This window comes from Salminus brasiliensis, chromosome 9 (genome assembly GCF_030463535.1).
Source record: "Salminus brasiliensis chromosome 9, fSalBra1.hap2, whole genome shotgun sequence".
Lineage (NCBI taxonomy): Eukaryota > Metazoa > Chordata > Actinopteri > Characiformes > Bryconidae > Salminus > Salminus brasiliensis.
In genome coordinates, this window is record NC_132886.1 from 24,506,919 (window position 1) to 24,578,623 (window position 71,705).

Sequence of the window (71,705 nt, forward strand, 5' to 3'; positions counted from 1 at the left end):
CCCACACATGAAAGACCAATAATGCATGCACATGCTTTTGTCCTCTGCTCATACTTTTGAATTGAGCTTGTGACTGACAATTAGCAAGTAATGAGTAAATGTATGTCCCAATGTACTTACATCTCTGCCCCTTCACTTTTACTGTAACGGCTCCATATGCACTGCTGTTATGCATCAATGTTTGTATTTGATTGTTTTTCTTAAGTTGCAGTAGGTTTGTTAGGCCTCCATCAAAAAACATTATATTAGAAACAAAAATGGAAAGAATTCCATTAATGTTGTCTTATTGTGTAAATATGACCTGGGAGTACATTTCAGTGTCTTTGGGCCTCTGCTGTCTTCTAGCTCCTCTGAATGTTGAAGGTTTTTTGCCAAAAGTCAATGCTGCGTAGTTCAAGTCTTCATCACATGCAACCTACAACAACAATTTAATTTAGTAATAATTTCATTTTCATACAAACTTCAGTCTTGGTTTGAGATTTTTTGTTTCATTCATAGGTAATTACAACTCTGTTTAATATGCTGTTTTCACACTGTAATACTTTACTGAATGCTGTTAAACCAAGAAGAAACATAAATGCCCTGAGCAAAAGAAAAAGTGAGGGACCTAAAATGAAACTAACAGTATGAGTATGAGAAAAATACACAATAAAAAAAATTACAGACAAAAAAAAAACAGCAAGTGGTGAACAGAGTTTAATTAGTTGGTCTATGTAAGGAGATGGAGAAGGACCGATTCGGTGATTGAATGGAGTTGGTTCTCAGAAAAAAACTGCTTCTTAAGGAACTTTAATTTGGCTGAGGGAAATGCTAGCATATTAAATGCAATGTTTTTGGCTCAGTTGATTCATTTTTAACTTTTTTCTTTTTTTCTTTTGAACTGTTGTATAAAAACACTCGAGTCAAGGTTGTGCGTCATCATAAAATAAATACAATAAATCTAAATCTATAATATAATAATAATCTAACAAATGATACATATTTAGCACATGTATGCTTATGACATAACGTTTATCACAATGTATGAGTGTTTATCAGGAGTTTTTATTTTCATTTCTTTTTGAACATTTTCACATTTGAATTATTAGAGAGTTTCTGTAAGTTAAAATAAAATAATCACCTGGTCTACTTGAAGGACTTGACCTTTAGCAGCATCTTTAACAAACAATAAATAAATCAATCAAACATGTGACATTATTGAACAATGACAGAAAGTAGACAATCATATCAGTCTAAAACCTACCTTTATGATGAATGGTGTTTGATTTTCTACACAGAAATAAAACCCCAATGATGGATATGATGTTTGATGCTGCTAAAATAATAACTGCTGTCACCAAAAGACCATTCTCTACAATAAGCAAGAAAACAGATTTTAATATGTATATTTTTTTTCTTTAAAAAAATCTTCTCATAAATAAAAATTTCTCATTTAATAAAGGTATGTTTGGAACCTGAGGTAAACAAAAGGCTTTGTCTTGATCACTTAAAATATTCCAAATGTTTGATCTTACCTACAAAGTCCAGTTTAGTTCCATTTCCAAAGATGATCTCCCCACATGCAGCTACAGCACAGTAGTAAGTTCCAACATCAGAGAGGCTGAGGTTCCTCTTGGGGAATTTGTAGACACAGCTCTGTGTAGGAGAACCAGTCTCAGAGCTTTTCTTACACTGATCACCATTGTTTCCATGAGTGTAGATGATTCCTGGATGAGAGTCTCCTGATCCATGTCTGAACCAGTACACACTGTGATCTTCTGCAGAGTTTTCTGTGAGTATTGAGCACTGCAGAGTTGTATTGCCTCCCAGTTGAACTGGTTCTGAGACGGGATGTTGGAGAACAGTATAGAGATTTGATTTTCCACCTAAAGAGAGAGAGAGAAGTGTTTTTACTCTCCAATTATTGGGTGAGCTTGAGATGTTGACAGAAATATTTGATTTGTAGAAATGTAAAAAAAAAAAGTCTACCCTTGAGGACTAGAACTGTCCAGTCTGCTAGTGCACTCTCTGTTTGATATGCGACTGCACAGTAATACGTTGCTGAATCAGAGGGTTCTGCGTCTGAAATACTCAGAATAAAACAGCTTTTTTCTCTTATTGCAATAAAGCGCCCGTGCTCATAAAAACTGCTTTGGTAAACAATGGCTGAGGAGTGATACGCCGAGGCAATGAGAAGAGGCTTTTCTCCTGGAGTCTGTTTAAACCATGCGGTTGTTGATGCTTCAGGGGATGAGAAGGAGCAGTTCAGACTAATAATTCCTCCATCCTGAACATACTTCAGCCCATTCACAGAAGAAATGTGTATCTTTATAGATCCGCCTAAAAAAATGTGGGGGGGACATAGTTATCTACAATTACAAAAAAAATAATCTGTCTGAAATAATAATAATAAAAATAATAATAATAAACAACAGGTTAATAATAAAAATTATATGGTACCCAATGCCATTGATGTCAAAAGAACTACACATAATTGAATCATTGACAAATTTGCCGTTTCACCTGGACAAAAAAAAAAAGTATGAAACACTTAATAATAATAATAATAATAATAATAATAATAATAATACATGTAATGTCTCTAAATCAATCATAGTAATTCAGTTCTTTCCGTGACATTACTTACAGTTTCTGAAGAACAGCTGGAAAGACAATGCTAAACTGTCAAGCTGTAGCTAATTACTGTTTTTAAAACTTCCACAAGAGCAGCTTTGTAGTTCCATGCTGACAGCAGATTGGCTCCCATAACAGGAAGTAGCAGAAGGTCCTGACCAGTCAGATTGGTCAGTATAAGTTTACAACTTCATTGGACTGGAGTAGAAAAAGTACAATAAATGAAGATCCAATTACAATTAACACAGCTGTGTCCTAAATTTAATTATTATTTTAAGTTCATATAAATCTGTGCTCACGTCATACTTCTTAAACCCAATGATAGACAAGGAAAGACAATGACAACTAGACTTTCTTTTTAGCAAACTTAAGTCACGTACCTTGAAGCAGAAATATCTGGATCTCATTGATTTTTGCCTTCTGCACTGTTCCAGGTCGTATCTGTTGCACCCCCAGTCAGACACAATCCAATATGATCATTATTTGACACATTTTGTTGTTCATATCTTGCAGCTCTATGGTTGAGTGAGACATAATTAAGCAACAGAACTGTTACCAAGAGGGGGTGTGTTACCACGATTTACATGAGTGTTTCTAGGTCACAGTGAGTGCTGTACATCGCCACATAGAGCTAACAGACAGAAGAACAGTCAGTCCATTGTAGGAAGGGAAGTAATGCTGATTTGACAAAAAAGATACTATGTACTTCAGATTACTTTATTATCATTTATCTCTTGTGTTTTAATTAGTGTGATGGTTTAGCAGTGAGTAAAACCACTGTACATACTGTACAGTATATAAATATTGAATTTGTATTTTTTTTAAGTGAAGGAATCCTTTATTTGTAATTGTCCACATGCAGGCTGTGAAAACAGCTGTACTACAGGAGTACTACTGCTGTTATCATAACTTCATATCATTGTGATCTGTTGCCCTTCTGATCCTCTATGGTGTCCTGATGAGTTTCTCCTCCAGTCAGTGGGACCACATTCATTCTACTATGAGTGTGGTCTACACTTTTATTCTACACTTTAGCCTTTCATGAGTTGAGCTAAAGTACTGTGCCCTCCAATCATTATAATTTACTAATGCACAATGACTTATTTTCCTCTCTTGTCCTCAAAATCAGTGCCTTTTTCTTTTCCAGATCAACATGACCTTGTGCTAATTGATAGTCAGATGCCATAAAGTTTTAGTATTTTTAGTATTTTAATGTTCTCTGATATATGAATAGAAGACATGTGGCTTTTCCAGATGTGGTTTTACAAGCCTATTTACAATTGCGAGTGGACTACCTTTGCCCACCCACTCACATCTGTCAAAATTAGCACCTCCTCTGCCCACAATCTTCTGTCCCAGTCTAGTAATGCCACCCTAAACTGCCCACTTTGATACAGACTACTTCTTGTGCAGCCATGCCCACTTTTAGCGTTTGTCATCCTAGTCTTCACCTACCTACTTTCATTTTATTCTTATATCAAGGTTAGCGTTTGACTTGCAGTTGAGCATCTTTATGCAGATGCTTTGCAATTAAAAGATTTGATTTACTTAATTTTTTTCTGTAACCTGTTTTTTTTTACTTGCACATTTCTGCAATCAGCTAGTGATAGCACCCACCCACTGTATCCCACAACCTGTTGGCTGTTTGCTCACCATGGCCACAGCACTACAAATTTGATCCTGCCCACCAGTTAGTAGGTTAGTTCATTAGTTAATTAGAAAGCTTAAATAGTTGACAAAGATTGAATATGTTCAAGAAATGTCTTCATAAGCTAGCTATTATTAACTTTAATGACAGAGTTTAATTCTAATGATGGTAAATGGCAGGAATATGTTAACAAAACATAACCACAGAATAAGGAGCTCATTGTTTTTATGTGCCAGAGACATTTTATTTGTAAATACTTGCAAACAATATATGTGCATAAATGCTTAGTTTGTTTAGGTAACCATACAGATTACAAAGCAAATAAAGTATACAAACACAAAGGAAAAAAAATTTATAGTATCAACTAAAATGAAATAACAAAAAAAATTACATGCCAACAGATTTCTAAAATGATCCAAACCCTATATTAATTTGGCAAAATTATTATATTACAGAAAACAAGAACACATCCTCAAAATAATCTCAAGGGACTCAAGTTGTCTTTTAGTAATAAATGACATGAGAGTACACGTCAGGGTCCTCAGTAATCTGATGTGGTTTGTTGGTGAACCTCCCTACTGCAAATTTCAAAGTTTCATTACATGCAACCTGCAAAAAAAAAAAAAAACAGGTACTTAACAGGTTTCACTGCTTACTTGCTGAGCAAAATGAGATTCTCTGGCTTCGGTGAAGCAGAAACGTCAGTATGAAAAAAAAAATACCTGGTTTACTTTAACTGTGCAATCTGCAGCAGAACCTAAAAAAATAACAAGGAAATCACTTAAACATGCAGGTTTGCGATATTGAACTGCTTGAAAAAACTGTAATGTATATATATATATATATATATATATAGTCTTATGCAAAAGTTGACACCCTGCTCAAGTGATACTTACAGTGGCAAGAAAAAGTATGTAAACACTTTGAAATTTTATGGTACTGCATTAATTTGCCATAAAATGTGATCTGATCTCATATCCAAGTCAAGCGTATTGACAAAATAATGTGCATAAAGTAATAACCTCAAAAAACATGATCTTGCAGGTGTTTATTAAACACGCTTATTCAACATTCAAAGTAGTAGGAATGATTGAACCCCCCACCCCCACCCCCAGCCGTGCAGCAATGTTTTTTTTAGTAAGCAGCGCCTTCATGGTGTCCTGCCACAGGTACCCTGCTTGTTTTACGCACTGTAGACTAATGAACACAGATATTAGCCTGTACCATTAACGCCTTCAAATCTTTGGCTGTCACTCAGGGTTGCTTACCTCAGTGATGAGTCTCATTTGTGCTTTTAGGTTAATTTGACTGGGTGCCGGCTTGGCATAGTACCCACAGTCCTAAATTGTCTTCATTTGTAGATTGCTTGCCTCACTGTAGACTGATCAATTTCTAAAGTCTTTGAAGTCACTTTGTAACCAGCTTTATGTAAATCAACAATTTTATATCGCTCTTTTGAAAGCTCTTTTTGGCGAGGCATGGCTCATATACATGTATCCTTCTTGTATAGGAGCAACCTCAAAAGGTTTAAGAGGTTTTTATCATTTAGAGTTCTAAGCTCTAGTTCACACCTCTAAACTCATTTTCCTAAGAAGATTCCAGGTATCCTAACACCTGACTCCAATTAGATTTTTTGAGATTGTTAACTCAAGGGTATCTACTAGCACAATGAGGTTTTTATGATTGTTCTCAATGAAGACATGAATGATCAGTCTGAATTATGAATTTTTTGTTTTTTGTTATTATTTATGCACATTATATTTGTCAATACGCTCGACTTGGGTGAGAATCAAATCACATTTTATGATAAATTAATACAGAAAATCATAAAATTCTGAAGGGTTCACATATTTATTGCCACTGTATAATAAGTGAACACTCTACTGGAAACCAACAACAAATGTACAGTCTCTGCATATTCATATATGTGTTTTGGATTTAACACATTGGAAAAAGTAAAAGGATCATGTTTATGTTCCCTTTGCACTTATAACTTGCCACATAAACAAAAGAATGTACAGAAGAATGGGTCCGTGTATAGATAAAAAAAACTGTATTTGATTAGGGATCCCTAAATCTTTGCATATATATATATATATATATATATATATATATATATATATATATATATACCAGGCAATTTTAATTGTCTCGGAAGTACATCCTACCTTTATGATGACAGTTGTGTAATTTTATGCACAGAAGCAAAATCATAGCCATGGACATGATGTTTAATGCTGCTAAAACAAGAATGCTTTGGACTAAGGCACCATTATCTATAACAAGAAAATAAAATAAAAGCAGATTTGAATCCATTATCATTAGGATAAGCACAAAATATATCCATTGGTCCTAAACATCCACAAGTAAAATTCTAAGAAAAATTATATCCCTCATAATAATTCCATCTCCAACAAATTTCTCTAATTCTCTTTATCTGACAAGGACAATTTTCTAAACATTGTTATATAAGAACTATAGAAGAAATCATTTAGGCTCACAACATGTTCATATGAATCTACAGTGTGTGTCGTTAAAATAATTATAGAAACAATATTTTAAAATACTTTTTACTGTTACTCTGGAACTCAGTTAAGCATTTATAATCAATAAAGCCCATTTATTTATTTATTTATTTATTCTTTTGAAATATTAAAATCATTTTAACTTACCTTGAAAGTACAGGTTAGTTCCATTTCCAAACAGTATCTCTCCACATGCAGCTACAGCACAGTAGTAAGTTCCAGCATCAGAGAGGCTGAGGTTTCTCTTGGGGAGTTTGTAGATACAACTCTGAGTAGGAGAACCAGTCTCAGAGCTTTTCTCACACTGATCACTCCTGTTTCCATGAGTGTAGATGATTCCTGGATAAGATTCTCCTGATCCATGCCTGAACCAGTACACACTGTGATCTCCTACAGAGTTATCTGTGAGTATTGAGCACTGCAGAGTTGTATTGCCTCCAAGTTGGACTGAATCTGATGCGGGATGTTGAAGAACAGTATAGAGATTTGAATTTCCACCTAAAGAGAGAGAGAGAAATGTTTAATAATGAAGATGGAGATGGAGATTTCGACAGGTATGTGGGATTTGCAGTGTAGAAAGGTGTTTCATAATCAAAATATTTTGTAAAATTAGCACCTACCTTTGAGGACTAGAACCTTCCAGTCTGCTAATGCATTCTCAGTATAATATGCGACTGCACAGTAGTATGTTGCTGAATCAGAGGGTTCTGCATTTAAAATATTCAGAGTAAAACTGCTTTTTTCTCTTATTGCAATAAAGCGCCTGTTATTATCAAAGCTATTATGATATGCAACTGGTGTGAAGTGATACGCCGAGGCAATGAGAAGAGGCTTTTCTCCTGGAGTCTGTTTGAACCATGCTGTAGTTGATGCTTCAGGGGATGAGAAGAAACAGTTGAGACTAATATTTCCCCCACGCTGGATGTTCTTCAGTCAATTAGGAGAAACAATGTCTATTTTTATAGATCCACCTAAAAAAACAGTGGGGAGACACTTTTGATATATAAAATTACACTGAAAACCTTTTTAAAAAACAAAAATGTTTTAACATATATTTTTGACAATTTGTTATTGTAAAAATGATAAAGCAGTACCTGCTCTTGAGAGTAAAACAATTACACACAATAGAATCATTGCCAAACTCAGGAAAGTGATGGATTCACCTGAAGACAAAAAAGAACGGTTTACAAACATTTTCGTAAATAATGTTAATGTGTTTCATATACATTTTCATTATACAAATAATGATAAGGTATTTCATATCTTTCTGCATTCCTGTGGGATGACTTACAGTTTCGGAAGGACAGCTGGAAGGACAAGGTTAAAATGTCGAGGCCTAGCTAATTGCTCTGCCACAACGTCTACAAGATTATCTTATCTTGTAGTTCCCTGCTGACAGCAGATTGGCTCCCAAAACAGGAAGCTGAAGAAGGCCCCGACCATTCAGATCAGTCAGAATAAGTTTTGTCCTTGTGTGTACATGATGGCTAAACGCAAGTACAATTAACACAGCTGTGCCTTAAATTCAATTATTTATAAAGCTGTTAAAGTTCAAATGAGTATGTGCTCACATCTTACATCCTAAACCCGGTGAAAAACAAGGAAAGACACCGACAGATAGACTTTCTTTTTAGCGAACTTCAGTTATGTACCTTGAAGCAGAAATATTGGGTCCTCTGTGATTTTTGCCTTCTGCACTGTTCCAGGTCGTACCTGTTGCACCCCCAGTCAGACCCAATCCATTCTAATCATTATTTAAGGCTTTGTAGTCCATATCATGCAGCTCTATGTGTGAGTGTCGAATAATTAAGCAAAAGAACTGTGTTTCCAGGAGGAGGTGTGTTTCCAAGAGGAGGTGTGTTACCAAGAGGGGGTGTGTTACCACGATTTACATTAGTGTTTCTAGGTCATAGTGTGTGCTGTACGTCACCACAACAGACTGGAGAAAAGTCAATCCTTTGTAGGAGGAGAAATAATACATGTGTGTACTTCTGGTTATTCTTTATTATTATTTATTTCTCATGTTTTAATTAGTGTGTTGGTTAAACAGCGAGTAACAGCGCTGCAAATACAGTACAGTATATAAACATTGAATTTGTCATTTTTTTTTACAAAGAATTCTTTCTTTGTAACTGTCCACATGTAGGCTGTGAAAAACAGCTATACTATAGTAGTATATTATCATAATCTTCCCAGACAAACTTCATATCATTATGATCCTCCAGGGACCAGAAAGGCAACAGGCAACCACATATCCTGTTTCTGTCCAGTCATTGGAGCCAATTCATTCTACTCTCTATTTCTCTAGTAATTGGTGATTATGGTATTTTATTGATATCTGATTTATGTTATTTTGGAAGATATTTTTCAAGATATCAACATCATTTCAACTTCAGACTGTTCAGTCTGATTCTGCAATTCAGGATTGTATACAGCTCTTATACACACACTTCCTTTCTGCATAGCAACAGATTTTTGCAGAAAATGTTCTCATAGAAATTATGGGGGTGTGAGAGTTTTGCTACCCTTCTCATATCACAATGATGCAAATACACTAGTAACTCCACCAACCACACTGGTGGATGGTAATTTTGCTCCACTATGCACTTGTACTTAGATGGAATGACAATCAAAGCTTCTTGACTTTGCTTGACTTGACTAGTAACCTCTTAGCAACCTGCTAGAATACCATAGTAACCACCTGCCACATAGCAACGGTATTGCAACAACCTGGAAAACAGTAGCAACACCTTAGCAGCCACCTGGGATACCATAGCAACCACCTAGTGACACCATAGCAACCACCTAGGAAACCTAAGCAACAACATAGCAACCACCACTGGGAGAGCTCAGAAACCACTTAGCAACAGCCTAGAAACTGCCTGGAAGTGGAATCCACTTCTGCTTAACCATTCTGCACTATTGTTGTTTGAATTGTGCTCTGAAGTGTAAAAAGTAATTACATTTACATTTACATTTAAGGCATTTAGCAGGCACTCTTATCCGGAGCGACTTACAAAAGTGCTTTGCTTTTTCTTTAAGAATAAACTCAGCTAGTTTGAATAGACTAAAAATTCAAAGATAACTCCAAGTTAAGACACTACTAGACACAAGTCAATAGGGTGACCATTCTGTTATTCGCCCAAACTCGGAAGAGATGGGTCTTCAGTCTGCGTTTGAAGACAGTGAGCGACTCTGCCGTTTGGACACCCAGGGGAAGTTCGTTCCACCACTTTGTTGCCAGGACAGAAAAAAGCCTGGACACTTGTTTTCCATGGATTTTGAGGGATGGCGGGTCGAGCCGAGCCGTACCTGAGGCTCGAAGGGCTCAAGTAATCATGTGACATTGGCTCATTACAATCCTATTTTTGGCATTGATTTTCTTTTTATAGTGGATTTGTGATTGTATTGTATGAACCCTGCTGTGATGGACTCCTTATGTTCTTATCTCCAGCCACAGACTGGTCTACATAGCAACTCATTTTCTGATAATTGTCAGTTTGATTGTTTTAGGAAATGTAAAAACACCATATTCTTCTAAAGCATGGAGCTTCCATGTTGTCACTTTACTTGTTGCAAAGTTTTCGATCAAGGGCTGGACGTATGTAAATTTTGGGGCTGTAAATAAATTGAGTTAAAACTTTTACATGATAGATTTTGGATTTTAAAATTGTTTTTTTTTTTTTGTTATGCAGTATTTTCTCAGTTTTTGAATGTGTTTGAGAGAACTTTTGCTTTTGTCCATGTACTGAACTCATAAATTCAACTATGCCAATATGAATACATTTTTCCATTTTAGATGTCTTTAAGAAAGGCTCTAAGTTGGAGGAAATGGTTTGGATGTGTTATCTGTCAGAGGCAGAAAAACACCAGAGCATCCTGACTGTGAGAGGAGACAAGATACAAGTTACCACATGTGGCATTGCTTATATAAGTCATCATGATGGTCTCTTGCTTTTTCAAAGTGACTTAGTCTCAATTGTTCCTGCTAGAGTTCCCAGGACCACTCTGCTAGGTATTGTTTATAGAATCATTAGTGTCTCCATACAACATACTATGTGCTACATACTATGTGCTGAAAGTATGATGGCTATGACAACTTTCTGCAGAAAGTTACAGGCTTCCAAAATGTATGTGTCCTTCATGGATGTATTTTCATTTTGCTTTGTTTCTTTCTTCAGAGAGTTTTAAAACTCAACTTTACTAAAAAATAGCCCCACATTATTCAATTCTTAAACTTCTAATCATTCAAAAGCTTCTTGTGGTTGTTTTGAGTCACTTAAACTTATACATAATTGATTTAATATGGGCAGATGATGTACAGTAATGTGCACAAGCTCTATTTTAGATATTTCTACAATATATATGCTGTAGTATTAGGCTATTTATTTTTTTATTTTAAATTAGTAAATAGAGAACTCAATTTTCAAACCAGTGTGTTGTGATGTGTATGCATATGTCATGATGTGTATGTAGCAAGTCTTGTTGCATCACAAGACTGGCACCATAAAAAGGTATATTCTTTGGCATTAGATCATGTTAAAAAGACTTTAACACTTGAATGCTTCCTGTCAACTATTTCCTGTGTATATGTATACATTTAGCTAGAACCACAGTGTAGATGGCACACACTCTGCAGTAGAGGGTGGACAAGCGACTACTGAAGCTTCCAACCACTTCAAAAGAGTAAACCGAACTTTAACAGCTTCTTTGGGAGAAAAGACATAAAGAAGAAAACTCAGAAGAGACGTGAACCCAGCTTTCCTCCCTCACTCATCACCAGCCAAACTGATAGTCTACACTCTAAACAAAATAGTTTACAAGTACTTGACTATTGTGAGGAACTTTTCACCATGCAAAGAACCACAAAAGGCTGCTGACCTTTGTCATGATTCTTTCTATAATCATTGCTTCTACTGAAGAACCCCTAAAGATAATAACATTAAACATTAGGGTACATAACTGAACAATAAGTCACATAGACATTAATTGTGTTAATATGTATTATGATTAGCTGTCATCTGAACTTTTTATCCTTGACTAAAACATTTTTGATCAGTCTGCTGGTCTGCTTCATTCAGGAAAACTTGTACTTACACTTTCACACAGTAGGAAAACACAGCTAATGTAAATATGGTGCAGGAAGTCCACAGTACATCTGTTTTCAAGAGAAACATTGAGAGAGCTTAATTGACTGCAAATTTTCAAAGCTTTGCCCATGTAAGAAATTCTGTCTTTGCTTTGTCTGCTGGATCAACAGATAGCAAAAAAAAGGAAATTCAGATTTTCAAATATAAACACTTCATTGTAAAGCAAGGCAGGTGGACATCTTATCTTTTTGATCCTGAAAATGGAGAAAGAAACACTGCAAATACACTTTTTAGAATAGACGTTATCTTTAATGTGAATTAAATGTATACAATAAGTATTTAGTTGCTCCTCCTTATACTCAAGTTAAAAAAGGATTTACTTGAAATTATCATATTTAAATGCATTCATATAATTGAAATGTGTTTACACTGTATCCATTTATAACAGAAAAAAATCACAAAAAAATAAAATCTGTCATTGTCAAAATGTTTAGGGTAATCAGTGAGGCTCCAAATTAGAAGCCTCCATACCATTCTAGACTTTTCCTTAGTTCCTTCATTTAAAAACATCTGACCTCTGCCCCACACATGAAAGACCAATAATGCATGCACATGCTTTTGTCCTCTGCTCATACTTTTGAATTGAGCTTGTGACTGACAATTAGCAAGTAATGAGTAAATGTATGTCCCAATGTACTTACATCTCTGCCCCTTCACTTTTACTGTAACGACTCCATCTGCACTGCTGTTATGCATCAATGTTTGTATTTGATTGTTTTTACTTAAGTTGCAGTAGGTTGCATTTTCTTAAAAGGCAGTAGGTTTGTTAGGCCTCCATCAAAAAACATTATATTAGAAACAAAAATGGAAACGATTCCATTAATGTTGTCTTATTGTGTAAATATGACCTGGGAGTACATTTCAGTGTCTTTGGGCCTCTGCTGTCTTCTAGCTCCTCTGAATGTTGAAGGTTTTTTGCCAAAAGTCAATGCTGCGTAGTTCAAGTCTTCATCACATGCAACCTACAACAACAATTTAATTTATTAATAATTTCATTTTTATACAAACTTTAGTCTAGGTTTGAGATTTTTTGTTTTATTCATAGGTAATTACAACTCTGTTTAATATGCTGTTTTCACACTGTAATACTTAAACCAAGAAGAAACATAAATGCCCTGAGCAAAAGAAAAAGTGAGGGACCTAAAATAAAACTAACAGTATGAGTATGAGAAAAATACACAATAAAAAAAAAATTACAGACGAAAAAAAAAACAAAACAAAACAAAACAAAAAAAAACAGCAAGTGGTGAACAGAGTTTAATTAGTTGGTCTATGTAAGGAGATGGAGAAGGACCGATTCGGTGATTGGTGATCCTCAGCAACAAACTGCTTCTTAAGGAACTTTTATTTGGCTGAGGGAAATGCTAGCATATTAAATGCAATGTTTTTGGCTCAGTTGATTCATTTTTAACTTTTTTCTTTTTTTTTCTTTTGAACTGTTGTATAAAAACACTCGAGTCAAGGTTGTGCGTCATCATAAAATAAATACAATAAATCTAAATCTATAATATAATAATAATCTAACAAATGATACATATTTAGCACATGTATGTTTATGACATAACGTTTATGACAATGATTGAGTGTTTATCAGAAGTTTTTATTTTCATTTCTTTTTGAACATTTTCACATTTGAATTATTAGAGAGTTTCTGTAAGTTAAAATAAAATAATCACCTGGTCTACTTGAAGGACTTAAATCAATCAAACATGTAACATTATTGAACAATGACAGAAAGTAGACAATCGTATCAGTCTAAAACCTACCTTTATGATGAATGGTGTTTGATTTTCTACACAGAAATAAAACCCCAACGATGGATATGATGTTTGATGCTGCTAAAATAATAACTGCTGTCACCAAAAGACCATTCTCTACAATAAGCAAGAAAACAGATTTTTATATATATATATATATATATATATATATATATATATATATTTTTTTTTTTTTTTTTTTTTTTTTTTTTTTTTCATTAAATAAAACAAAAATTGATTTTCTCATATAATAAAGGTATGTTTGGAACCTGAGGTAAACAAAAGGCTCTGTCTTGATCACTTAAAATATTTCAAATGTTTGATCTTACCTACAAAGTCCAGTTTGGTTCCATTTCCAAACAGTATCTCTCCACATGCAGCTACAGCGCAGTAGTAAGTTCCAGCATCAGAGGCGCTAAGGTTCCTCTTGGGGAGTTTGTAGACACAGCTCTGAGTAAGAGAACCAGTCTCAGAGCTTTTCTCACACTGATCACTCCTGTTTCCATGAGTGTAGATGATTCCTGGATGAGAGTCTCCTGATCCATGCCTGAACCAGTACGCACTGTGATCTTCTGCAGAGTTATTTGTGAGTATTGAGCACTGCAGAGTTGTATTGCCTCCCAGTTGAACTGGTTCTGAGACGGGATGTTGGAGAACAGTATAGAGATTTGATTTTCCACCTAAAGAGAGAGAGAGAACTATTTTTACTCTCCAATTATTGGGTGAGCTTGAGATGTTGACAGAAATGTGATTTGAAGAAATGTAAAAAAAATCTACCCTTGAGGACTAGAATTGTCAAGTCTGCTAGTGCACTCTCTGTTTGATATGCGACTGCACAGTAGTATGTTGCTGAATCAGAGGGTTCTGCGTCTGAAATACTTAACGGCTTTTTTCTCTTATTGCAATAAAGCGCCCGTGCTCATAAAAACTGCCATGATAAACAACGGCTGTGGAGTGATACGCCGAGGCAATGAGAAGAGGCTTTTCTCCTGGAGTCTGTTTAAACCATGCGGTTGTTGATGCTTCAGGGGATGAGAAGGAGCAGTTCAGACTAATAATTCCTCTGTCCTGAACATACTTCAGCCCATTCACTGAAGAAATGTGTATCTGTATAGATCTGCCTAAAGAAATGTGGGGGGGACATAGTTATCTACAATTACAAAAAAATTATTCTGTCTGAAATTATAATAATAAAAATAATAATAATAAAAAACAGGTTAATAATAAAAATGATATGGTACCCAATGCCATTGATGTCAAAATAACTGCACATAATTGAATCATTGACAAATTTGCCATTTCACCTGGACAAATAAAAATAAAACAGTATGAAACACTTAATAATAATAATAATAATAATAATAATAATAATAATAATAATAATAACAACAATAATAATAATAATAATAATAATAATAATATGTCTAATGTCTCTCAATCAATCATAGTAATTCAGTTCTTTCTGTGACATTACTTACAGTTTCTGAAGAACAGCTGGAAAGACAATGCTAAACTGTCAAGCTGTAGCTAATTACTGTTTTTAAAACTTCCACAAGAGCAGCTTTGTAGTTCCATGCTGACAGCAGATTGGCTCCCATAACAGGAAGTAGAAGAAGGCCCTGACCAGTCAGATTGGTCAGTATAAGTTTAAAACTTAATTGGACTGGAGTAGAAAAAGTACAATAAATGTAGATCCAATTACAATTAACACAGCTGTGTCCTAATTTTATTTTAAGTATATTTAAGTTTATATTAAGTTCAGATAAATCTGTGCTCACATCATACTTCTTAAACCCAGTGATAGACAAGGAAAGACAATGACAGCTAGACTTTCTTTTTTAGCAAACTTAAGTTACGTACCTTGAAGCAGAAATATCTGGATCTCATTGATTTTTGCCTTCTGCACTGTTGCGGGTCGTATCTGTTGCACCCCCAGCCAGACACAATCTAATATGATCATCATTTGACACATTTTGTTGTTCATATCTTGCAGCTCTATGGGTGAGTGAGACATAATTAAGCACTAATTAATTAACTGTTACCAAGAGGGGGTGTGTTACCACGATTTACATGAGTGTTTCTAGGTCACAGTGAGTGCTGTACATCGCCACATAGAGCTAACAGACAGAAGAACAGTCAGTCCATTGTAGGAGGGGAAGTAATGCTGATTTGACAAAATAGATACTGTGTACTTCTGATTACTTTATAATCATTTATCTCTTGTGTTTTAATTAGTGTGATGGTTTAGCAGTGAGTAAAACCACTGTACATACAGTACAGTATATAAATATTGAATTTGTTTTTTTTTTAACTGAAGGAATCCTTTATTTGTAATTGTCCACATGCAGGCTGTGAAAACAGCTGTACTACAGTAGTTTACATTACTGCTGTTATCATAACTTCATATCATTGTGATCTGTTGCCCTTCTGATCCTCTATGGTGTCCTGATGAGTTTCTCCTCCAGTCAGTGGGACCACACTCATTCTACTATGAGTGTGGTCTACACTTTTATTCTACACTTTAGCCTTTCATGAGTTGAGCTAAAGTACTGTGTCCTCCAATCATTATAATTTACTAATGCACAATGACTTATTATCCTCTCTTGTCCTCAAAATCAGTGCCTTTTCTTTTCCAGATCAACATGACCTTGTGCTAATTGATAGTCAGATGCCATAACGTTTTAGTATTTTTAGTATTTTAATGTTCTCTGATATATGAATAGAAGACATGTGGCTTTTCCAGATGTGGTTTTACAAGCCTATTTACAACAGTCTGTTTAGGCCTCAGAATGAAATTGCTTAGCATAGCTTTGTTTTTTTTAGAAGAACATTGTATAACATTACATAACATTGTAAGAGTTTTACCGGATAGTGCTAATAAGTGATGTGCGGTTAGCTAGATGACAAAGCCAGTAGGTTAAATTTAGCTTATAGCCTAGCAAGGATACACACACCCTTCCCCAGATTTATTTGGAGTTCCTTGTGTGCAGACATCAACAATTGGAAAGCTGTGGTCACAAGGCCTGGTTTACATAGCACCTCATTTTCTAATAACTATCAGAGTCTGGAGATGATGTTCATCTTGGGTATTTGGGGATTTTTGACATGCCATGTAAATCATGAACTGAACTTTGATTATTCACCTATGCCAACACAAATCCAATTTCCCATTCTGCGAGTGGACTACCTTTGCCCACCCACTCACATCTGTCAAAATTAGCACCTCCTCTGCCCACAATCTTCTGTCCCAGTCTAGTAATGCCACCCTAAACTGCCCACTTTGATACAGACTACTTCTTGTGCAGCCATGCCCACTTTTAGCATTTGTCATCCTAGTCTTCACCTACCTACTTTCATTTTATTCTTATATCAAGGTTAGCGTTTGACTTGCAGTTGAACATCTTTATGCAGATGCTTTGCAATAAAAAGATTTGATTTACTTAATTTTTTTCTGTAACCTGTTTTTTTTTACTTGCACATTTCTGCAAGCAGCTAGTGATAGCACCCACTGTATCCCACAACCTGTTGGCTGTTTGCTCACCATGGCCACAGCACTACAAATTTGATCCTGCCCACCAGTTAGTAGGTTAGTTCATTAGTTAATTAGAAAGCTTAAATAGAATGAATATGTTCAAGAAATGTCTTCATAAGCTAGCTATTATTAACTTTAATGACAGAGTTTAATTCTAATGATGGTAAATGGCAGGAATATGTTAACAAAACATAACCACAGAATAAGGAGCTCATTGTTTTTATGTGCCAGAGACATTTTATTTGTAAATGCCTGCAAACAATATATGGGCATAAATGCTTAGTATGTTTAGGTAACCATACAGATTACAAAGCAAATAAAGTACACAAACACAAAGGAAAAAAAAATGTATAGCATCAATGTATAGTGGAAAAACAGGAAAGAAAACTAAAATGAAATAACAAAAAAAATTACATGCCAACAGATTTCTAAAATGATCCAAACCCTATATTAATTTGGCAAAATTATTATATTACAGAAAACAAGAACACATCCTCAAAATAATCTGTGGAGAGGTTTGGTCCACAGCCTGCACTTACAGTAAAACAGTACTTGATTGTTGTAATAATATATATATATATATATATATATATATATATATATATATATATATATATATAATATACTATATATAATATATAATATATATATATATAATATAATATATATATATATATATATATATATATATATATATATATGTCTAATTAACTACTATTAACCCCTTAAACAGCCTATTGCTCACTTGTATCAGACTGTAATAAGTCTTGCTGACTCAAGGGACTCAAGTTGTCTTTTAGTAATAAATGACATGAGAGTACACGTCAGGGTCCTCAGTAATCTGATGTGGTTTGTTGGTGAACCTCCCTACTGCAAATTTCAAAGTTTCATTACATGCAACCTGCAAAAAACAAAACAAAAAAAAAAAAAACAGGTATTTAACAGGTTTCACTGCTTACTTGCTGAGAAAAATGAGATTCTCTGGCTTCAGTGAAGCAGAAACGTCAGTATGAAAAAAAAAAAATACCTGGTTTACTTTAACTGTGCAATCTGCAGCAGAACCTAAAAAATAACAAGGAAATCACTTAAACATGCAGGTTTGCGATATTGAACTGCTTGAAAAAACTGTAATGTATATATATATATATATATATATATATATATATATATATATATAGTCTTATGCAAAAGTTGACACCCTGCTCAAGTGATACTTACAGTGGCAAGAAAAAGTATGTAAACACTTTGAAATTTTATGGTACTGCATTCATTTGCCATAAAATGTGATCTGATCTCATATCCAAGTCAAGCGTATTGACAAAATAATGTGCATAAAGTAATAACCTCAAAAAACATGATCTTGCAGGTGTTTATTAAACACGCTTATTCAACATTCAAAGTAGTAGGAATGATTGAACCCCCCACCCCCACCCCCAGCCGTGCAGCAATGTTCTTTTTAGTAAGCAGCGCCTTCATGGTGTCCTGCCACAGGTACCCTGCTTGTTTTACGCACTGTAGACTAATGAACACAGATATTAGCCTGTACCATTAATGCCTTCAAATCTTTGGCTGTCACTCAGGGTTGCTTACCTCAGTGATGAGTCTCGTTTGTGCTTTTAGGTTAATTTGACTGGGTGCCGGCTTGGCATAGTACCCACAGTCCTAAATTGTCTTCATTTGTAGATTGCTTGCCTCACTGTAGACTGGTCAATTTCTAAAGTCTTTGAAGTCACTTTGTGACCAGCTTTATGTAAATCAACAATTTTATATCGCTCTTTTGAAAGCTCTTTTTGGCGAGGCATGGCTCACATACATGTATCCTTCTTGTATAGGAGCAACCTCAAAAGGTTTAAGAGGTTTTTATCATTTAGAGTTCTAAGCTCTAGTTCACACCTCTAAACTAATTTTCCTAAGAAGATTCCAGGTATCCTAACACCTGACTCCATTTAGATTTTTTGAGATTGTTAACTCAAGGGTATCTACTAGCACAATGAGGTTTTTATGGTTGTTCTCAATGAAGACATGAATGATCAGATTTTTTTGTTTTTTGTTATTATTTATGCACATTATATTTGTCAATACGCTCGACTTGGGTGAAAATCAAATCACATTTTATGATAAATGAATACAGAAAATTATAAAATTCTGAAGGGTTCACATACTTATTGCCACTGTATAATAAGTGAACACTCTACTGGAAACCAACAACAAATGTACAGTCTCTGCATATTCATATTTGTGTTTTGGATATAACACATTGGAAAAAGTAAAAGAATCATGTTTATGTTCCCTTTGCACTTATAACTTGCCACATAAACAAAAGAATGTACAGAAGAATGGGTCCGTGTATAGATAAAAAAAAAATTATTTGATTAGGAATCCCTAAATCTTTGCATATATATATATATATATATATATATATATATATATATATATATATATCAGGCAATTTTAATTGTCTCGGAAGTACATCCTACCTTTATGATGACAGTTGTGTAATTTTATGCAAAGAAGCAAAATCATAGCCATGGACATGATGTTTAATGCTGCTAAAACAAGAATGCTTTGGACTAAGGCACCATTATCTATAACAAGAAAATAAAATAAAAGCAGATTTGAATCCATTATCATTAGGATAAGCACAAAATATATCCATTGGTCCTAAACATCCACAAGTAAAATTCTAAGAAAAATTATATCCCTCATAATAATTCCATCTCCAACAAATTTCTCTAATTCTCTTTATCTGACAAGGACAATTTTCTAAACATTGTTATATAAGAACTATAGAAGAAATCATTTAGGCTCACAACATGTTCATATGAATCTACGTCGTTAAAATAATTATAGAAACAATATTTTAAAATACTTTTTACTGTTACTCTGGAACTCAGTTAAGCATTTATAATCAATAAAGCCCATTTATTTATTTATTTATTCTTTTGAAATATTAAAATCATTTTAACTTACCTTGAAAGTACAGGTTAGTTCCATTTCCAAACAGTATCTCTCCACATGCAGCTACAGCACAGTAGTAAGTTCCTGCATCAGAGAGGCTGAGGTTTCTCTTGGGGAGTTTGTAGATACAACTCTGAGTAGGAGAACCAGTCTCAGAGCTTTTCTCACACTGATCACTCCTGTTTCCATGAGTGTAGATGAGTCCTGGATGAGATTCTCCTGATCCATGTCTGAACCAGTACACACTGTGATCTCCTGCAGAGTTATCTGTGAGTATTGAGCACTGCAGAGTTGTATTGCCTCCAAGTTGAACAAGATCTGATATGGGATGTTGGAGAACAGTATAGTGACTTGAAGGTTCACCTAAAGATAGAGATAAATGTTTATACTTTACAGTTATTGAATGAGTTATATATGTTATATAAACAGGTTTTGTAGCATAACATAGTTATCTATCTTTTCATAATCAATGACATTTTATAAAATTAACACCAACCTTTAATAACTAAGACAGTCCAGTCTCCTAATGCAACATCTGAATAGTGCATGACTGCACAGTAGTACGTTGCTGAATCAGAGGGTTCTACGTTTGAGATATTAAGAATGAAACTGCTTTTTTCTCTTAATGCAAAAAAACGCCCGGTCTTTCCCAACCCACTATGATATACCACTGGTGCGGAGTGATACGCCGAGGCAATGAGAAGAGGCTTTTCTGCTGGAGTCTGTTTGAGCCATGCGGTTGTTGATGCTTCAGGGGATGAAAAGGAGCAGTTCAGACTAATAAATCCTCCGTCCTGAACATACTTCAGCCCATTCAGAGAAACAGTGTCAATCTTCAAAGCACCACCTACACAACAACAACAAAATAATCTATTGTTTCTGAAAGAAATACTAAAAACTATTTAAAAAAAAAAAAAAAATTGCCAAAAAAAAAAAGAAAATACCATACCCACTGCTGCTGAGAGCAAAACAATTACACAAAATCGAATCATTGCCAAGATCTGCAAATGGTGTTTCTGCTGAAACAAAAGCATTCCATTTACAGTATATGGCCTAATGTGTCTCAGTGAATATACTAAATACTTTAGCAAATAATTTCTATAAGTCGAGGTCTTTTGTGAGCTTACTTACAGTTTTTGAAGGATTATTTGAAAGATGATGTTAACCTCTCAAAGTTTAGCTAGTTTGTTCGCTTTTAAAACTTCAAAAAGCAGCTTTATAGTTCCATGCTGACAGCAGATTGGCTCTCATAACAGGAAGTGGAAGCAGGCCCTGACCACTGGTTACATTAATATGTAAATCGCATGGGCTGGGATATTAACTGGGTTTGGCCAAAGCAATCATACCAAAATAACTGATTAATCTCAGAATAGAAAATGAAACATAAAACATAAATGAAAATGTAATGTGATGTGTTCATATAATGGCAGAACTCCAGTGTTATTAATATTAATGCTACATGGCAATATCTTAAATTGAACTTTGCACTTTTTTTCTAAAATTCAGATGATCGTCTACTCATATTATACTTCTTAAAAACAAGGAAAAATGTTGTTGGCTAGAGTTGCTTGTTATTAATGTACCCTAAAGCAGAAATATCCACACGCTGATTATTGTCTATTTCCATGTCTGTCAGGGATTGAGTTTTATGTACTCACTGTCCATAAAATACAATACTGCCAGTATTGTTCTTAAAATGATTTTAATGAGCAGAGATAATAGAACCACTTCACTTTGCAGCACAAATGCTACTTCCAAAACTCGTGTTGGCAATGTGTATAGCCGTAGCTGACAACACTATATAGTTCTATATAACACTATGAAACTATATAAAATTTCATATAGCAAAATTTCCTGTTTGCAATAAACCAATCAAGAACTATTTTGATAGCTCAACACATCTAATATAACAAATGGTTTCTCCAAATAAAACACAAATTTTTCAGTTTATTGGAAACTGCAATCCCAGAATTTTTCAACCCCTTCATGACAGGTGTCTCAAGTACTTAGACACCAGCTTCTGGCAGCATTCCTGAGGAATTAGTTCATTTCACAAAGGCATTGGCCATCAGTTCACTAATTGTGTGCGGCAGGGCCGTTCTTCAAATTCCACCAAAAATGTTCTATGGGGTTCTAGTCAGGTCACTGTGATGACCACTCCAGAATCTTCCAGGACTTTTTATAAAACCAAGTCTTGGTTAACTAGTATGGTATGCTTGGGATTATTGTCCTCTTTGAATGTCCAATTACACTCAAGGACCTTTTCTCCAAAGGATTTTCTGAGACTACTGAACCACCGCCATGCTTTACTTTAGTCAGGTTGCTCTTCTCAGCATATGTTTTATTCTTCCTCCTCTAGACATACGAATGATCCATAGGCCTTAAATTCCCAGTTTTGTTTCATCACTCCACAGAACAGAATCCTTTTTAGGGTGCCTTTGGGTCAGTAGAGGTGTACAGGCATGGAGACGATGAGCATATAGCATGTGTCTTACTGTGCAAACTGAAAACTGAATTGCAGTCACTCAAGGGTGTTTGACTACTTGCCTCCTCAGAAATCTGAAAAATAACTTCTTCTTACTGCCATGTCCAGTTAGTGAAGCCAGTGTTTCTTTATTTATTAACTTGCAAACTCTACTCCTAACTGTACCTTTGCTCTCTTTTTACTTTTACTCAGCTTAACTAAAAATAGACCCACACTTTTAAATTCTTAATCATTTGACTCCTAATCATTTAAAAGCTGCATGTGGTTGTTTTGATGCACAGAGTCACTAATAAAAAAGGACTTAATAGGGGCGATGTACAGAAGTTTATTACTGATATTCATATATGCTGTGGTGTTCTTAGGCCTTATGAACTTACTACTTATGACTGAGTGAAAAATGCCAAATACACGCTTGGACTTTTAAACTAGTGCTGCTTAGAGAACTCAGAGAACTCAATTTTTAAACCAGTATGTTGTGATGTGTATGAAGCAAAGCATGTTGCATCACAAGACTGGCAACATTTAAAAGGTATCTATTCTATGCAGTTGGATCATATTATTTTCTTTAAAGGCAAGAACACTTGAATGCTTCCTGTCAACTATTTCCTGTATTTAAGGGTACATTTAGCAAAACCACAGTGTAGATGGCACACACTCTGCAGTAGAGGGTGGACAAGCGACTACTGAAGCTTCCAACCACTTCAAAAGAGTAAACCGAACTTTAACAGCTTCTTAGGGAGAAAAGACATAAAGAAGAAAACTCAGAAGAGACATGTACCCAGCTTTTCTCCCTCAGTTATCACCAGCCAAACTCATATATTAGTGTCACAGTAGTCTACACTCTAAACAAAATAGTTATTTTTACATAAAAGAAGTACTTGATTATGGTGAGGAACTTTTCACCATGCAATGACCCACTGCTGACTGTTGTCATGATTCTTTCTATAATCAATTCTACCGAAGAACCCCTGAAGAACTTTTAAAGATAAAAACAATGAACACCAGGATTTATAACTGAATAATAATGTATTAAATAAGATCAGATATTCAACACCTGTTTACATATTTTTGAACCATTTTAAATGACTATTTCTTTTTTTCCAAACAACATCAACTGCTCATTGTTTAAATCAATGTATATCTAGTTGTGTGTTCACTGTAAAGGAGTAGTGAACGGCCTTATAAATGAAATTCCCTGGGATGAACTATTTCTTGGCAAATAAAATATGTTACTGTGAAATACTAAAATACTTTTGTGCTTTCCTGTTGATACAATTTGGTAACAATAAAGTAAATAGTGTGCAGAGATAATCTAGCAAGGATTAAGTTAAAGCAGCATTATGTAGTACTTTACCTTAAAAAAACAGAAGCAGACCGGACAACACTCACAAGAACTGTGTAACACTGTATATTCCAAGTCATATTTGTGTAAAATGTGTCTGTCAACATGCTTTTTCCCTTCAGGTACTGGTTCTGTACCTCTCAGCTTACAAAATGCACGTGTAAAGTGTGTCCTTTATTGTTGGCTTAAAGTGTGAATTTCACTTCTTAGCTGTAGTAAAAAGCAGCTGAACTGAGTTAATTCAACTCAAAAAATACCTTGAATTATATAATGATTTGTTTAAAATAACTCTACTTCTTCTGACACTGGCACAGAAAATGCCATGGGCAGAAAATGCCATGGGCATGATTCCTGGGTTGAGCAGCCATTGTTTTTCAATAACTAGCAGTGTATGATGGTAATGTGCTGTTCTCCTGTTTTACTGATGCACACCCTGGGGAAAGATTGTCTGAGAAAACAATCTATAACATCAACAACACTAAACTCTTCCAAAGCGGCCATTGCCTTTTTTATGTGGAAAGGTTTTTGCTAGTGGGCTTTAAATAAAATGATGTAAAGATTTACGCAAATTTCTTCTGTTTTAAGGTTCTTTTAAGGTTTGTGGTATGCCCACTCCATGTACTGAACATAAATTATTTAATTATGCCAAGACAAATATAGATTTACATTCCATAACACCTTTTGCATAGCTGCAAAAAGGTAGAGGAACTATCTATGATGTGTTGACGCTTTACCTGTCGGAGGCAGAAATACAGCAAAAAGAGAATCCAGACAATGAGAAGAGAGCGCAAGATGCAGGTAGCTACATGTGATCATTATGGTTTCTTGCCTCATTAAAATGAGTTCCAAGAAAGGGTCTGCTAGCTAATGTTCATGGAATCATAAATAGCTCCTTATGTCGTATGATATACATAGTTGCTGAAATCATGACTTCTACATCCTAAACGATTAATTGCATTCATGGCTTAAGTAGTCCCCTAAATAAGAATGTGGGGGAAAATTAAACAGAGATTGTTATAAGAGGTTCATACAAACTAGACTTCTAAGGTCCACACCCACTCCATCCATGTCATGCTCAATCGAACTGCCTGCTTTGGCATGGTCTAGTTCATGAGCAGACTGATGACTTCAACTACTTGTTTTATTGTCTTCATGAGAAAAGTGAATCAAGGTTATTGTTTGACTTTCAATTGAGCATCATTTTTATTGCCCATCATGACCATAGTGATGCTAATCTGATCCCACTCACCAGTTAGTTAGTAAGCTATGACTTTTGTTGAATGGTTGAAAGTTAGAAATTATGCTAATAAGCTAAACTTCTCAACATTGTTTTTGGTTGTCATCAGAATTGTTTTGTAAAACATCTATGATAATATCAGTGATGAGACTTAATCTAGTCTAAGCAATAACCAAAATCTACATGTTATATTGCAGTAGCAGCTGAAATGCTGAAGCTTTCTATCACTCTAAAAATTACCAGGTTCATAAGAAAGAAAGAAAAAAGAAAGCAAGGAAAGCTCCCAACAGTGAAGCGAATACAAATAAAGTGCACCCAATTTTTATCTTAAATTATTTATTTATTGATATGTTGCAAAGTTTCTTATAGTCACAAAATCCATCAGGATTTACTCAAAAATACATTTTAAACATCTTCCTTCTTTACAACAATGAGTAAAAGGATGAAAAGTGATAAAAGAATTGGCACAAAGCAGAAAGTTTCCATACAGGCTGGGCACTGCTTCACTTAGTTAAGGATCAGCTGAATAGAGGACAGTTGCAGCTGCAGTTAAGAAATTACAGGAATTAAATTACATATTCAAATTCTTATTATCTGATTATACATACTTTCAGAAGTATACAACTCCAAGTTTCCAACTTAATTTTTTGTAATTACTAAAAACTATTGTCCAACTATGATTACCCAACATTGGTTATCACATACTATGTTTAGTCTAATTAACCACTATTAATAAACATCATAACATAAAAACCATCATTTTTATATCTTAGTAATAAATAACATGAGAGTACACTTCAGGGTCTTCAATAATCTGCTGTGGTTTGTTGGTGAAACCCCCTACTGCAAATTTTAAAGCTTCATTACATGTAACCTGCAAAAACAAGCAAACCAAAAAAGACAATGGGTTTAACGTTTTTTGGAGGTAATGGGCTTTAAGTGGCATTAACCAGGTTTTACTGTTAACTAGCTGAAAATTAGATTATCTGGCTCCAGTGTAGCAGAAACAGTAGGAAATAAAATAATCACCTGGTTTACTTTAACTGTGCAAACTGTAGCAGAACCTAAAAAACATATATAGGTAAATCACTTAAACACACATGGTTTACATTACTGAACTGCTGGTGAAAAATGACATATTCTGAACAGTTTCATGCACACTTGTTCATATTTGCTTATTTACATTTTGTTGAATTTCTATGTAAAAATAGGTGAAAAAAGAAATTTGCAAATGCTACATTTAATGTTAAAAAGTAAGCAAATAATTATTTTTTAGGATGCACAGAAGCATGTCTTTGTGAACAGATCTACACTTAGAAATTAAAGACACATGATTTGACCAGAGGTACCAAAAGTAGCATTTAGCATTAGAAACTGGACAATATTAATATTCTCAGAGAAAAACATACCTTTATGGTTATTGTGTTGTAACTTCATGCACAGAAGTAAAACCACAACCATGAATATGATAGTTGAAGCTGCCAAAACAAGAATGCTTTGGACCAAAGCGATGTTTTCTGAAATAAGCAAAAGCAGTCTATTTATGAAAATGATGTTCCACATAATAATAAAAATTTAACTTAATCTACGACTCAACAAATTGCAAAATAACAAACAAATTGACAAAACAAATTGCTGACAAAAACTGAAAAAAAAACAAATAGACTCACAACACAGAGTAAATCCATACTGTGCGTAGTTTACATAATTATAGAAACTGATTTTTGGTGTACTTTGCAGCAGATCTTCAGAAACCTAATTTAGAATTATTTACATATATTTGATCTCACCTACAAAGTCCAGTTTGGTTCCATTTCCAAACAGTATCTCTCCACATGCAGCTACAGCACAGTAGTAAGTTCCAGCATCAGAGGGGCTGAGGTTCCTCTTGGGGAGTTTGTAGACACAGCTCTGTGTAGGAGAACCAGTCTCAGAGCTTTTCTCACACTGATCACTCCTGTTTCCATGAGTGTAGATGATTCCTGGATGAGAGTCTCCTGATCCATGTCTGAACCAGTACACACTGTGATCTCCTACAGAGTTATCTGTGAGTATTGAGCACTGCAGAGTTGTATTGCCGCCAGGCTGGACTAGATCTGAGATGGGATGTTGGAGAACAGTATACCTCAAAGGTGACCCTAAAGAGAAAAATACTTCCTCATTAACAATTTAGGAATGTAGATTGAGATGTTTCCATAAAAAACAGTAAAGCTACATATTGCCACTGATGGAACAAAACCTGGTATATCTGAAATAAATAAATTCATCATTAAAATTGAATTGTATATGAATTTATATGACATAATATAAAGGATAGCTGAGGTTTTCAAAATAAAAAAAATACAAAGTTGTATTTTAACCGCAACATGTTACAAAGAGTACTGTAAAATTAGCACCTACCTTTGAGGACTAGAACTTTCCAGTCTGCTAATGCATTCTCTGTATAATATGTGACTGCACAGTAGTATGTTGCTGAATCAGAGGGTTCTGCATTTGAAATATTCAGAGTAAAACTGCTTTTTTCTCTTATTGCAATAAAGCGCCTGTTATTATCAAAGCTATTATGATATGCAACTAGTGTGAAGTGATAAGCAGAGGCAATGAGAAGAGGCTTTTCTCCTGAACCATGCCGTAGTTGATGCCTCAGGAGATGAGAAGAAGCAGTTCAGACTAATATTTCCCCCACGTTGGATGTTCTTCAGCCCATTAGAAGAAACAATGTCTATCTTTATAGATCCACCTAAAAAACAACTGTATTAGAAATCACAGCAATCCATGTGTTTTACATCAGTGATTAAAAATAATAATAATAATCAAAAAGGTAAGATAATACCTGCTGTTGAGAGTAAAACAATTACACAAAATAGAATCATTGCCAAACTCAAGTGATGTTTCTCTGTAAAAATAATAAAAACCTTGGTAAATAACAACAAAAGTATATAAAAGTATATCATGTAGCAGTTGAAGAGAGTTCATTTTGTGAGCTTACTTACATTTTCTGATGTTAGTGGTGAACTGTTGAGATGTAATATCTGTGTGTTACTGTATTTTAAAGCTCGACTAGAGCAGCTTTATAATTCTGTGCTGTCTTCGGATTGGCTCTCATTACAGGAAGTTACATTGGGCCTAGACCACTCACATCAGTGAACAGATTTTAGAACTTAATATGCAAATTAAGCTGGGTTTCACATCGAATCACACCAAATTGACTCACCATATGAAATTCAAGGTTATAGCACATTTTTTACCTTTAAGAAGGTATGATTCAGTAAAATAAGCTGATGTGGTGTGTATAAATCATGACTGGACATGCTTGTGATATGTTCTTAAAAACAATAACAGTTTTATAATTCATGAAATTTCATCTTGCTCTGGAGAGAGTGGGATGATTAGGGTCCATTGTAATTGGAGCATGAATGCCTTCAAAGAAAGGTGAAAGCTATAAGCAGAAATTTACAACTGAAAATAAACTGAACTCACTGCTGTCTTCAGGACATAGACGTTTTTGAGCTCAGTTCTGCTTATCTGCTGCCTGGTGTCCATGTGGCCTCTTCCAAACAACTGCCAGGTTCTGCTCATGATGGCTTCTTTGCAGAAACAAGAAATTGAAAGGGTAGGTTTGCCCACAAGCACAAATTATATCTGGGTCAATGCTCTGGCAAGCTGTGGTGGCTATACTTGCCACTGGGAGGCAATGCTGATGCTGGGCTGGATGTCATTTTGAGCCACCTTTGTGGCAGACGTGAACTTATACATGCTAAGAGACGTAAAATCGGCAATGGCAGTGAAAGAATCATGTGGACTGACAGAGTAAAGTAATATAACAGGATATTATTACACAAATTAAGCTGCGTTATGCAGTTATCATAAGCGTTATCCTGCCTGTTTCACAAAAGTTACATAGCGCAGCTAGTTGCATTCTGGGAAGTTCAGTGGAACATCACAATGATTTGAAGCTGTTATTGTAAGTTATGTTAAAGCAAAATTACACAAGAATTCTTGGTCCTGGGCTTCCCCTACAGTTGGGAAGTGCAATTAATGCTTTAACCCACCACTAAAGGACATTTTTTGCATTTCTGAACAAGCTGAGAGATATAGAACCATCACTGAAAGTGAAGTGAAATGAAGCATGTGGACTGAGGTAGTAGAGTAATATTACTGGATTTCACATGAATAGAACTTGGGTTTCACAGCATTAAGCAGTTCTTGAGAGCGCCATCCAGCCCACTTCACGAAAGTTACACAGTGCAGTTAGTAGTGGTCAGGTCAGTTGATAATAAACATGACTAAGAAGAAGTTTTAAGCTAAAAACACAAAAATACTGCTTTGAGTCAACAAACTAATTACAGATCCAACAAAAAATTACTGTGTGGGAAGTGATGCTAATTATGATATAACAACAGCCACATTTGCTATGCCTGGAACAGCTTCCCTCACCCACACTCATATGCTTGAGGGAGCATAACCACTCCTATCATAATTTCTAGCAAATGGAAGTAAGTAAAGTAGCAGGCAACCAAGAGAGCTCATTCGGATTGTTGTTACATACACCAGTTAGCCATAACATTACAACCGCAGTGGTTAAGTGAAGACACTTATTATTATTTTGGCATTTTTCTTATTATTTTGGCAAGGGGTGGATTACATGTGGAAGCAAGTGAACAGTCAGTTCTTAAAGCTGATGTGTTAGGAACAGAAAAATAGTGCAAGTGTAAAGATCTGAGCAATAGCCAAATTGTGATGTCTAGACGACTGGGTCAGAGCATCTCTAAGACGGCAGGTAGGAGTAGTTGTAGGCCCACCCAACAAAAGTGCTCCAAGGAATGAGAATTAGTGAATCACCAACACGATCAAGGACACCCAAGCTGTGTGTGAATCTTCAAATCAAACAACACAATGATTTATGGGTATTCCATGTCCAGTAGTGCATGTAGCTTATATGCGACGTATTGCAGTGCGTTGTGGGATGTTATAGCCCTACTGAAAAAAGTGCATATAATTGTGCTTAAGTATGTTGTAAATATGTATATTATATATATTATGCTTGCAAGTACACTTTGATCACACTTTTATAAATAATATATAATAAATAATATATATTATAAATACATTCCTATGAAGTTTACTTTTAGTTCCAGTTTAGTTTATTTTAATGCAATATATGTCTTAAAAAAGTTATAGCACTTATAGCACACTTAAAATCACATAAAATGATGAAAAAAAAAATGAATTAATGGATACTAATTCTTTGAATTAATGGACACTATTAATACTATTAATGGATACTATAATCCCACATTCACCCCCACGACCCATAGCATTTTAATCTGTCTGCATCTTATTTATATATCTATACTTTCCATATATCTATACTACATTAGTACCTGCTGTGTTCCATGTTCCATGTTAAGCTGTCTGCATATAATGTCACAGCATGTTAAATTTCTATGCACCTTATTATCAATACCTACCTGTTAAATATCTATCTATGCACTCATAACCTCTACTTAGCACTCATATTTATTGTATTTATAGTACGGTCTTGCACATTGCCCTTTCTGCAGTCTGTCCTGTATTGTTTTCTGTTCTCGTTTTGTTCCATGTGGCACCCTTATTCTGGAAAAAACGTAATTTCATTTCACTGTGTACTGGTACAGAGCTGAAATGACAATAACTTGACTCGACTTGACTTGAGCGGCCTGGTCTCATTTTGAAGCTTGTACAAGTCTCTGCTGCTTGATGATTGGATGCTGCAGTTATCAGTAATGCACTAATGTAGAATTATTCTATCAGCATTTATAAAAAAAAAAATTATTGTTCATATTTCCTGTCACTTACAGGGTGAACTGGACCTATAAACTCACAATTTTCCCATTGACTCCTTTAAAAATAATTGAAATGATTTTTTTGTTTTTTTTTAAGTAAATATATAAAGAAAACATTTACTCATGGATCTTGGTTTCTCTCTCTCATTCTGTGTGTGTGCATACTCATGCTTATTTACTGGTAGATGATCACTATTACAGAATGAGTGTTCTTGCTGTTTAAACAGTAATTCACTTTATTTAGCTTTTCTAAATGAACAAAGAGCTAAATACATATCACCAGGTGCTCAAGTCATCTTTATGACATTCTACTATCTCAATAGTAGTATCTTAATCTCAGCTTAAACAAATGTTCTTTTGCAAGCAAGATAATAGTGTAAAGGATGTTCCATATTGATTGTGTTTGAATTAATACAATTATACAATTTACCATGTTCAGCTGATAAAAATGTAAATCATATAAAACAGAGCTATGGGGTTGTATTTGGATATATCTGAGTCTTAGTGTGCACTTCCTTTCAACTACTGGACCAATGAAAGCAGTGCACACCTTCAAAGTGTCGAATAAAGTACGACACAGGGCTGGCATTTCAACTGATATTTCAACCAAATTGTCTCATTACCTCAGTGTTTAAGCAGGAACAATGACCACAGTCATTGCTACTCTTTGCTTATTTGCAACAGGTGAGTGACTTTTAAATGTATCTATATGACGTACTGATATCATACACTTTTACTGCTGATACGTTAAACATTTTTACTAAAACAGTGAACACTTTTTTACAGTGAAAACTGGGATTGCTGGCATTCAGGTTCAAACTGTGAAGCTTGGAAATAAAGTTGCCATGAAATGTGAAAAGGAGGACATAGGCAATTCAAATATTTTTTTTGTTTGGTATAAGCAGAGATTAGGAAATGTGCCAGAACCTGTTGTAAGATCATTTCCAAACAAAAGTAAACCCAGAGCTGCTTTAAAATTTGATGATGGACGTTTCACTGTGACTAATGATATGTTTGATCTCAGTATAAATGAAACCAAAGAAGGGGATGAAGGAACATATTTCTGTGGAACAGTGAAAACCGGTGTTGTAGAGTTTGGATCTGGAACTCTCTTGATTTTTCCAGGTATAAACAACTCTTACTATTTTTCTGTAGTAGTTTCAGTTTAGTTCATATTAATGTGTGTTTATTGATTAATGTTTTACACCACTCACTGTTTCAGTATTGTTTCTAAACTCTACTAAGATTTTGAAGCTGAGAAGACTGACAACCATCCTCCAACTAAAATGTTGATAAAGAGTGGAGACACTGTTACACTCCAGTGTTCAGTTGAATCTTTGAGCTGTTCAGAAGATCACAGTGTGTACTGGTTCAGACGTGGGTCAGGAGAATCACATCTGGGTATTATCTACACTCGTGGAAACAGAAGTGATCTGTGTACAAGGAGTTCTGAGACTGGTTCTCATACACAGAACTGTGTCTACAATCTGCCCAAGAGGAACCTCAGCCCCTCTGATGCTGGAACTTACTACTGTGCTGTTGCTGCATGTGGAGAGATACTGTTTGGAAAGAGAACTGAAGTTAATGTAAAAGGTATGTTGCTTTTTTGACCGATCTTGTTGTAAAGTTTTACTTATTTTCACTAGAAACAAATAATTTCTAGGAATACAACTGATATTAATCTTGACATAAAGTTATTTTTGATTATTTCAGAAAATAACATGTGGATTGTCATCACATTGACAACATCGAATGTAATTTCTGTTATTGTGATCATACTTCTGGTTGGAGTTCTACTGACAAATCGGCAAAATGGTAAGTTTTAGTTAACATTTTCATCCATTGTAAATCAACGTTCAAGCCAATTGTACTTATATTTGTTTGTTTTTTTGTATCTGTTTCCAAAGACCAATCAAGTCACATTTATCAGGTAATCATATCTTCCAACTTTTCCATGCATATCACTTCTTTTTATTGTAGATGTGAAGTAGAATCGACAGTAAGTGTATTGTTAGAATTGTAGCTACATATATTCCGAATACAAAGATTTTTGTTGGCTCTTTTGGTAAAAAACTACTGTCCACATTGTCTGTAATTATTCTTGTTCTATGTTAGACTAAGGAAACAGATGTCTTAAGCTATGCTGCTCTAGATTTTAAGAAACCTCCTCCCTCCAGAACATCCAGACTCCAAGAAAGTGAAGTCATTTATTTACATGTCAAACACAGCTAATGAGGAATGGATTTAGACCCAAAGCATCACCAGAAAAGAACTGCCCTTGTATTTTCAATTTACATTCATATTTTAAATAGAGTATAATCTGTCTATTCATGTTCATCAGGAAACATCACTGTTTAGAGTGCAGAGCTTTGTTTATATCTTTTGTAAAAAAATCAATAAAATGATTTATTGAGAAACACATTAGAATTTTGAATTACCTTTCAGTAGTCTTGAACATGTTTAGTCATTATTCTACTGTTTTTTCATTGATTATTGATTTCCCATGGACAGTTATTTTCAACTTCAATTCATTCATAACTTATTCATAACTTTACTGTAATGCCTGCTTCAGCTGATACAGCCAATGCATGAATGACCCAAATTAAATTTTTCTATTAATGTTTGTATATCGTATACCTCAGATATTAAAATACATAGTACCAGATGTGTTTGCGTAAGACATGCTGAGATGTTGGAATGAGTGTTATCAAGAAAGTCTTGTGGATAAGGATTTTTATGTACTGGAGGAGTGTTAACACTAGCATATGTGGGTAGCTTAGTAAAATACCATTCATTTTAATGTCTGATTTCCTGTTAGAAGGTCCACATTGTAGTGACCACCTTTGGACACCTTGTTTTGCACGTGCGCTCACTGCTGTGCGACAGCAGATTGCATCGGCCTGCCTCAGAGAAGCTGAGTGAGAATCTTCAAATCAAACAACACAGTGAATTATGGGTATATGTTTAGTAGAGTATGTTGTTTATACATGAGTTACTGCGATGCATTGTGGCATGTTATAGCCCTTGTAAAAAAAGTGCACTTAATTGTATTGAAAACATACTCAGATTATTATACTCATTATACTCAAATTTACTAGCAAATTATATGTACTTATTTAGAATATGTTAAACATACATTCATATTATGCTTTCAAATACTTGTAAGCAAAGTATTAAAAAGTAACAGTTTAAAAATATACAGTCATGCCCGAAAGTATTCATACCCCTGGCAAAGTTTGACTTAAATTTACTTTTATTTAACCAGAAGTTATATTTTTGCCTTGAAACGACACAGGCATCTCCCAGGAGATAACACGATGATGTACAAGAGGCATCATTGTGGGAAAAAGTATTTCTCAGCTTTTATACACATTTGAACAAAAAGTGGCATGTCCAAAATTATTCATACCCTTTGAAAACTGTCACAGTATATGGGAAAATCCAAAGTTCTATACCATTCCAAATACTCCAAGCTGTTTTAAAGCATCCTAATTACCCTGATTCATTGGGAACAGCTGTTTTAATCAACTCAACAGGAGAAAAACAGCAGCTCTCCGCAGTTGGTTTGTGGACAGTCATGGCTAAGACAAAGGAGCTCACTAAGGACCTGCGGCTGTGCATTGTGGCCGCTCATAAGTCAGGAAAGGGCTATAAAGCCATATCAAAATGTTTTCAAGTTCCAGTGGCTACAGTGCAAAGTATTATTAAAAAATACAAGAAGTTCCGCACTGTGGAAAATCTCAGAAAATGTGGTCGGAAGCCAAAAGTGACACCTGTGCTGGCCAGGAGAATAGTGAGAGAGGTGAAGAAAAATCCAAGGATCACCACCAAGGCCATCCTGGTGAATCTGGACTCTGCTGGTGGCGACATCTCAAGGCAGACAGTTCAACGGACACTGCACACTGCTGGGTTCCACGGACGCAGGCCAAGGAGGACACCACTTCTCCAGAAAAGGCACACAAAAGCCCGCTTGACCTTTGCAAATGCTCATTTGGACAAAGAAGAAGACTTCTGGTGTTCTGTTTTATGGTCAGATGAAACAAAAATTGAATTGTTTGGCCACAATGATGTGTGCACCATTTGGCGTAAAAAAGGAGAAGCCTTCAACCCTAAGAACACCATCCCCACTGTCAAACATGGTGGTGGGAACCTAATGTTTTGGGGGTGTTTTTCAGCCAATGGACCAGGGAACTTGATCGCAGTAAATGGCACCATGAAAAAAGAGCAATACATCAAGATTCTCAACAACAACATCAGGCAGTCTGCAGAGAAACTTGGCCTTGGGAACCGGTGGACATTTCAGCACGACAACGACCCAAAACACACAGCCAAAGTGGTGAAGAAATGGTTAGCAGACAAAAACATTAATGTTTTGCAGTGGCCCAGCCAGAGTCCTGACTTGAATTCAATTGAGAATCTGTGGAGGGAGCTAAAGATCAGGGTGATGGCAAGGAGACCCTCGAACCTCAAAGAGTTGGAGCTCATCACTAAAGATGAATGGGCAAAAATAACAGTGGAGACATGCAAAAAGCTGGTCAGCAATTACAGGAAGCGTTTGATTGCTGTAATAGACAATGAAGGCTTTTCTATTAATTATTGAGAAGGGTATGAATAATTTTGGACATGCCACTTTTTGTTCAAATGTGTATAAAAGCTGAGAAATATTTTTTCCCACAATGATGCCTCTTGTACATCATCGTGTTATCTCCTGGGAGATGCCTGTGTCATTTCCAGGCAAAAATATAATTTCTGGTTAAATAAAAGTAAATTTAAGTCAAACTTTGACAGGGGTATGAATACTTTCGGGCATGACTGTATAATAAATATATAACATATTATAAAAAAATATATAATATCATATATTTTTTACAGATATAGTTTTAGTTCAAAATTAGTTCATTTGAATGTAATATACTTCTCAAATACTTGTTTTCAAATACATGTACAAAATGTGTTAGAATAAACTACAACAGTAATTCACTTACAGCACACTTGAAATCACATAAAATGATGTCTGCAGCAATCCCATAATTTGTTTCTACCTAATTAAATGTTGTCCGTTGTAAATAAAATGTATTAATAAATACAGTGTCTGGTTCATGTGATCTTAAAAACAGCACACACACAAACATAATCCAAACTGATGTGGGATTTAATCATTTCTCTCATATTAATGTTTCTCAACAAGTGCAGTAACCGAGTCAGCTGTGCAGCTTTAATAATACACAATATGTGTGTATAATGTGTGGTGTGGAGTACAACCTGTCTGAGTGAAACTCACAACCTTCCCATTGGCTTCTGGCACCATCTATTTGCATACTGGGTGTGTCTTTCCCCTTCACTCACCATAAGTGTGAAGTCACTCTCCCCACTCGTCTCTAATCACTCATGCTCAAATGCAGAATTCTTTTAGCATTTATGAGAATGATAGTTGTTGATATGTCTTGTCACTTCCAGTGCAGACCAAATCCGTTACTGCAAACTGGTTTTACTTTCTTAATGAAAAGCTATTTAATATGTGTATTTGTACAATATCCCCTTCAGTGTATAAAAGTAGTAGAGATTCTACTAAGTGAAAGAGTTCAGATGACAAAAATGATCAAACACCATGGTTGTCACCAGAGCATCTTGCCAAGACTAACCTCTGTTATCATTAAGCCATATGTGTACAGGAAATGCAGCAGCTAGCTCTGTTGACTGCTGTCACCTTGCTTCTGAAAGATTCATGGTACTTGTCAGTAGTGCCCTCACAAGCGAAACAAAATATCTAACTGTGCCCAGTGCTAATAGATAAAACCGGTTGAAACATAAATGATGATTACCAAACAACTTACTGTCAACATGGAGATAATTAATTTAAAAAAAACAAAAACTATTTATGTTTTTTTCTTTAAAGACGTTTTTTAACGATGTTAGTATTTGTTCTCTAACCTCTAGACTATATTCCATGTATACTTGTATATTTAGCAGGGACCACAGTTTAGATGGAACATACTGCAGTAGACGTTGTGCTACTGAAACCACAACAACAAAAGATGGTGCTTGAATAGCAAAGATGAAACAGTTTCATTGGAAAGATTAACTTAAGAAGGAAACATCCCAACAGAGTAATGGAAACTTTTAACTCATGTAAATCTATTGTGTCTGTTGTGCCTTTTCAGTTTATTTTAAAATACTCATTTTGGCCTAAGAAACCAAATACATTTCAGTACAATCAATAGCTTTAATGTGTAATAAAATTAGATATTAGATATAAGTGCTGAATGCTCTTTCTAAGGGAAAAGTCTTAGACATAAGTTAAGAATGATAAATGACCATTAAAAACGATGCCAAGGTTTCTGTTTTTGCAGCTGGAGTGACCAGCTGGAGTTCTTGAAAGAGATGTCAGTATCATCAAAAGTACCTGCAGTGCCAAGGATGTATAACAGTTCAGTCTAGCTAGGGTTGAGCCATTTGTGATGAGAGGTCAGCAAGTTATGTAGAGGTATAAATAGCAATCTAGGTGATGAAACTCTTGATTTCAGAAAATAACAATAAAGTAGCAGGTATCCCAATATTTTTGCCCGTGCAGTGTATATGTCAATTCATGTTTTATTTAGTTTTTCATACTGAACAGCCCTCCTATTAAAACTGGGCATGAATCTGGACATCAAAGTTGGATAGATAGGACAAAAATAATAAGCAGTAATAATATTACAGTCCTCTAGGGTTCATGCAATTGCATTATCTCTGTGGTCATCAAAAAAAAAACCCTCCTTGCTGTGATCTGTAGGTCAATGAACAACATCCTGTGAATTGTGACACATTTAAGTGAACATGTTAAAATGTCCACAGGTCACATAGCATAGCATGCACATAGTTTCGATTTCAGCTAGAGAGATACCTCTTAAGAAAAAGAAAATGAAATGGCGTTGTTCCCAATGTTTTCTCAGTTTCAACATCATTGTAGGAACATTGCCATTGTAGGTCATAATAGTAAGTAGTGCTGCATACACAACATATTCTTATTCTTATTCTTATTTTTTATTCTGATTTCTAAAGAGGGACTGTGGAGAGCATCCTGAGCAGATACATCTTCACCTGGTTTGGGAACTGCAGTGCCTCAGACCGCAAGACCCTACAGCGAATGGTGAGGACAGCTGAGAAGATCATAGGGGTCTCTCTCCCCTCTGTCACAGACATTCACACTACACACTGCACCCATCAGGCCATCAGCATTGTGAAGGACTCCACTCATCCCTCACATGGAATTTTTTCACTGCTGCCGTCTGGCAGAAGGTACAGGAGCATCCATGCTGTCACTGCATGGCTCTGCAATAGTTTTGTCCCATAAGCAGTTAGACTTTTAAACAACAGAGACTGAACTAAACCCCTCACCCCCATGACACATAGCATTTTAAATCTGTCTGCATCCTATTTATCCTATTTATCTTATTTATAGATTCCACACTTTACTTCCGTTAGTGCTGTGTTTCATGTTTCATGTGTGTTGTATGCTGTCTGCATATAACGTCACAGCACCTATGCACCTTTTATGCACCTTTTATGCACCTTATTACCAATACCTACCTGTTAATTATCTCTGCACCTTACACTTGTTATTTAGTATTTATTGTATTGATTATATTGTCTTGCACGTTGCACTTTCTGCAGTCTGTCCTGTACTGTATTGTTTTTGTCTGTACTGTATTGTTTTCTGTTCTCGTTCTGTTCCATGTGGCACCCTTTTCTGGAACAATTGTACAGTACAGAGCTGAAATGACAATAAAAATACTTAATATAGAGGTATGTGTATGTAATCCTCAGTGAAAATAAAGGCTGGGACTGGGAACTGGATTACCTATCTTAATATGAGTATATTTAATGTATGTTCTTAGTGTGTTTCTAATGCACTCAGTTAATTAGAGTAATGCAGTTGTGCTACTTAAGAAATGTGTTGTATATAGAATGTAAAATGTTTTAAATACTTTTTTTTCAAATTTCTCATTTTGTTCTACTTAAATTTAACTATAATAAGCACCAAAATAATAAACTTTATTACTTGTAATGCTTTAGTGCACTGTAGCATAGTTAGTATACTTAAAACTTTTTTCACTAGAAATTCTGCAATAACATTAAAACTACATGCCTAATATTTTGTAGCTCCCCTTCATGCCAATGTTATGAGCGGATTACTCAAACCACATTCGGAGGTGGTTAGAGACACATCTCATCCACATTTAACGCAAGTGTAAATGGAATGCGTTTGTCATGCCCGGATACAGTCAGGCAAGCCTGAAATTGTTGAACAAAATCCCAAAACATTTAAGGAATTAAAAATAATTAAAAAGTAAACATTTAATCATGTATCTTGGTTTCTCTTTCTCTCTCATTCTATGTGTGAGTGTGGGAGGGTGCATACTAATGCTTATTTACTGTTAAATATTCAGATACAGAGTGAGTGTCCTTGCTGTTTAAACAGTAATTCATGTTTCTGACAGAGCTGTTACTGGAAGGCAAAACCATCTATTGTTCCACTATGTTGTAGAACCCTGAACATCTCTCTAAACTGTTAACGCTTTCCTGGAGCAGGACCATCTTGATGAAAAACTGTAAGTCTGAGCTTGACTAACGGGATATTAACATAACCAGTAGTCACTGCTAAGACTCAAAATTTGCTTACATTTAGCTTTTGCTAAATGTACAAATATATATCTCATCTATATCATCTTCTACTATGTCAATAGTAGTACCTCAATCTCAGCTTGAACAAATGTTCACTTGCCTGCATGATAAAGGTGTAAAGAATGTTCCATAAATGAGTGTTTGAATTAATGAGTTCAGCTGATAAAAATGTAAATCCTATGAGACAGAGCTATGGGGTTGTGTTTGGATATATCTGAGTCATGGTTTGCACTTCCTTCCAACTACTGGACCAATGAAAGCAGTGCACACCTTCAAAGTGTCAAATCAAGTATGACACAGGGCTGGCATTTCAACTGAATGGAAAAGTTCAATAGACCATATTGTCTCATTACCTCAGTGTTTAAGCAGGAACAATGATCACAGTCATTGCTACTCTTTGCTTATTTGCAACAGGTGAGTGACTTTTAAATGTATCTATATGACGTACTGATATCATACACTTTTACTGCTGATACGTTAAACATTTTTACTAAAACAGTGAACACTTTTTTTACAGTGAAAACTGGGATTGCTGGCATTCAGGTTCAAACTGTGAAGCTTGGAAATAAAGTTACCATGAAATGTGAAAAGGAAGACACAGGCAATTCAAATATTTTTTTTGTTTGGTATAAGCAGAGATTAGGAAATGTGCCAGAACCTGTTGTAAGATCATTTCCGAACAAAAGTAAACCCAGAGCTGCTTCAAAATTTGATGATGGACGTTTCACTGTGACTAATGACATGTTTGATCTCAGTATAAATGAAACCAAAGAAGGGGATAAAGGAACATATTTCTGTGGAACAGTGAAAACCGGTGTTGTAGAGTTTGGATCTGGAACTCTCTTGATTTTTCCAGGTATAAACAACTCTTACTATTTTTCTGTAGTAGTTTCAGTTTAGTTCATATTAATGTGTGTTTATTGTTTAATGTTTTACACCACTCACTGTTTCAGTATTGTTTCTAAACTCTACTAAGATTTTGAAGCTGAGAAGACTGACAACCATCCTCCAACTAAAATGTTGATAAAGAGTGGAGACACTGTTACACTCCAGTGTTCAGTTGAATCTTTGAGCTGTTCAGAAGATCACAGTGTGTACTGGTTCAGACGTGGGTCAGGAGAATCACATCTGGGTATTATCTACACTCGTGGAAACAGAAGTGATCTGTGTACAAGGAGTTCTGAGACTGGTTCTCATACACAGAACTGTGTCTACAATCTGCCCAAGAGGAACCTCAGCCTCTCTGATGCTGGAACTTACTACTGTGCTGTAGCTGCATGTGGAGAGATACTGTTTGGAAAGAGAACTGAAGTTAATGTAAAAGGTATGTTGTTGTTTTTTGACCGATCTTGTTGTAAAGTTTTACTTATTTTTACTATACAAATAATTTCTAGGAATACAACTGATATTAATCTTGACATAAAGTTATTTTTGATTGTTTCAGAAAATAACATGTGGATTGTCATCACATTGACAACATTGAATGTAATTTCTGTTATTATGATCATACTTCTGTTTGGAGTTCTACTGAAAAATCGACAAAATGGTTAGTTTTGACATTTGTTGAACATTTTTATCCAGTGTAAATCAACTTTTACTTTATTTAATTTTTTTTTTTGTGTGTGTGCGTGTTTCCAAAGACCAACCAAGTCACATTAATCAGGTAATTATATCTTTCAACTTTTGCATTCATATCACTTCTTGTTATTGCAGATTTGAAGTAGAATCTACAGTAAGTGTATTATTAGAATTGTAAATACATATATTCCAAATACAAAGCTATAATTTTTGTTTGCTCTGTTGGGAAAAAACTGCTGTCCACAAGGTTCTGTAATTATTCTTGTTTTATGATAGACTGAGGAAACAGATGTCTTAAGCTATGCTGCTCTAAATTTTAAGAAACCTCCTCCCTCCAGAACACCCAGAGTCCAGGACAATGAAATCATTTATTCACATGTCAAACACAGCTGATGAGGAATGGGTACAGACCTGAAGCATCACCAGAAAAGAACTGCCCTTGTATTTTCAATGTACATTCATAAATTTAAATAGAGTATAATCTGTTTATTCATGTTCATCAGGGAACATGTTTAGAGTCCAGAGCTTCTTTAATCAGGCCTGGGTTCATGTAAATAAACATTACTGACAGTACTGATAGAAGACCAACAAGGCTATTGTGAAATTCATGGTGTGCTTAATTAAGACTTGTGTTTACCTATAAGCAGACATACTGCAGCTTTTTCAGTGTAAGGCCTTGTTTATATCTCAATTGTAAAAATGTATTTTTTTTGTCAAATAAATCAATAAAATGATTTATTAAGAAATTATTAGTAGACATGTGCTGTGTGCAAGTTTATATTTTTATTTAAATGAAAAACAGATTGTCACATTAAACTATTAAACTACCTTTCAGTAGTCTTGAACATAAGAATTAGTATTCTACTGTTTTTTCATTGATTATTGCTTTCCCATGGACAGTTATCTTATTTTTTCAATTCACTCATTAGGTATTTTACTGTAACTCTCTACAGCTAATGCTTAAATGACTGCTCCACACAGGATCCCCAATTCAGTTTTTCTATTTATTTTTGTATATTGCATACCTCATTTATTAAAACGCGTAGTACCAAATTCAGCATTTGTGTACGTCTTCCCGAGATGTTGGAATGAGTGTTATCTAGAAAGTCCTGTGGAGAAGGATGTTTACATCCTGGAGGAGTTTTAACATTAGCATTGAGAGTCTGTGGGTAGCTCACATTAGACATTCCTTTTAATGTCTAATGTGAAAGCTAAAACTTAATGTATTTATTTAAACATAGAGTATTTTTTTTAACACTGTGGTGTAAACATTATACATAATCAAAAGTAAAGAGAAATTTGCTAAGGTTACTTTTTGTATGTAGTTAACTTTTGTATTGTATTCTATTTATTATCTATTTGTGTAATAAGTACTAAATATTAAGTTGATATAACTATACATAATCTGAGTCAGAGATCAGAGGTCAGTATCAAGCTTTACTGGCCATGTAAATACAAGGAATCTAACTTTGGTTACATCGTAGTTTGCATTTCACACTGATAGATGAGAAACATTTCACACTCACACAGAACTTGAGTTCTACCACACGTACACACCGTGACCACACATACTTGTAAACATGTGCTGTGTGCAGCAGCCCAGTAGCAGGTAGCAGCAGAGTAGAATGAGATAAATAAGCCATAAGGAACAGTACAATTCAATTTGAATGGTTAAGAACAAAAATCGTGAATATGGACCAGGATTGTGGCTGGCCCCTTTAATCATTCCAACAAAGTCTGATGGCACATGAGCACTGACCAATAGCACACACACTCACACATACCTCAGTTGACACACCCTGACTCTACCTTATTTCTTTTCTCTAATTACTGCCTTTAACAGAAGTACTGTATTCATCGGCCTCGGGAAATGTTGTGTTCATTAAGCTGTCTGCAGAATACATTACGTATCAAAGTGTGGTACATATCTCTGCACCATTCTCCTTACCACACATATTCTGGACTGAGTGTTATGTTGGGGCTGCCTACTGTCCTTCATTTTATCGTATTTATTGTATAGTTCTGTTCCTCTGTGTTGCATGTTTTCACTTTATGTAGTCTTGCATAGAGTTGTGCTGTAACAACAATAAAGCCTCTTAAACTTAAATTACAAGGATCCCTGATTGCGGTTCCCTGGAACCTGAAGGACTTCACAGCCATCATGGTTTTGCAAAAGATGGTGAGGCTAGGCAGGTGTGCTGGGCGTCTCCTGAAGTCCATTGTCGTCTCCACTGTTTTGTGCGTGATCAGGTCCAGGTTGTTGTGACTGCTTCAGAGGACCAGCGGTTGTCTGTGAGCAGACTGGTCATTGTCTTAGATTAAACTAGTGTTGTTCTAAAAGACCTAGACTTTTCATAGCTGACTCAGAGTCACAGCCGAGACCAGATTAGGATTAAAGACTACCAGATTAAAAACAGATTTTTTTTATCATATGTGAAAAGAAAATAATATAAAATTATAAAATGGAAAAATCTAGATAGATAGATAATCATATATAATCATATTTCATCTGGTATTTAATATTATATATATATATATATATATATATATATTAATTAGCATTAGAAGCTTACTCAAAATATTACTCAAAATGTAATGAAAGCAAATCAGAAGTAACCACTTATGGCCCAGAGTGGTCTAGTGGAATAAGGCAGTCACTATTGGCAGAGGATTTGTAGATCCCTTTCTCACTCCAATGCAATCCTGGTTGGCACTGACGCCTGCTGGCTGATGCATCAGAGCGCTGGGCTATAAACCATTTTTATTATTAATTGGGTAACCATAATAGTGACATTTCCATCTGTTCTAACACAAAAACTGTCCACTTATGCCACCAGTAAAGGAAGTGTACAGTAAAAAGAGCAGTGGCCAGAACATGCATCATTGAATAATTACCAGTGCTGATTGTCTCTCAAAAGCATTCATGACTACAGGGTCTCTAATGATTCAATTCAGTTTAAGATCTGTGTAAAGGAAGTCTGCACAGACCTTCAGACAGGAGGATGAAACACCAATCTGCACCTAGTGCCTTCCACACTTTCTGTCTCTTGAAGAGACAGAGCTTCAGGAGGGGGTGGCAGTTAAAGATGAGGGGGAGAGGTGTTGATGTTTGTGCTGTGGTTTGAATGAAGTGTGAATTGGTGCTGTAGAGGTGTGTGGGGCTGGCCTTTTAAACCTGCAATCGTTTGGGGAGGTGACTTCTTGTAGCTAGTGATGTCTTAAAGATTTTCTAGTCAGCTGATGGGTCAATGGCTGATATACCTCTGATTTAACTTTTTCTAGCTGTTTTATTTTTTTTGTTTAGACTGTGTCTTGCTTTGTCTGAAAGCATCTGGTTAACCTTTTGTATGTCTTTCCTACAGACCAACAGAGCTGTCTGAATTTGGCATAAAAAAGGGTTATCATTAAGGCACTGTATTCAAGTCCCAGGGGACATTATATGGTCACAGAAACTGATGTAAGATGGCTACTGGAACATTTTCAGTAGAATCGTTTATAGTTTTTTAGTTTTTTTTTTAAACTATCACATCAGTACACCAGTAATCAGTAATAAAAAGCAGATTGTATATATATATATATATATATATATATATATATATATATATATATATATATATATATATATACCTACTGGTCAAAAGTTTTAGAACACTCCCAATTGTATGAACAACTTGCAATGGTACAAAATCCTGTGACCTCAAATAGTACAAAGTTAACCAGCAAACTGCCAGGTTGTCAGGCCCTCATCCCGAGCCGCTGCCCACAGGCCAAAATGAGGACTTACTGTTTGTTTCTGTTCTATTACATTTACGGCATTTACCAGACGCTCTTATCCAGAGCGACTTACAAAAGACTTACTCTTAAGGTAATTCATGTTCATTTGTGTTGATTCACTGCTCATTGTTTGTTCATGTGTTTCACCTGGGACCGGGAGTACTTAAGAAGCGTTATCTCCTGCTGTGAATTGACTCCGTTGGAATCTCTGTGATGCTCAGAGATTCTGCACGTGTTCCCGGCGTGTTCAGGTCGGCTCTAGGTTGCGGTCCATGTTCAGGCGAACATGGAACAATTTTAGGGAAGTCATTGGTTAAAAACTTACAGCTAGTCTGTTCCAACGGAAATAAATTAGGTTTTGACAGCTAATGCAATAAAGTTATAATTGACGTATCCCTATAAAATCAGTGTAGGAACTGTGTAACGGCACTCTGCACCACAGAATTTCGAGGTTATTGTGCATTCAGATTCCTCTAATAATGAAAAAAAGAGACATATTGAGACATAGTGTTGCATTGTCCTTTGAGAAATTACAGATTAAGACAGAATGTTGTACAGTTTCCTACACCAAAAGGTTCTTTAAAACTAGAGAAAACTAAAGAGGGTCTGGTACAGGAAGAGGTCTAACAGACTCACATCCACAAAAGACATCATCAGAAGACAAGTTTCTGAGAGTCAAGACCTTGTGTAATGGGCAGCTCACATGACAATATCTGGTAGCACATCTTAACTCCAAGTCTCACCTGAACCAAGTCTCAGTTTCAGCTGTTGAAGAGAAGACTTGGAGCTGCAGGATGACAGGTGGAGAGGCAGTAAGAAAGTCAATGCTAAGAAGGCAAAACAAGCAAAGCAGGCCATGCAACAGTGACTGTGGACTACTGAAAAAATGGAGGGTGTTAAAACTTTTGTTTGGTCAAATGTTTCCATTTTTTCTTTTTTATTGCCAATTAACCCACCCATACCATCATTACTTCCTCTAACACTAGCAATGCTTCTGACACTAGGAGGTTAAGGAGGTTAAGGACTACCGCTGATGCTCCATAGCTGGGCAGCCAACACGCTCTACGTTCCCAGCACATTAGCTAACAGATGCCTGAGGGAACATCACTTTTAAGAGTGATGAGGGTATAGAGCATGGTAAATTGTGCTCTCTTAGACTCCAGCCATGATTCCAAAGTGGCAGGTAAGATCTATGATGAATTATCTGCAAATACTGGCCTGGTAAAAGTATAAATGAATACTATACAAACGATTATTTCCATGTGTATTATTATTTATCTCTGGTGCTATTTGCTACTGCTGAGTTGAGCTGAGGGGTAAAGTTGTTTAATTAAATGCTTAAAAGTTTTATTTCTGTTTTTACCCAATTTCTCCCCAATTTGGATAGCCAATTACCAAACCCATACAAATACATACTAGGAGGGGGAAGACTGATACATGTCTCCTCTGACATGTGCATAGTCAGCCATCGCCTCTTTTTCTGTCTGTTCATCATGAAATATAAGTGGAGTGATGTGTTGAGTGACCAGGTGAGATCTTCTGCTATGAGGATCTTTAAGCAGCTTAACTTTTACACCATTGTCCCTTCTGTGCTTAGTGCTGTGTGCACTCTGCTCCCTCTCCTGAAGTCAACAGTCAGCTCTTTGGTTTAGTGGACATTAAGGGAAAGGTCGTCTGCAGTGCACTCACTTCCTCCCTGTATGGTCCCTCATCATCTTTGGTGGTGTTATAGAGTATTTTGTCATTGGAATGCTTACTAGTCTAACTGATGCATTTGCATCTCAAATGTCTCATTTCTCAGTACACCTCCATTTAAAAACTAACTTCACTAAGATAAGTGTGCTCTTATCCTTTATTATAGGAGTTTTTTTTTCCTACAATTCTGCCTGGGTAAGGTAATGCCCAAGACAGACAGAGATAATATCACCACTTTCAAAGTTTACTTTCAAAGGCTATATCGTACCACATTAGTAGTTAATGGTACAACAACAAAGTAGTCTAATTAGTTTAGTTTGTGCTTTGAGTTATTTTGTGCAGTTAGTGTCTTTTTGAGGTTTTTGCAAATGTCTGACTGCCCCAGTATGCCCTTTTGCAGAGTTGGCTTCAGTAGACATAATCCCTGTCACTGTGTGAAGACATTTGTCTCCTCCTTGTAATGGCTTTTTATAGATCTTTGGTCTTAACTGTATGCATTCAGAGAGACATGCCAATTTTACAAGTCAAATGAAAGTTCTCTGTACAGTGTAAGCATTTGGCTTCTTCACAACTACTGTGTCCTTGCATCAACTGCAACAGTACTTATAACGTCATGCTGTGTTGCACTATAAAAAACTTTGAACTATTTTCTTGATAATTCTCCTGTCTTTGGAGTTAGGTCTATTGCAGGGGCCCTAAACATGTATGGAGCATTTTAGAAGAATTGTTACAGTTTCAGGGCCCAGTGTAATATCTCTTCATGGGGCCCAAAATCTCTGGCAGTGCCCCTATTTCTACATATTACCAGTAAACTTAAAGGTACAGCAACACTGTAACAAAGAAAAGGGCAGTCTGCACTTAGCCAGCCAATAAATGAACATGCTTAAAAGTACGCAATTATGCACTAAGATTTATGTGCTTTATAAAACCCATTATCAGTTAAAATGCACATTACATCACTCCAAAGCTTATTGCACGCTAGGGTATATTATTCATTAACTACATGGACTTCTGGTGTGGCAATTCTTTGGTAATAGAAGTTTGTAATAACACTTGGCCTGGCAGCGGGTCATAGGCTTTTCAAGGGGTTAACCACATGTATGTAGACTAGCACAAATGTGGATGTTTTCCTTTCTCTAACACATAATTCAACTAATCAGCTCAGTAAACAATGTTTTCTTTGGTTAAAGTGGGTGAAAAAGGTGTAGGGCAGGTCCATTCCAGATCCAGGAGTTAAAACCATTTACATGATATTTTCAATTCAGAATTCTGATAACAATTATCTGTACTCTAAATGTTTAGATATCTACTGCATTGCCAGGTTGCTCTAAGATTTGAAAAGAATTTCACAACTGAAATAGCTATGCGATGCCAAAGTTGCTACCAAAATGCTGACCAGAATTAGACCTCTACCTAAACACTTTCAGGTCAAACTTCAATCATATAACCAGTGGAAATGACTGTGGCTTTCAGTTACATGACTGATCTTTGCAGCGAATTGCCAAAACACTGTAATTGGTCATGTCCAATCTGCAAATGAATTGTGTCTTCAGAATGAATTGTGTGGAGTTTAACAATCAACCCAGCTTCGCTATGCACAGCCAGATGTCTGAAGACATAATTCTTAATAATTAAAAAAAATCCATTAGTAAGCTAGGCTTATAATTTGGTTATAGGCCAATGGTCAATGTGAGAAGTCACACTGTGTAAGTATTTCCTGTTGGTGCAACCTTATGTTCAAGCAGCCAGGATACAATTTAGAAAACATCTTATCAGATAACCGTTTCCCTCACTCTTACAGCCACTATCAAAACCACACTACTCCAGTCCTTAAAGCAAAATAGACCAAGAGCTGAACAGATCCCATATACCATATACAAGCCATATGCTTAAGTCTTTATTACATTCTACTACTTCTATTAAAAAATAAATAGAAAACAAATCCCTAAAAAAAGAGGAAATTAGATTTTGTAACTCCTGCTAATTGTTGAAGATATTGCTTTGAAATCCCCTGTACATTTTAACTTGGCATGTGGCTGCATTTCTGCAAGTATAATGGATTTTTGACCATATAATGTCCCACAATTGACTGGGAATACTAAACCTACAAGTACATTAAAATAAGTAGCTTTAACCTTAACTGGAATCTTAATACCTCTTCTCTCAATGTACATTAGCATTCTTAAAACTAGTTCACCACCTGTGTAATGGGACTCTTACTCTTCTTGGAAAAAAAATCCATATATTTTTGTATTTCCTTCCAACTACACGGCCAATGAAAGCAGTGCACACTTTCAAAGTGTCCAATCAAGTATGACACTGGTATGGGCTGGTATTTCAACTGAATGGAAAAGTTCAATAGACCTCACTGCCTCAGTGTGTAAACAGGAACAATGATCACAGTCATTGCTACTCTTTGCTTATTTACAGCAGGTGAGTGATGTTTTTTAATGTATCTATATAAAATTCTGTTATTACACACTTTACTACTGTTAACATGTTTACTAAAATCTTACACACTTTTTTTGCCAGTGAAAACTGAGAACGTTGGCTTTCAGGTACAAACTGTGAAGATTGGAACCAATGTTACCATACAATGTGATCAGAACACTGACAAAGACAACAAAGATCAATATTTAGCTTGGTATAAGCAGAGTTTAGGAAAAGTACCAGCATATGTTGTGAGACAGATGGGAGATGAGAAGAATATCAGATATGGTTCCGATTTTGTTGACCGTCGTTTTACTGTGAATAAAGCCGTATTTGATCTCAACATTAATGAAACCAAAGAAGAGGATGCAGGAGTATATTTCTGTGGGAAAATTAAGTTGAATAATTTAGAGTTTGGATCTGGAACTCTCCTGGTTTTTCAAGGTATACAGTACAGATATATTTTCTATAATTTGATTCTATGTATTTATTATCAGACTCAATTTTAAATTGTGTTTATTGTTTAATAATTTACACCACACACTGTTTCAGTATTGTTTCTAAATGCCATTAACATTTTAAAGCTGAGAAGACTGACGACCATCCTTTGACTGAAATTGTGATCAAGAGTGGAGACTCAGTTACACTCCAGTGTTCAGTACAATCTTTGAGCTGCTCAGGAGATCACAGTGTGCACTGGTTCAGACATGGATCAGGAGACTCTCATCCAGGAATCCTTTACGCTCATGGAAACAGGAGTGATCAGTGTGAGAAAAGCTCTGAGACTGGTTCTCCTACACAGAGCTGTGTCTACAAACTCCCCAAGAGGAACCTCAGCCTCTCTGATGCTGGAACTTACTACTGTGCTGTAGCTGCATGTGGAAAGATACTGTTTGGAAATCAAACTAAAGTTATTGTAACAGGTAAGTTGTTGGCTGTGCCTCATTTAATGTGATTGCCTAGTATTTAAGGAGTAAATATGTAGTAAATTTGAGTGATTTTATTTTACATGATAACTAATGTGAAAACTACCAGGTGTAAGCAGTAGTACTTAGTGGTACATTGCAATGGTTACTCAGAATTTAATCTCCCTCTCTCTCTCTCTCTCTCTCTCTCTCTCTCTCTCTCTCTCTCATGCAAACTCCTCTTCATATTCCTCTCTCATTTGACCATTTTTTTTTTTTAAATGTTGGTTATAGTGGGTTTGAGTTAAGATCAGATTTCAAAGTCATTGGTATGGGTCCGGTTTGGACTTAATTTTCATGTAGATCCCCTTTTCTGAGCCTGTAAGATCATTGCTCAGCTAACTACCTACTTCATTTAGCTTACCTATAAACCAAGACTACTGATAACTACCATAATGTAAATGTAATATGACAAGCTAACTATGGCTAATAAGCGAGCAAACATTCCAGTTTAGTGTCAAGACACAGTGTCTTTGATGATTTGACACTCATTTTAAAAGGACTTAATAGCTCTACTTGTTGGGAGTGCTATAGGCTTACAGTGCCTATAAAGTGTATTCAGCTCTTTAGAAACTGCCTGAACCTCTGCTGAATTAGGTCAGTCACTGACCTAAAGGGGGTGAATATTATGCAATCACTTATTTTACATTATATATATATATATATATATATATATATATATATACATTTTTTTTTGTAAATGGCCATATTGTATTGACCATTATTCCATTTATAAAGGCAATAAAAGGGGTGAATACATTTTGTATGTACTGTATTTCTTTACCTAAATGAAACCTCAGACTTACTTTCAGTATCAAGCAAAGACTTGAACTTTGTTGTTTGGGTGTGTTTGTGGTGGGCTAGTTTATACGTCCATGGCTGAATTTAGTCCAGCCCTGTAGTGGGTACAGGTGTTACTTGCTGTATATAAAATGCTACTACTTATCACCTTCTTCTTAACACCATTATGTAACTTTTACTGACTATTAAATACTGTAACATACCTGGTATTTCTTCAATTAGTTATCTATTAAATCTGTGTTCTCCACATTTGGCACTTCCAAAACAAAATTTCACAGCGTATTAAAATGTCAAACCTTTTAGCTAGACATGTCTTTTCTGTTAATTTTACATTAATCTGTGGTGTATGTTTTTGATCATTTCAGAAAATAACAGCTGGATTGTTATTACACTGACAACATTGAATGCAATATCTGTTATTGTGATCATAGTTCTGGTCGGGGTTCTACTGAAAAATCAACAAAATGGTTAGTTTTGCCTTTTAAAGCCACTTTATAACAATTTAATCAAAATTGAAATCACTACATACATGAAATCACTGTATACATTACTTATATTTGTTATTGTTTTTGTAAAGATGCTTCCAACAACCATACAAGTCCCGTTATTCAGGTAATCACTTCTTATTTTGCACTTGTGTGATGTGATTGATCTGTCCAAGAATCTACAGTATATTTGTTAGAATTGTTTTAAAACTTGAAAGTTATAAACTATATTACTTAAAAGTAATAAAGTTTACGTATAAAACTATGTATAAACTGTAATTGTTCTTATATATAAGGCTGAGGATACAGACAACGTAAACTATTCTGTTCTGAATTTTGCAAAGAAACCTCCACCCTCCAGAACGTCCAAAGTCCAGGAAAGTCAAGATATTTATTCACATGTCAAATACAGCTGACGAGAACTGGGTACAGACCGAAGCAGGATATAATTGTTTGCATTTTTCCTATAAGCAGACATACTTCAGCTTTGTCCTATGTGCAGCCTTCTTCATACATTATATGGACAAAAATATTAGGACACACCTTGATTTTAAATAATAGGTCATTCTAAAGAACTCACAGAATTCCAACATGGTACTGTAATTGGATGCCACCATTGCAACAAGTCAGAACCACAGCAACATTGCAGAGCAGGGTCGGTAAGTGCTGAGAAGCATAGTGCAAAAAAGTTTCCAACGCTCTGCTGACTCAATAACTAACCTGCTGCTAGAGCTGCAAAGTAGAGTAACTCCATATTAATGCCTATGGATTTAGAATAAGATGTTATGAAAGCTCCTGTAAGTGTAATGTGTTCTTATACTTTTGTCCATATAGCATATATCAACTGCAAATGTTTGGTTTGCACTTCTTGAGACATGTACTAGGAAATGTGTAAGTCTGTAAGATTTATTTTTATTTATTGTGAATCTGATTTTCACATTAAACATTTAAATTATCTTTCACTGGTCTTAAATGTTGTTAAATGTCTATACTATATTCTGTAAATCTTATTGTATTCCAATTATTAAAATGTTTGAGTGTGCTACCTCTTAATTATTAAGAGATTATACTGTTCTTATTTAGTGTTCATTTGTGTATGTTTCGATACATTAAAATAGTACCTGCCTCTCTGTTTGCATATATCTATGTATAAATCTCTATGGATAAGAACATTTACATATGTTTACATACTGAATTAATTTTAAGGGCTTTTTTTCTGAGAACTGCTTGCTCCATGAGTTTGGTGTGAAAAGCTGTCTTGGAGCCTGGGATGGCCCAGAGACTCAATCAATGGTCTTTGTGAAATTGGGGCCTTGTTTTTTGTGACTGCTTTGATTTATTGTTTTTATGGCTAAAAACCTTCTCCTGCAAAAATGTATCATTGTGTGCAAGTTTTTCCTGCATGCTGAAATGCCATGACGCTCTAAATTGAGCAATCGTTCCGTGGGTTGTATTACATTTTCTGTGTGAAAGTAAACCAGTGATAATGATCTCTTCCCCCATACATGCTCAGAATCCATCCTGAGTCAGCAGACTTGTGTATTCAGGACGTGAAAACACGCTAAACAATAGAATTGAGTAGAAGACCATTCCTTTTAATGTCTAATTCATTTCCTGGTAAACTGGGCATTAGAATGACCTTCATGTGAAAGTTAAAACCAAAGTGAATCTCTCCATAAAGTGAAGTTTTATTGATCAAAAAACACAAAATAACAACGCTTAACAAAAATACTCCTGAAGTTCTGTCTTATTAAATACAAATCCTAAAGGCACTTCAAAGCATTATTGGAGCACTCCTATGCCACAATAACATTATGTCAACATATGAATAAATTATCCTTGTAAATGTGATGCCCTGATTGCGAGTGGCTGACCTGATTGTGGTTTGCAAGCTAACCAGGCTACTTTATGGGAAGGTCTGAAAACAAATGTGGGGGAATCTCACTTCTAACTTTGTACAGTACTAATGCATAGTGAAATCAGAAGATTTCAGAGTAAGAGTGTTTCCCAATAATTCTGGAAGAAATGTTTAACGTATAAATGAACCATTCCTGTCCGGTTTTGGTACTTGCTAGTAGATTCACCTTTTCAGGTCTGTGAACTAATATGAATGTAGTTAGTGTTGCAGAACAGCGGAGTGACTTTGGAAAAAAATGACTCAAGATCAGGAAGCTGTGATACAATGGCAGGTGAACAGTGACATAGATAAACAATAATAGATAACTCAAATAAAAAAAACAAACAAAAAAAACTATCAACTCAAAAAATCAAATGAATGTGGCCCTGGGAAGATGCAGGACAATCACTAATTAAGGGTTCTATTCTGGAAAATCTCCAACAGATTTTTTTAAAGAAAATATTTCCTTCCTCTTATATAGATACATACAAGATACATAGTATGACCAAATATAATCTTTTATCAACATTTTTGCAGTTTTTTGGCCCTCTATGCCTGTCTTGGGAATGCCTAGGTAGATTTTGTCTGTGATTACTAAAAAAAAAAATCTTGATCACTGGAGCCCAACAGCCAGGACCTCTATTCTACTCTGATGCAGATGGTTTATATAATGATCTGAGATGGTAATACTGTGTGACTACAGTAGAAGGTATTCTTATCAGATAGAGAGGCCTACCTTTAAATTGTCTACTTAGGGTTTTCTACTTTTTCAACTTAAAACATGTGATACAATTTCCTCTGAACCCAAACCAATGAAAGCATTCTGCAATTTTGAACAGATTTCCCTGGTCACACACAAACAGAAAGGTCTCACAATCTCACTTTGAAACCAGCAACAATGATCAAAATAGTTTTCACATTTTGCCTCTTAATAAATGGTAAGTCATTTTCTGAATGCTTGACATTGCTATATCAACACTGACAGCTTTGACTCTGCATATGAATCAATAATTAACATATGTACTTTATATATATAGTTTGGAGTTTAGGAGTGGTGCCTCAGTATGTGGTGAGGCACCACTCCTAAACTCTGTTTGTACCAAACAGAGTACATATTAACATATGTACTTATGGACAAATTAACATATGTACTTTATATATAGTTTGGTACAAACAGAGTTTATGAGTGGTGCCTCAGTATGTGGTAAAACTTTTGAGCATGATGCAAAGCACATATTTGCTCAAGGATTTGATAGTGGGCACTTCAATTTAACTGTGGACAAAGATAGGTTTAATCTCCTGATCAATGAAGTGAAAGACGACAACATAGGAACCTATTTCAGGTACACTATATCAGGTAATGATGTTTCGCTAGGTGACACAGACAGGCTCACCCACTTTGAACTTGTACACTTCAGTCCAGACGCTTGAATGCTTTTCTAATGACACAAGTTGATGATTGGTGTTCCAGAGATCTCTACTTTTCAACTCAAAGAACATGCACAGCTTTTTTAAGTGCCAAAGAAAAGCATTGCAAATATAACATGACACTTTCAAGCAGCCACACCTGAGTCTAAGGCCACAATGCCCAATGCAATCTGGTAGATAGAGCAATCATGTAGCACTGGGCTGTGGACCAGTGGAACTAACTTCTCTAGACTGCTGGAGCTCCAGCCAATATCTCTGGGATAGGTTTGAGTGGCATTTTTTTATCTATAACTAATCATCCATCATCAGTACCTGACCACACTAATGCTCTCATGGCTGAATGCTATCAAATTACTACCAGGATCTATTTTAGGGCCTTTACAGAAGAGTAGAGGCTACTACAGCCTAACAGGGAAATAATAGGGAAAAAAACTATTATTACTCTTAAATTTCAAAAGCAACTCTGGAGGAGCAGGTCTCTACAAACTTTTAGACATATAGTAAATATTATTTGTGGTGCATTCTGGTAAAATTTGGAACTTGAGTCCCTGAGCCTTAGATATGGCATGGCCATTTTCCATTAATGGATTAAATCTTCAAGGACAACTGTATTAGGGGCTTCTGTTTTTGAACTTGAGAACACTCAGGCTGTTTGGGCCTTGTACACACACAGTCATATTCTCATTTTTTCAGCATCAGTTCCCATATAGGAGCACTTTGCAAGTCTATAATTGCAGTCTGTAGTCCATCTGCTTCTCTGCATACTTTGTTAGCCTTCTTTCACCTTGCTCTTCAATGGTCAGGACCATTTGACAACACAGGACACAGGACAACCACAAAGCAGGTATTATTTGGGTGGTGGGTTATTTTCAGCACTGCAGTGACACTGACGCGGTGGTGGTAGTGTGTCTTGCGCTAGTACGAGTGGATCAGACACAGCAGTGCTGACACTGTGTCCAAACACTGTCCACTCTAGTAGACACTCATACCTAGTTGGTCCACCTTGAATATGTCAGGTCAGAGACAGAAGCTCATCTGTTGCTGCACAGTTTGTGTTGGTCATCCTCTAGTCACAGCACGCTGCTTACAGAACACTGTTGGCTGTTGGTTTCCTACAGCAGATTATCACATAAGAAACAGTCACGGGAAACCAAACCAAAAAAGGTTTTAAAAACCTTTACTTTGGAAAAGTTTTCCTGCTTGGCCACAAGCATTACTCATAATACTTTTACCAGCAAGGCAAGCAAGTCTTTTTTATTGACAAGCAGAACTCGAGAATTCGACCCTTCCTCTCTAGAGAGTCACCCAGGTGCTTGTTCAGTCTCTGGTCACTTCCAGACTTGACCACTGCAACTCTCTTCTGGCTGGTCTTCCTCTGCGTACCATCAGGCCCCTGCAACTCATCCAGAATGCAGCGGCACGGGTCATCTTCAATGTTCCTAAGTTCACCCATGTCACTCCACTGCTGCGTTCTCTTCACTGGCTTCCTGTAGCTGCTGCCTGCATCAGATTCAAAACCCTGACGCTGGCCTACAAAGCCAAGAACGGACCAGCCCCTCCATACTTGATGGCAATGGTCAAAAGCCGATCCGCACCAAGAGCCCTTTGAGCTTCAAGTACGGCTCGACCCGTCATCCCTCAAAATCCGCAGAAGACAAGCGTCCAGGCTTTTTTCTGCCCTGGCACCGAAGTGGTGGAACGAGCTTCCCCTGGGTGTCCAAACGGCAGAGTCGCTCGCTGTCTTCAAATGCAGACTGAAGACCCACCTCTTCAGAGAGTAGTTGGACAAAAAGTAGAGTACTATGGTCACCTTGTTAACTTGTGTTTAGTAATGTCTAAAGCTTAGAGGTATCTTTGAACTATCAGTCTATTCTAACTAGCTAAGGTTTTTCTTGGGTAAATAGCAAAGCATTTTTGTAAGTCGGTCTGGATAAGAGCGTCTGCTAAATTACGTAAATGTAAATGTAACTCCCTTTAAAACCATGGTCTGCACAGTTGCACAGAGAACACACAGTTCATAGTAAGCTATTCTAAAATGGCTTAAAGTCAGTCACCTGACCTTGACAAAAAGAGATAAAACTGAAGACAGAAAAACAATGGCAAAATTGAAGGCAGCTGCAGTTAAGGCCTGTCAAAGCATTCCAAGGAAGAAAACTTAGCATTTGCTGATGTTCATGGGTTCCAGACTTCAGTAACTGACTGCAAAGAATTTGTTTTTTTGGTGCTAAATAGGTTTTGTGTGCCTATTTCATTAACTTGTTTCCTACTTTAAATAGCAACACCTTTTTTATCAATTGTAAATCTACTTCTGGTGTGAAAAGCACTTGTCACATGGCAGCATTGCCTCAGAACTGTCAGACCAATCAAAGCACACATCTTTAAAAATTCCATTAAGACTCATCTACTGCACTCGCTCACCATCTCTCTGTCTAAACAGATCAATGATAGGATTATTTTTCACTCTTTTCCTCTGTGTAAATGGTAAGTGATATTTTGAATACTTCATATGTGTATAGCACAAATATCCTGTTATAGACCTGCTGCATATTAATAACTGATTTCATTAGGAAATATCTTTTTTTTTTTTATGAAAATATCTCACATCCCTAACCTTCAACAGTTTGAGTTCTTGCTGGCATATCTATTGTACTATAGTATTTCATAGTGCTTTAAAATATTTAAAGTAAAAACATTTAATTTAAGTTAATTGGAGTCGATATGTACTAATTAGAACAAATAAGCACATTTGTTTTAACTACTAACAATCTGCTGTAAGGTATATCTGTGGTTCCCAAAACAAATGCCCGCGCAAAACTGTAAGTTGGCCTCATTGTGTTTCACATTTGTACATTTATACCAAAATCTATCCTCCTCAAATGATTGTTTGTATGTGATCATGTGCCATACTTCAGAACTGCTTTACCTCTGTGGCACGATGCTGTGGAATGATGCCATACTTGCTGTAAATTCTTACCAGCTCTTTTGTGTATCGGGTTCAAAATAACCTAAACAATTTCTTTTCTTTGATTTTGGCTCAGATTTTACTGTGACACTTTTATATGATTATTATTATTATTATTATTATTATTATTATTATTATTATCTTGTCCTTGGAGCCAATCAGTTGGTCATTTTTTTATAGTAGTTTATTGACAGATAACCATATGGAGGAGTTAAAGACAGTTGTCTGAAAATACTTTTAACAAAAGTCAATATAAAAAGATGTTTTTTTCAGGTCATTTTGGATCATTCATCATGCAATTCTGGCACAATGTAAAGACAAACACAACCATATACTATTAACCCATCCGTGCAGTGAACACACACACACCAGTGAAACACACACAGTGGACAGTGAACACACATGCCCGGAGCGGTGGGCAGTCATCGCTGCAGCACCTGGGGAGCAGAGAGGTTGAAGGGCATTACTCAAGGGCCCTACAGTGGCAGCTTGCCAAACCCCTGTACTGAACCCACAACCCTGTTATTAATACCCTGGTGCTCTAATCTCTGAGCCACCACTGCCATCAACTGTCATATTCAAATGATGTAAAAAAAAAAAAAAGGTCAATAATGGAGATACAAGGCTTTTGCATGGCAGTCATGATTTATGTCCAGAATGTTGTGAATGTGGTTATAACTAAAGCCTTTGCAGAATACATTCCAAAACTACTACTACTACTACTATTGGCCTGGAATTGGAATTAATCCAATTGAATTGGCCAATATAAAATTTTACACAATAGGTTAGTCTTTAAGGCTTAATCTGAGAAATGTTCTGTTCATTATTGTACACTAGCGTGCACTACATCTGTACTAAATCTATCATTAAAGCGGAAATAATTAGTGAAATGAAATGAATGTATTAAAATAAATGCATGCAATCAGACTACTAAAAGACCCAATGTCAACAACAAAGAAGGCTTCCTCAGAACATTTTACTGAAGACGATAGTTTAAATAGCTCTACGCCCTCTATCTAACACACATCTGACCACAGGCCAAGGCCTGTTCTTCCACCTAAACACTTCTGCAGCTAAAACTGATGGTGTCATCCTGCATGTCATAAATAGAACAGAAACAGGAGACATGATGTTCAAAACATGATGTCCGTTCTAAGAGACAAAAATGTGTCAGTTAATGCACCTACTGACCCACAGTGCTAATTAATATCCTCTAGCATCATCCCTATATATTCATTAGATATTCATGGAAATGCCATTGTGCATTAAAGTATTAGTCTAAGCCGTTCCTGTCATAAACCAGGTACATGCTATGCATCTGCTAGGTGATGGTTATGCAGTTGCTATGCTTGTCTAAATGCTTCTAATGCTGTTGTTAGGTGCTTGCTATTGACTGCTTGCAGATTAACTGATTGGCTCATTGCTAAGCACATTTTTAGGTCATGTCTTGAGCTTTACAGTCACTTACACAGACAACATTCCATGTCTCACCTCATAAAAAGAACATGTTCAAAGATTAATGCCAATGCGATGAAAAGCATGAGTGAGCAATGGTAAAAAAATATTTTTTCTTTTAATTTTTATAACACGTCACCATGATATAAAATGTCAAACCTTAAAGTGGCCTTAGACTGGAAAAGTATATATATATATTTTTTTTTCTTGGTATATTTGAATAATGAGAATTCAGCATATGGATGTGGCAAGCCTTGAACTTCAAACACAGAACTGTAAAAGAGGCCAATTCCCAAACCCCAGAACTATAATGTAATAGTCTTGACTCATTATATTTCTGCACCCAAAATTTACATACACTGTGTGCAGAATCATTAGGCAAATGAGTATTTTGATCACATCATCCTTTTTACACATGTTGTCCTACTCCAAGCTCTATAGGCTATTGGTATCAACTACCAATCAAGTAAATCAGGTGATGTGCATCTCTGTAATGATAAGGGGTGTGGTCTAATGACATCAACACCCTATATAAGGTATGCTTAATTATTAGGCAACTTTGGCAAAATAAGTCAGAAGAGATTTGACGGACTCTGAAAAAATTGTGAGATGTCTTGCAGAGGGATGCAGCAGTCTTGAAATTGCCAAACTTTTGAAACATGATCACCAAACAATCAAGTGTTTCATGGCAAATAGCCAACAGGGTCGCAAGAAATGTGTTGAAAAAAAAAGGCGCAAAATAACTGAAAAATCAAGCGTGAAGCTGCCAAGATACCATTTGCCACCAGTTTTGCCATATTTCAGAGCTGCAACATTACTGGAGTATCAAAAAGCACAAGGTGTGCGATACTCAGGGACATGGCCAAGGTAAGGAAGGCTGAAAAACGACCACCTTTGAACAAGAAACATAAAACCTCAAGACTGGGCCAAGAAATATCTTAAGACTGATTTTTCTAAGGTTTTATGGACTGATGAAATGCGTACTGGTATGGGCTGGTATCATCAAAGATGAACTTGTGGGACCTTTTCGGGTTGAGGATGGAGTGAAGCTCAACTCCCAGACCTACTGCCAGTTTCTGGAAGACATCTTCTTCAAGCAGTGGTACAGAAAGAAAGCGGTATCATTCAAGAAAAACATGATTTTCATGCAGGACAATGCTCCATCACATGCATCCAAATACTCCACAGCGTGGCTGGCCAGTACCCCTAAAAGAAGAAACAATGATGACATGGCCCCCTTGTTCACCTGATCCGAACCCCATAGAGAACCTGTGGTCCCTCATGAAACGTGAGATCTACAGGGAGGAAAAACAGTACACCTCTCTTAACAGTGTCTGCTGCACGCAACTGACAGAATCTATGGATGGAAGGCTTTTGAGTGTCATCATAAAGAAAGGTGGCTATATTGGTCACTGATTTGTTTTTGGTTTTGTTTTTAAATGTCAGAAATGTTTATTTCTAAATTTTGTGTTATATTGGTTTACCTGGTGAATTTAAACAAGTGAGATGGGTATATATTTGTTTTTTATTAAGTTGCCTAATAATTCTGCACAGTAATAGTTACCTGCACAAACAGATGTCCTCCTAAGACTAAAAAAAACCCACTTCAACTTCCAAAAATATTAAGCTTTGATATTTATGAGTCTTTTGGGTTGATTGAGAACATAGCTGTTGTTCAATAATAAAAAGAATCCTCTCAAATACAACTAATAATTCTGCACACACTGTACACCCAGCCCACTAGCAAAAGCTCTATTTAAAAGCTAGTGATTTCAATAAAATATGGTGTTACCTACCTGATAGGGGTGACACCATGATCCCAAAGGTGGTTTGCCCAGGGTGAGGCTCAGCAATTGCACTTGGATTGCACAGACAGAAAATTCCCACATGCGGGAATCTTGACTGCACAGTTTCGGGTAGTGGGGGACTCTGCTTGTGCTCTCCCTTGTTATTTAGGGGCAGTGGCGGCTCAGCGGCTAGAGCACTAGGCTATTAATGACAGGGTTGTGGGTTTGATACTCATGCTTGGCAAGCTGCCATTGTTGGGCCCTTGAGCAAGTCCTTTACTCTCTGCTCCCCAGGCACCACAGCAATGGCTGTCCATCACTTCAGGCATGTATGCTTACTATCACTGTGTGTGTTTGATTACTAGTGTATATATGTTCACCGCATGGATGCGTTAAAGACAGAGACCAAATTCCATCTGTGTCTCGTCTTGTCTTCATATTGGAAAGAAGCTCATCACCTTCACCTCCTTTTACTCTTGAACTAAGAAAAAGCGACACAGGCAAACAGGCATCTGTGTCAGGCTAAAAGCAAGGCTTTTACAATTTCTTCTCTCTAACATCCACTCCTAAAAAACTTCCACCTCAGTCTTCATTCTGAGGCAAAATAACAAGGTTGGAAATAAGCTTTTAATAACATGTCTGAGCATTTTTCATTCCTGGGACTACAACATACTAAATCAACCAAACAAACAAACCAGAAAGGGGCAAAAACTAGACAGAATGGGGTCACTACACAAGAAAGCAATAAACAAAGCCAACCACTCAGTAGGCATCTGAAAGTTGGCAATAATTGGCAATGCAAGGAAAAAGGCAACAGAGCAGGTATTTATACAAACAAAGTGATTACAAACAGGTGAGACAGATCAGTATTACAGTGAATTAGGAAACTCTCTGAATGACTGATGTAAATGGTGCATCTCCAAAACTGTATATATGTGTATGAGTTCCTGTTGAAACAATACAGATTGTGGTTATTAGATTTTGACTTAGCTGGTGCAGGTGTAGATCCTGGTGCCCTCTGGGTCCACGTGAGTCCAGGGAGACAGGGGGACACGGGTACCTGTAGATGTAAAGAGAGTCAACCTAGCTGTAAATAATCATATGCATATGTTTAATTGTGTATATGTATTGCCTGTTATGATGGCCATTATGTGAAGTGTAATGTGTGTATTATGTTTATTATGTGTATTGTTTGTCTTTTTGTATTTGTTGATTTGTTAATTGTCAACATTATTTTTTTCTTCTCTTCTGTTGTAGATTGGTTGTTGGCTCCTAGAGGGGAGGGGCCTCAAGTATAAAGCAGGAAGAGGGAAGGGCACAGGGCCTTCTTTGATTCTATTTCTTTTCTTCGTGCAGAAGACCACTATGCATACGTAAATATGGGTGCTTGATTGTGTCAATAAAATTGAAACACTGTGAACTGTGAGTCTCCGTCCGCTGCGTTTTTACAGGCCTCATGCCCTGGCCACAACACACTATCTTATATTTCATTGTACTACTGTGCATGTAGACCACTTATTGAGTTCAGTTGCTCAGCCACACCCATCAAGCACACAGTCATGCAGTCTCCATAGACAAGCAGTGGAAGTACAAAAGGTGGTACTGAGGAGCTCAGTGACTGTTCTATACTGTGCCATCTTTGAAACAAATAAGTCAGTATGTCCTGCTAGAGCTGCCTTGGTCAACTGTAAGTGGTATTCAGAATAGTTTAGGAGCAATAACAGCTCAGACAGAAAGCGGTAGATCCAAAAAGCTGTCAGATGATGTGAAGGTGTTTTTTTAGCACTTGGCAGACCTGACTTGGTATGCTTCTAACTCTGTAGCCACACTTTGTTAAAAGCCTTTCCTGTGCCAGTATGACTGTTCCTTGTTCCTGTGTGCATAAACTGAACAAGTTTAAAGTGAAGGAACTGCAGTGGCCTGTACAGATCCCTGACCTCAGCCCCACTGAACACCTTTGGAATTAATTTGGAGGTGGAAGAAAACTGGACGAAACCTAGGCGGACACTGGAAAACACACCAAGCATCTCACACTATACTTCACCCTTCTACACTTCAATATATTTAAAATCTGTCTCACCTAAACAGTGACACTGTTACCATTAATGTTAACCTTTATTATAAAAAATCAGTACTGAGCATAATGCCATTTTACTGAGAAGTTCTCCAGAAACTTTCAAGTTCAGTTTTTTATATCTATTTTGTTGTATAGAAGTTTATATATGTAGTAGTTTGTTATATCTAATACGTTACACATTACAGTTAACAACACAAATGCTTATTATAACATGTCAAACTTAAGGTTTCTGTTGGTCTTTTACCACAGACAATTGACCAGTTTATTATACATTAGTGTCTCACTTTCACAACAGGAACTATGATCACTGCCTTTTCCACATTTTGTCTTTTTGTATCTGGTGAGTCCCTCATTTAATTAAGATCCGTTTCACTTGTTTACATCATAATGATTTATTTTAATAAATTGATTTTGCTTACGTTGTTTCAGTGACAACATCTGACATTGAAGTGCAAACAGTGAAGACTGGAGAAAATGTTATAATAAAATCTGACCAAAGATTTGTTAAAGACAAACAGTATAATTTAGGTTCGTATAAGCGAGTTTTGGAAAGCTGCCTCAGCTTGCTGTGAGATTGTGAAAATAATTTCAAAGTCGACCAGCGCTTTAGAGCCACTTGGAACAAAGAAGAGTTTAATCTCACCATTTATAAAACTCTGGAAGAAGATGCAGGAACATATTTCTGTCTGAGAGTGAAGGGTGATGTTATAGAGTTTGGATCTGGGACCCTTCTTCTTTTTTCTGGTAACAGTTCAATTCTTTTTTTGTTTTTTTTCTTTCTTTTTTTTTTTTGGTCAAGGTCAAAAGTCAGAAAAGAGTGTTCTGACTGAAATAGATGTGAAAGGTGGAGAGTCTGTTGCACTGCAGTGTTCAGTTCAATCTTTGAGCTGTTCAGGAGAACACAGTGTGTACTGGCTCAGACACGACTCATCCACTCATCCAGGAATAATCTACACTCATGGAGACTCCAACACTCAGTGTACCAAGAGTTCTGAGACTGGTTCTTCTACACAGAGCTGTGTCTATAAACTGCCCAAGAAGAACCTCAGCGTCTCTAAAGCTGGAACTTACTATTGCGCTGTAGCTGCATGTGGAGAGATGCTGTTTGGAAACGGAACTAAAGTCTTTGTAGAAGGTAGGACTTTTTTTCAGTATAGGACTATAACACTTTATTTGGATGGGACAAAACTTATGTTCAACTAAATGTCTATTAAATTCACTTCAATTTTCTATAATCTTACCTTAACCTCAACCCAAAATGTTGCTAAACCTGCACCCTATTCCTACAAATAACCCTTACTACCACACCACCAAAAAATCACAAAAGTTTTTGTTAACATTTAGAACTCCTTTAGATTATCTGTAGAGGTCTAAACTGTGCTATCCAAATAAAGTGAGATTGGGTATTGCACTGTATAATGAGACTGGTCATGAAAGGTGATCTGATTTTAAGTGCCTGTTCTCATGATTTGGAACATAATTGTGCTTTCCATGCAGGTGACTGTGTTGGGCATATGATAATTTTTTTTCCTGGCTCTCCATTTTAAGAACAGCAGTTCTTTCCAGCATGATTATTATTCTAGCAGTACTTCACAATATCAAGAAATTACGAAATAAAGAAAAAAGGCTGAAGACAGATCTCAGAATAACTGAGAAATAACAAGAAAGATGATTTTACATGTTGATGTTGGAAGATTGTTGTTTCCATTTGAAATAAGCCATTCTAAAGCATAACCTCATCCAGAGTTTGTGTTTTCCTTTCTCTCCACGGTTGCATTAATCCACTCAGAGGCTAGTTTGGCTAAAATATGCACAATATGATAATTCTACTTCATTTTAAGTAAAACAAAAAAAAGCACGTAATTGTATTTTAAACATACTGAGATTTGTCAAAGTATGTTGTAAATACAGTGTATCACAAAAGTACACAAGAGTACATCCCTCACATTTCTGCAGATATTTAAGTATATCTTTTCATGGGACAACACTGACAAAATGATACTTTGACACAATAAAAAGTAGTCTGTGTGCAGCTTATATAACAGTGTAAATTTATTTTAATTTAGGGATGGAGACATGCTTGGCCAGTCCATCACCTTTACCCTCAGCCTCTTCAATAAAGCAGTGGTCACCTTAGAGGTGTGTTTGGAGTCATTATCATGCTGGAACACTGCCCTGCGACCCAGTTTTCGGAGGGAGGGGATCATGCTTTGCTTCAGTGTTTTTATATTCATATTTGCCTCACTGGGTGTGTCTTTCTCTCTTCACTCACCATCAGTGTGAAGTCGCTCTCCCCAAGCTACCTTCCCCTATGTTTTCTATTGTAAGTTGTGAAGGATTGTATTTACTTTGATAATGTTAATGATTGTCAATAACTATGTTTAGCACACTGTACATTTAAAATTAGTTTAAAGAACATTTAAGAAGCATTGCAGCTGCTTTGCTATTACATACTGAGCATATTGGTAATGCACAACAAATACATGTAATACTTCTATTAAGAAGCAATGTTATTTTCAGTCCAGATTTTTTTTTATGACAAATTATCATCCTAATTAATGCTGGCTGATGAACACTGCACTATTTAATAAGAGAACATTGGCGATTTCCTCCAAAATGGAACCTCACTAAGCAGCACAGACAGCAGTAACCAGTACTTACAGCAACTAGACAGATTCCAAGAGCACACATAGGGGAACGTAGCTTGAGGAGAGTGACTTTACACTGATGGTGAGTAAAGAGGAAAGACACAACCAGTGTGCAAATGTATTATATATAACACACTTTAGACTGCAGACTGGACTTCTACTAAACTGTTTTTTTCATTCTATTGTGGAATGGCAGTAAACCCCATCATTAGACATTATTAAATCATTATACTTTATTACTATACTTAAGTACTAAAATGCTGTATCTGTACTCTACTGGAACATTAGTTTTCCACTTTTACTTCACTACATATTTTGGATGAGTTTAATACTTTTCTCTATTACATTTTTGATGTGCTGCATCGTTACCCATTACAATTATAAAAATGGTATGAATCTTTTCAAACCCACATTATCACCGCCAGAGCAGTGCTGAGAGCTGAAGCTGCCTCAACATTGAGCAGAACAAGCGATCAAGCTGTGAGCATGCATTCTTTCTTTCACTCTGCTGCTGCATTGAGAGCACTTTGTTAGTTTATTTTGAGATGGACGAACCACCAGAAGAAACATCATATTCACCACCCTCAAATACTTGTATGTGGCCTAATAGCCTGAGATTTTTAGTTGTAGTTTAGTTTACAGAGAGTTAAGCTCAGTGTTTTATACTGCTTTCCTCGCTTGGTTTTTTTTTTTTTTTTACCTATGAAACACTTGTATGTGGCAGGTTGAGTCAGTTCTGTTCAGCCTTTCTTTTGGGCAAGTTTGTTTAGAGAGTTAATTGAAGAATCCATGTATATGTAATCTGTTTTGTACATTCCTGTCCTTGTACTACAGGCAAAAGAATTGTAACAGTCCTTAAGTCTAAGCAATTGAAATGATATAAGCAATGCTATTCAGACTTTTGCCTGCTTTCTGTAATAACTACATAACACAACACTTTTTTATCACTTTTTACTCTTAGTACATAAGTAATAAATTAGAATTAACGACTTGCAATATTTAAGTACAATAAGTATGGTGCTTAAAGAACACTTCTACTTCTACTCACTTTTTTGATAGAGCACTTGTACTTTTACTCAAGTCTGGGTCTCTAGTACTTTATACATGCCCGCCTATCATTCATTCATAAAGCAGAAGCTTTAAAGAGTGGTTGTCAGAACACAGCAGCACAGAACATAGAGCACTATTTCACTTTACTCAGTCACAGGAAGCATTCAATTAGTAAACCTTTAACATTTGTCCAAATAGGCATTACATTCTTGTCTTATTTTACTCTCTACTGAACAACATTATTATTACTTATAAACCTAGCAAAGCACTCTGACACAACATCCCATCCTATACCAATTTAATGTTCCTTATAACAAGCCTCTTTAAACATTTCAGGATGATGGGTGTAGGAGCAATAGAATGGGAGTAATGGAAGCAGGACACTGGGGACTTCTGTGGCACAGGGGTGACATCCTACAGCTAGTCTGCACATTCTCTGAGCACTCAGCTGTGTATGCTGTCTGGTTCTGGGCCTTTCCGTGGGTTAACTCTGTATAGAGTTCTCTGCACATCAGCTATGGGCAGCTAGAAGACCTGATCATTAGGCTAAGGGATTTACTTAATGTGGGATGAACTGAAACACTTCAACATCTTGTAAAAAAAAAAAATATTAAAAAAATATATGTAAAAAAATATAATACTCTGTGCAAACAATACACTATATGGACAACAGTATTGGGACATGTGCCCCAATTCATGTTTTTTTGTTGACATATCTCATTTGGTGACAAGAGAGTTAGTGAGGTCAGGACATTGGATGATCACCACCCCACCATTTCCAGCTTCCCAACTCATCCCAAAAGTATCGGATGGATCATTCCAGAGAATGCAATTCCAGTACTCCACACTTCAGTGCTGGGGGGGGGGGGGGGGGGGGGGGGTTATACCCTTTTTAGCCCACGCCTCACATTAGGCATGTTGCCAATACATACATGTTTATCTGCTCCAGAGAGTACTATTCTATTGGTAGTACTTCTCTACAGGAACTAGACAAGCATTTGTACATCAGTGTCAGTAATTATGTAACTTAAAGGAGCTGGATGCATTCATTAGAAGGGGTGTCCATAAACATTTGGACATGCATTTTCTGTGTATGTGTAGTCTTATGCAAAATTGCATTGTAAAGCATAATTTTGCAAAAAAAAAAAAACAAAATAAAGAAAACCATCACATTTGGTGTTTGCAAAAAGTATGGTTTTATTTTTATTTTGTTTTTATTCAATTAAAAATAGTAGGAATTGTGCAAATTGTGCAGAAAATTACAGCAGTACTTATAGTGCCTTCCAAAAGAATGGAGTTTTTCCTATTTTGTTGCATTACTGTTAGCCCCTTGGGGCGATTCCGAGTCGCCGCCCACAGGCTCACAGAAGAACTTTTGTTGTGTTTCCGTTATAGTTTGATTGTAGGTTCAGAGCCTTTAGGTAGCCCGAGAGGCTTGTGACTCAGATCACGGTTTGTTTAGGCCAGTTTGGATCACAGTTCGGGTCCACTAGCGGACCTTGCTTCTAGCGTTGAGTTTTGCGAGGTACCTTTGCTCGCTCCCTGGATATATCCGTGACTCTCGCTCCAGCTAGGCGACCCTCTTCAACTTCGCGTCTTCAGGTTCGGTCGGCCTAGCCGTTTAGGGTTCAGTGGCTGGTTCCCCAGCTCTCTCCCCCCAGTTAGTGTAATCTCTGCGTGGTTCATGCTTGTCGTTAGTTTCCCCTGTAATCTCCCCAGGCACTGCCTGGTAGGTTGTTTTGTGTTGTTCCCAGTTCTCCCTCACCAGCTCACCCAGCTCAGCTCCCAGAGCCCCCAGGTCTCAGGTGTGCTTTCGTGTTTGCCTAGTTTACGTTGTTTAACTGTTTAGTCACTTTAGTTGCTGCATTGCTTGCTTTTGTTTACCCTCTGTGTTGCACCCCTATTCTGTTAATAAAAGTATTTTTATTGGATCCATCTCTGCGAGTGTTCGCCCTTTGGTGTCTGGCCTAACCAGCCATGACAATTACAACCTGGAATTTAAAATGATTTTTATTTTGATTGTGTCTGCAGGTCAGCTTGAATTTGTTGTAAGGTTGTTTGGATTTAAAGGTGGTTGAGATTGTTTAGCTGCCAGGTTCTTCAACACCCGTCAAGACTGTACATTTCTTAACAATGCTGTGCACAATGGACACACAGACATTAAGATCTCTAGAGATGGACCATGACTACAAATGAAAAAAAAACATCATGTGATTATGATTTGCAAGCAGACTTTTCTTCCCTTTTTTGTTTTTGTGTTGTTACAAAGCAAAGAAAAGATATGAATTGATGAATACCAAAGCATTGAAAGTGCAGTAAATGTATTGGAGAAGTAGTGCATTCTGAAAAGTCCCAGTATTTTTTGTCATGACTGTATATTGTAAAGTCTTATCTCAGGGAGGCACACAAGATAATAAAGTTAAGCAGATACAGTATGAGGGGCCCTGTGAATAGAACTGATGTTTCCATTTCCTTAAAAAGAAATTCAACCAATCACATCAGTTCACAACATCAGAACATCCAATCATGTCAGACTTGAGGTTTCTGTTGGTCTTTTACCATAGACAGTTGACCAATTTATTAGACATTAGTGTCTCACTTTCACAACAGGAACTATGATCACTGCCTTTGTCGCTTTTTGTCTTTTTGTATCTGGTGAGTCCCTCATTTAATTAAGATCAGTTTCACTTGTTTACATCATAATAATTTATTTTAATATATCTTGTTCATATTGTTTCAGTGAAAACATCCAACATTGAAGTGCAAACAGTGAAGATTGGGGAAAATGTTACAATAAAATGTGACCAAAGTTTTGTCAAAGACAAACAGCATAATTTAGGTTGGTATAAGCAGAGTATTGGAAAGCTGCCTCAGCTTGTTGTGAGATTATTTGACTATAATTCAAAAGACAGATACAGTCGACCATTTCAACAGCGCTTTAGAGCCACTTGGAATAAAGAAGAGTTTAACCTCACCATTAAGAAAACTCTGGAAGAAGATGCAGGAACATATTTCTGTGTGAGAGTGAAGGGTGATGTTATAGAGTTTGGATCTGGGACCCTTCTTCTTTTTCCTGGTAACAGTTCAATTCATTATCTGTTATTTAATTAATTCTTTTTTTGTTTGTATTCATTGTATTTTTTTATTTGTTTTGTTTTTACTTTTTTATAATTCCTGGTGAAATTCAAGGTGAAAAGTCAGAGAAGCAAACACTGACTGAAATAGATGTGAAAGGTGGAGAGTCTGTTACACTCCAGTGTTTAGTACAATCTTTGAGCTGTTCAGAAGAACACACTGTGTACTGGCTCAGACACGATTCGTCCACTCATCCAGCAATCATCTACACTCATGGAGACTCCAACAGTCAGTGTACGAGGAGTTCTGAGACTGGTTCTTCTACACAGAGCTGTGTCTATAAACTCCCCAAGAAGAACCCCAGCCTCTCTGATGCTGGAACTGTGCTGTAGCTGCATGTGGAGAGATACTGTTTGGAAATGGAACGAAGCTTAATCAAGGTAATGCTTCTGATATAGAGCTTTATTTGGAGAAAACCTGTGTTCAACTAAATATCTATTCAATTTACTTAAAATTTCCATAACCTTAAGCCTTACCCGTATTTTCTTATTTTGAGTGTCTGTTTTCATGATTTTGAACATAATTGTGTTTTCCATGCAGGTGACTGTGCTGGGCAGATGATCATTTTGTTCTGGCTCTCCATTTTAAGAATAGCAGTTCTTGCCAGCATGATTATTATTCTAGCAGTAGTTCATAGTGTCAAGAAATAAATAAAAGAAATAAAGAAAAAAGGCTAAAGACAGAACTCAGAATAACTGAGAAAAGACAAGAAAAGTGATTTTACATGTTGATGATCTCTTATGTTGGAAGATTGTTGTTTCCATTTAAAATAAGCCATTCTTAAGCAAAACCTGCTCCAGTGTTTGGGTTTTATTTTCTCTCCATACTTAGATACATCAGAGTCTAGTTTGGCTAAAATATGAACCATTTACTCATTCTTCTTACAAAATTTTTTATATTTTAAAAAGGGGCTCTTAATTTACACGGTCATATAATACAGTGTGTAAAATATGAAACATACTAAAATTTGTCAAAGTATGTTATACATATTCTAGCAATGTGTATGTATTTATTTCAAATACATTCTACATTTCACTCTGTTTTGAGTTAGGTGAATGTTTGTGATCATTTTACAGATTATTGAGTTTGGAATAATTGAGTTCATAGATAGATAGATAGATAGATCACTTTATTTATCCCACGGGGAAAGTCAGTTTTTACAGCAGCAAAATCAAACAAGAGAGCAGCATAATAAAAGCACTTAAAATGGTAGTAATTAATTTGCTTTTGGCAAGTGTTTGACCCATACAGTCTTAAAAAAACGCCACAAAAACTAAACTGCACTGATGTTTGATTTCATTTCTCCTCATTTCTCCTCATAACTGGGTCAGTTGTCCTGGCTTAGTAATATACAGTGGGTTTGTGCATGGAAAACAACATATTTGAGTACATTAACATTTATTTTAAAAGGTATTTAGCAGACATTTTGACCCAGAGCGATTTATAAAAGTCCTCCTCTGTTTACTCAGAAAATATCTTTAGCTAGTTTTAACTTCTAAGCGTAGATGTTACTAATGGAAATTAGTAACATCTACGCTTGGTCATTTTGGAATGGTCATTATGGAAAACACATGTGGAAGTTGCCAATTTTGCTTTTGGTGAGTGTGGCTGCATACTGGCAGGACGTATTGATCGCTCATCCATTATAGGGGGTTGGTAAGAACTTTTTTTGGGGGGGGGGTTTGGCACTGTTTCAGAGCACTGGTCATTAGTGTGTTTATTTGTATTCTTTAGTGTAATGTAGCAGAATAAAGCTTAGTTTACTTGAGTCTACCTTTTTTTACTAGGAGGTACCATGTTGA

At 36.1% G+C, this 71,705-nt stretch overlaps 5 protein-coding genes, 1 non-coding gene, 1 pseudogene and 2 gene segments (V, D, J or C); 5 read left to right on the top strand and 4 right to left on the bottom strand.

Annotated features, from left to right (window-relative positions):
* Window positions 1-220: 220 nt before the first annotated feature.
* On the bottom strand, window positions 221-4,030 carry LOC140562745 (uncharacterized). The gene is made up of 6 exons (XM_072688607.1): window positions 4,001-4,030; window positions 2,994-3,054; window positions 1,515-1,865; window positions 1,244-1,351; window positions 1,121-1,155; window positions 221-415 (listed from the first exon to the last, which is right to left on the bottom strand). The coding sequence occupies exons 1-6, from the start codon at window positions 4,028-4,030 to the stop codon at window positions 284-286; spliced, it is 717 nt and encodes a 238-aa protein (XP_072544708.1). The 3' UTR covers window positions 221-283.
* Window positions 4,031-4,765: 735 nt separating this feature from the next.
* LOC140562746 (uncharacterized) lies at window positions 4,766-15,653 on the bottom strand. The gene is made up of 6 exons (XM_072688608.1): window positions 15,554-15,653; window positions 14,578-14,715; window positions 14,023-14,328; window positions 6,934-7,239; window positions 4,984-5,018; window positions 4,766-4,870 (listed from the first exon to the last, which is right to left on the bottom strand). Exons 1-6 carry the CDS (start codon window positions 15,651-15,653, stop codon window positions 4,766-4,768), a joined length of 990 nt encoding a protein of 329 aa, XP_072544709.1.
* Window positions 15,654-18,021: 2,368 nt separating this feature from the next.
* On the bottom strand, window positions 18,022-20,815 carry LOC140562747 (Ig kappa chain V region K29-213-like; the record flags this gene model as incomplete). The annotated part of the segment is given in 4 exon segments: window positions 18,022-18,126; window positions 18,253-18,287; window positions 20,196-20,546; window positions 20,680-20,815. Coding segments are annotated over 4 exon segments (627 nt in total), but the record flags the coding sequence as incomplete, so codon positions are not given.
* A 5,295-nt stretch (window positions 20,816-26,110) lies between these two features.
* On the bottom strand, window positions 26,111-29,003 carry LOC140562748 (immunoglobulin lambda variable 5-37-like). The segment is given in 4 exon segments: window positions 26,111-26,121; window positions 27,038-27,412; window positions 27,648-27,790; window positions 28,930-29,003. Coding segments are annotated over 4 exon segments (603 nt in total).
* Window positions 29,004-31,947: 2,944 nt separating this feature from the next.
* On the top strand, window positions 31,948-33,750 carry LOC140562749 (uncharacterized). The gene is made up of 5 exons (XM_072688610.1): window positions 31,948-32,197; window positions 32,318-32,665; window positions 32,786-32,887; window positions 32,980-33,071; window positions 33,715-33,750. The coding sequence occupies exons 1-5, from the start codon at window positions 32,083-32,085 to the stop codon at window positions 33,748-33,750; spliced, it is 693 nt and encodes a 230-aa protein (XP_072544711.1). The 5' UTR covers window positions 31,948-32,082.
* Window positions 33,751-40,090: 6,340 nt separating this feature from the next.
* Window positions 40,091-42,063, top strand: LOC140561654 (immunoglobulin superfamily member 2-like). Its single transcript, XM_072686884.1, has 6 exons — window positions 40,091-40,150; window positions 40,254-40,592; window positions 40,713-41,060; window positions 41,181-41,282; window positions 41,377-41,399; window positions 41,591-42,063. Exons 1-6 carry the CDS (start codon window positions 40,111-40,113, stop codon window positions 41,705-41,707), a joined length of 969 nt encoding a protein of 322 aa, XP_072542985.1. The 5' UTR covers window positions 40,091-40,110; the 3' UTR covers window positions 41,708-42,063.
* Window positions 42,064-49,160: 7,097 nt separating this feature from the next.
* LOC140561655 (uncharacterized) lies at window positions 49,161-52,503 on the top strand. Its single transcript, XM_072686885.1, has 6 exons — window positions 49,161-49,216; window positions 49,316-49,657; window positions 49,798-50,136; window positions 51,345-51,446; window positions 51,557-51,591; window positions 51,761-52,503. Exons 1-6 carry the CDS (start codon window positions 49,177-49,179, stop codon window positions 51,878-51,880), a joined length of 978 nt encoding a protein of 325 aa, XP_072542986.1. The 5' UTR covers window positions 49,161-49,176; the 3' UTR covers window positions 51,881-52,503.
* An 8,491-nt stretch (window positions 52,504-60,994) lies between these two features.
* On the top strand, window positions 60,995-61,154 carry LOC140563159 (U1 spliceosomal RNA). The gene has a single exon (XR_011980388.1). It is a non-coding gene; the product is annotated as a U1 spliceosomal RNA (small nuclear RNA).
* Window positions 61,155-63,370: 2,216 nt separating this feature from the next.
* Window positions 63,371-71,705, top strand: part of LOC140562750 (uncharacterized) — a 13,138-nt pseudogene continuing 4,803 nt past the window's right edge.

What these genes read in the sequence shown, in the direction of transcription:
- LOC140561654 (XM_072686884.1), top strand. Translation starts at nt 40,111, where the DNA reads ATGATCACAGTCATTGCTACTCTTTGCTTATTTGCAACAG. An exon ending in ACTGAAAAATCGACAAAATG is followed by an intron (nt 41,283 to 41,376) that starts GTTAGTTTTGAC and finishes GTGTTTCCAAAG; the next exon opens with ACCAACCAAGTCACATTAAT. An exon ending in AACCAAGTCACATTAATCAG is followed by an intron (nt 41,400 to 41,590) that starts GTAATTATATCT and finishes GTTTTATGATAG; the next exon opens with ACTGAGGAAACAGATGTCTT.
- LOC140561655 (XM_072686885.1), top strand. Translation starts at nt 49,177, where the DNA reads ATGATCACAGTCATTGCTACTCTTTGCTTATTTACAGCAG. An exon ending in AACTAAAGTTATTGTAACAG is followed by an intron (nt 50,137 to 51,344) that starts GTAAGTTGTTGG and finishes TGATCATTTCAG; the next exon opens with AAAATAACAGCTGGATTGTT. An exon ending in ACTGAAAAATCAACAAAATG is followed by an intron (nt 51,447 to 51,556) that starts GTTAGTTTTGCC and finishes GTTTTTGTAAAG; the next exon opens with ATGCTTCCAACAACCATACA.
- LOC140562745 (XM_072688607.1), bottom strand. Translation starts at nt 4,030, where the DNA reads ATGGCTGCACAAGAAGTAGTCTGTATCAAA. An exon ending in CCAGATATTTCTGCTTCAAG is followed by an intron (nt 1,866 to 2,993) that starts GTACGTGACTTA and finishes CTCTCTCTTTAG; the next exon opens with GTGGAAAATCAAATCTCTAT. An exon ending in AAACACCATTCATCATAAAG is followed by an intron (nt 1,156 to 1,243) that starts GTAGGTTTTAGA and finishes TGTTTGTTAAAG; the next exon opens with ATGCTGCTAAAGGTCAAGTC.
- LOC140562746 (XM_072688608.1), bottom strand. Translation starts at nt 15,653, where the DNA reads ATGATCATATTAGATTGTGTCTGGCTGGGGGTGCAACAGATACGACCC. An exon ending in AACTAACCTGTACTTTCAAG is followed by an intron (nt 5,019 to 6,933) that starts GTAAGTTAAAAT and finishes TTATTTTTTTAG; the next exon opens with GTTCTGCTGCAGATTGCACA. An exon ending in GCACAGTTAAAGTAAACCAG is followed by an intron (nt 4,871 to 4,983) that starts GTATTTTTTTTT and finishes TTTTTTTTGCAG; the next exon opens with GTTGCATGTAATGAAACTTT.
- LOC140562749 (XM_072688610.1), top strand. Translation starts at nt 32,083, where the DNA reads ATGTTTGATCTCAGTATAAATGAAACCAAAGAAGGGGATGAAGGAACA. An exon ending in AACTCTCTTGATTTTTCCAG is followed by an intron (nt 32,198 to 32,317) that starts GTATAAACAACT and finishes AACTCTACTAAG; the next exon opens with ATTTTGAAGCTGAGAAGACT. An exon ending in ACTGACAAATCGGCAAAATG is followed by an intron (nt 32,888 to 32,979) that starts GTAAGTTTTAGT and finishes CTGTTTCCAAAG; the next exon opens with ACCAATCAAGTCACATTTAT.